Raw genomic sequence first — 72089 nt, forward strand, 5'->3', positions numbered from 1 at the left:
CAGAGTACAAAATGGGAATCCACCAGAATTCGCATTTACCCAAACGCGAGGAAAGTACATTTTCTAGCTGTTTCTGCTCGTTTTTAGCACGTTTCAATACGTCTAGCGGGTTACAGCTATATGTTGAATAATGGGTGTTATAAAGCATTCTGAACACTGTATCTTGTGGAGCTCATTGGAAGGCTGTAGGAAGAGGAGAGAAGGCAGGGAAAACGCATCTAAACCAGAGAGCTGGGAAGCGAGTACATGCAACGCGAAACGGTGCAGGGAGAAGGGACAGAAAGGATGAACGCCTATGAGGAGGAGCAGCTGGTAGTCAGCCTGCTCTGGAGAGGAGAATGTGATAACCAAGGGAGTGCAGCCTGTAAAGTAGAAGGGACAATGAACACAGGGCGACTGCATTAACAGATGGCAAATACACGTTCCAAAACAGTCAGGAAAGCTGATAATGCCTTGAAGATTTCAGCCGTATACATTCAGCCTGTGAACAGCAGTAGACGTTGACCCCCCCCCCCCCCCTTGTATGTGAGAACAGTGGTTAAAAACTTCAGGATTCGACAACAAACGCACGGACAGTACATACATGGGAACCCATCAGAAATAGCATTTACAAAAACGCGAGGAAAGTACATTTTCTAGCTGTTTTTGCTAGTTTACAGCACGTTTCAATACGTCTAGCGGGTTATGGCTATATGTTGAATAATGGGTGTTATAGAGCATTCTGAGCACTGTGAATCTTTTGGAGCTCATTTTCTGATTTGAAGGCAGCGGGAAGATGAGAGAAGGCAGGGAACACGCCTCTAAACCAGAGAGCTGGGAAGCGAGTACTTGCAACGCGAAAAGGGCAGAAAGGAAGAAGGCCTCTGAGAAGGAAAAGCGTCTAAACCAGAGAGCAGGGAAGCGAGTGTTTGCAACGCGAAACGGTGCAGGGAGCAGGGACAGAAAGGGAGAACTCCTCTGAGGAGGAACAGCTGGCAGTTAGCCTTCTTTGGAGATGAGAACTTGATCACCACGGGAGAGGATTGTTGAGAGGGTTACAGAGGGGGAGGTCTGAAGATCAGAAAATCCTGAGTATTCCCTGCAGTGTGTAGGGCCAGCGACATGAAGAGTTGCAGATCTCGTAAAAGTCCAGGTCAGGAAGCATACAGGTTCATGTTGAATTCTCCAAGTAGGCGGAGTGAGTGGTAGGAGGCTAGGATGGAGAAGTCCATCCACTGAGAGATGAAGGGGGTAGGCAAATAGCCACGGTAAGAGAATGGCCAGGATAGAATGCATGCAGACAAGGCATTCGTGACAGGAGTCGGCCTGCAAAGGAAATCAATTTACTACAGGAATCATGGATAAGCATTGAGATATCACATCTCATGCTATAGGAAGGGTCTCAGGATTGGAATGGGAAGGACTTAGATATCACATATCATGCTATAGGGAGGGTCTCAGTTTTGATATTAGAAGCATTTAGATATCACATCTCATGCTATCGGAAGTGTCTCAGGATTGGAATGGGAAGGAGCTGGATATCACATCTCGTTATAGGAAGGGTCTCAGGTTTTTTATTAAAATCATTGAGATATCATACTGCATGCTGTAGGAAGAGTCTCAGGTTTGGTATTAGAAGCATTGAGATATCACATCTCATGCTATAGGAAGTGTCTCAGGATTGGAATGGGAAGGACTTGGGTATCACATCTCATGCTATAGGGAGGGTCTCAAGTTTGATATTAGAAGCATTGAGATATCACATCTCATGCTATAGGAAGGGTCTCAGGATTGGAATGGGAAGGAGTTGGATATCACATCTCATGCTATAGGAAGGGTCTCAGGTTTGGTATAAGCAGTGAGATATCACATCTCATGCTATAGGAAGTGTCTCAGGATTGGAATGGGAAGGAGTTGGATATCACATCTCATGTTATAGGAAGGATCTCAGGTTTGGTATAAGCATTGAGATATCACATCTCTGCTATCGGAAGGGTCTCAGGATTTGAATGGGAAGGACTTGAATATCACATCTCATGCTATAGGGAGGGTCTCAAGTTTGATATTAGAAGCTTTGAGATATCACATATGATATCGGAAGGGTCTCAGGATTGGAATGGGAAGGAGTTGGATATCACATCTCATGATAAAGGAAGGGTCTAAGGTTTGGAAGGGGAAGGATTTGGATATCACATCTCATGTTATATTACGAGTCTCAGGTTTGGTATTAGAAGCATTGAGATATCAAGTCTCAAGAGTATAGGAAGGGTCTCAGAATTGGAATGGGAAGGAGTTGGATATCACATCTCAAGCTATAGGAAGGGTCTCAGGATTGGAATGGGAAGGACTTGGATATCACATCTCATGCTATAGATAGGCTCTCAGGTTTGGAAAGTGAAGGAGTTGGATATCACATTTCCTGTTAGAGGAAGGATCTCAGGTTTGGTATTAGAGGCATTGAGATATCATCTCAGGCTATAGGAAGGGTCTCAGGATTTGTTATAAGCACTGAGATATCACATCTCATGCTATAGGAAGGGTCTCAGGATTGGAATGGAAGGAGTTGGATATCACATCTCATGCTATAGGAAGGGTCTCAGGATTGGAATGGGAAGGAGTTGGATATCACATCTCATGCTATAGGAAGGGTCTCAGGATTGGAATGGGAAGGAGTTGTATATGACATCTCATGCCGTAGGGAGGGTCTCAGGTTTGGTATAAACATTGAGATATCACATCTCTGCTATCGAAAGGGTCTCAGGATTGGAATGGGAAGGAGTTGGATATCCCATCTCATGTTATAGGAAGAGTCTCAGGTTTGGTATTAGAAGCATTGAGATATCACATCTCATGCTATAGGAAGTGTCTCAGGATTGGAATGGGAAGGACTTGGGTATCACATCCCATGCTATAGGGAGGGTCTCAAGTTTGATATTAGAAGCATTGAGATATCACATCTCATGCTATAGGAAGGGTCTCAGGATTGGAATGGGAAGGAGTTGGATATCACATCTCATGCTATAGGAAGGGTCTCAGGTTTGGTATAAGCAGTGAGATATCACATCTCATGCTATAGGAAGTGTCTCAGGATTGGAATGGGAAGGAGTTGGATATCACATCTCATGTTATAGGAAGGATCTCAGGTTTGGTATAAGCATTGAGATATCACATCTCTGCTATCGGAAGGGTCTCAGGATTGGAATGGGAAGGACTTGAATATCACATCTCATGCTATAGGGAGGGTCTCAAGTTTGATATTAGAAGCTTTGAGATATCACATATGATATCGGAAGGGTCTCAGGATTGGAATGGGAAGGAGTTGGATATCACATCTCATGATAAAGGAAGGGTCTAAGGTTTGGAAGGGGAAGGATTTGGATATCACATCTCATGTTATATTACGAGTCTCAGGTTTGGTATTAGAAGCATTGAGATATCAAGTCTCAGAGTATAGGAAGGGTCTCAGAATTGGAATGGGAAGGAGTTGGATATCACATCTCAAGCTATAGGAAGGGTCTCAGGATTGGAATGGGAAGGACTTGGATATCACATCTCATGCTATAGGAAGGCTCTCATGTTTAGAAGGGGAAAGAGTTGGATATCACATTTCATGTTAGAGGTAGGATCTCAGGTTTGGTATTAGAGGCATTGAGATATCACATCTCATGCTATCAGAAGGGTCTCAGGAATGGAATGGGAAGGAGTTGGATATCACATCTCATGCTAAAGGGAGGGTCTCAGGTTTGGAAGGGGAAGGATTTGGATATCACATCTCATGTTATAGGAAGGATCTCAGGTTTGGTATTAGAAGCATTGAGATATCACATCTCATGCTATCGGAAGGATCTCAGGTTTGGTATTAGAAGCATTGAGATATCACATCTCATGCTATCAGAAGGGTCTCAGGATTGGAAGGGGAAGGATTTGGATATCACATCTCATGTTATCGGAAGGATCTCACGTTTGGTATTAGAAGTATTGAGATATCATATCTCATGCTATAGGAAGGGTCTCAGGATTGGAATGGGAAAGAGTTGGATATCACATCTCATGCTAAAGGGAGTGTCTCAGGATTGGAATGGGAAGGACTTAGATATCACATATCATGCTATAGGGAGGGTCTCAGTTTTGATATTAGAAGCATTGAGATATCACATCTCATGCTATCGGAAGTGTCTCAGGATTGGAAAGGGAAGGAGCTGGTTATCACATCTCATGCTAAAGGAAGGGTCTCGGGTTTGGAACGGGAAGGGTTTGGATATCACATCTCGTTATAGGAAGGGTCTCAGGTTTGGTAAAAGCATTGAGATATCACATCTCTGCTATCGGAAGTGTCTCAGGATTGGAATGGGAAGGAGTTGGATATCCCATCTCTTGTTATAGGACGGGTCTCAGGTTTGTTATTAGAATCATTTAGATATCATATTGCAAGCTGTGGGAAGGGTCTAAGGATTGGAATGGGAAGGACTTGGATATCACATCTCATGCTATAGATAGGCTCTTAGGTTTGGAAAGGGAAGGAGTTGGATATCACATTTCATGTTAGAGGAAGGATCTCAGGTTTGGTATTAGAAGCATTGAGATATCACATCTCATGCTATAGGAAGGGTCTCAGTATTGGAATGGGAAGTAGTTGGATATCACATCTCATGCTATAGGAAGGGTCTCAGGTTTGGTATAAGCATTGAGATATCACATCTCATGCTATAGGACGGGTCTCAGGATTGGAATGGAAGGAGTTGGATATCACATCTCATGTTATAGGAAGGATCTCAGGTTTGGTATTAGAAGCATTGAGACATCACATCTCATGCTATAGGAAGGGTCTCAGGGTTGGAATGGGAAGGAGTTGGATATCACCTCTCATCCAATAGGAAGGGTCTCAGGTTTGGAATGGGAAGGAATTGGATATCACATCTTATGTTATAGGAAGGATCTCAGGTTTGGTATTAGAAGCATTGAGATACATCTCATGCTATAGGAAGGGTCTCAGGATTGGAATGTGAAGGATTTGGATATCACATCTCATGCTAAAGGAAGGGTCTCGGGTTTGGTAGAAGCATTGAGATATCACGTCTCTGCTATCGGAAGGGTCTCAGGATTGGATTGGGAAGGAGTTGGATATCCCTTTTCATGCTATAGGAAGGGTCTCAGGTTTGGAAGGGGAAGGATTTGGATATCACATCTCATGTTATCGGAAGGATCTCACGTTTGGTATTAGAAGTATTGAGATATCATATCTCATGCTATAGGAAGGGTCTCAGGATTGGAATGGGAAAGAGTTGGATATCACATCTCATGCTAAAGGGAGTGTCTCAGGATTGGAATGGGAAGGAGTTGGATATCACATCTCATGTTATAGGAAGGGTCTCAGGATTGGAATGGGAAGGATTTGGATATCACATCTCTTGCTATAGGAAGGGTCTCAGGATTGGAATGGGTAGGAGGTGGATATTACTTTCTTGCTATAGGAAGGGTCTCATGTTTGGAATGGGAAGGAATTGGATATCACATATGCTATAGTTAGTGTCTCAGGTTTGGAACGGGAAGGAGTTGGATATCACATCTCATGTTATAGGAAGGGTCTCAGGTTTGGTATAAGCATTGAGATATCACATCTCATGCTATAGGAAGGGTCTCAGGATTGGAATGGGAAGGAGTTGTATATGACATCTCAGGCCAAAGGAAGGGTCTCAGGTTTGGTATAAGCATTGAGATATCACATCTCTGCTATCGGAAGGGTCTCAGGATTGGAATGGGAAGGAGTTGGATATCCCATCTCATGTTATAGGAAGGGTCTCAGGTTTGGTATTAGAAGCATAGAGATATCACATCTCATGCTATAGGAAAGGTCTCAGGATTGGAATGGGAAGGACCTGGATGTCACATGCTATAGGGAGGGTCTCAAGTTTGATATTAGAAGCATTGAGATAACAAATCTCATGATATCGGAAGGGTCTCAGGACTGGAATGGGAAGGAGTTGGATACCACATCTCATGATAAAGGAAGGGTCTAAGGTTTGGAAGGGGAAGGATTTGGATACCACCTCTCATGTTATAGGACGGGTCACAGGTTTGGTATTAGAAGCATTGAGATATCAAGTCTCATGGTATAAGAAGGGTCTCAGAATTGGAATGGGAAGGAGTTGGATATTGTTAGGAAAGATTTCGTAATTGTAGGGAATTTTCCTTCCATGTGGCAACCCCTAAACTTTTTGCTATTGTTTTTAACCTTGTTCTTGACTTTGCCAGAGAAGTATAGCCTTCTGCCGCACTTCTCTGGGCTTTAGCTCCTTTTCTTATGGGGAAACTGACATGCCCTTAAGACAGTCAGTACCGGGGAACGCTGTTTCCCGTAGTTTCTTTTATCATGTTGCGGCTTTAGTGCAACATGACACAAGAGGGCACTGTAAGCTAAGTTACAGCTCTCTTGGGTCTCTAGCATTCTACAGACCCTAGATACTCTTTTAGGATGGTATTTGATCGGTGCAAGTCATTCAGGGACTCGAATGGTGGCAGCGATCGTTTTGTTTATTTTGAGCTCCTTTTGGCGTTCTGAGCACGTTTTTCGCACTGAACCCAAAATGGTGGCCTGGCTCCCAAAATGGCCAGACCACGAGGCTCCTTTGTCTTGTCCACTGACCGTCTTGCTCCCTTCACCTTCCCCAGGTCGGGCGACCCGGGGCCTTCCTTATTTGGGCATGTACTTTCCCGCGAAACGTGGTTGCTTTCGCGGGCTTCTACATGTCGTTTGTGTGCCTCCAGGGTGTGGGCTGGGATGTCTGGTCCCAATACACATCCTGGGTGCCAGAGAGTCTAGGGTGGTGTGAATGCCTGGGACCACCGTGGTCCGTGATTGGTCCACGTATGGTATGTGTGTTGATGAGCGGATCTCCCATTGGCTCCCCTCCGTTTTGGCGCGAAGGGAACCGTGGATAAGAGGGAGCTGGAAACACCACTACCATGTCGATCTCCTGAGTTCTCACGAACGAAGGAATACAGGAGCCAAGTATCCTGCAACCAAGAGGCTGGACCAAGGAATTGCTGGTGACCCGCTGAAGGAATCCTACTTTGCACTGCTGTCGTCCTGTGAAGCCCTTTCCGCCTTGGATCGAACCAGAAGGCCTGTACTGGTGCTTCGACCTTTGGAATAGCAGGAACAGCTATTCCCGGCGACTTCATCAACTCCTGCCAAGTAAGCCTTCGGAAGTGTCTCTGGGCCATCCAGTTGACTGACCAGCTTACAAGGGAGTCCTGCTCTGTAACCGCCGCCAGGTTGTGTTGTATTTCGAGTCCTTGTCACTCTCCCACGCTTCGTACACTTGGCGTTCCCAAGTCTGAAGGGAGGAGTGTACATTTGGCTCGAATACACACGGCCGCTCCGTTGTCCTGCTGCGGCAACAAACTGGGCTGGTTTCGTCGATTGGGACGTCTTTTTGCTCTACACGACTACGAGGCGTTCCCTGCTCTTCTGAACCTGCCAGCTGCTGAAACTAACGTGGAGAAGCCTGGGTCTGCTTGCTTCGGGGACCGGTGAGTAGTTTAGCTAGGATCTGGTCGCCCTCCTGCAGTATCCCATTGCTTTCCCTGCTGTGTAAAAACAGCACCCTTTTGGCCGTACTCGTGCTCTGCTTCTGCCCGCTGTGGAGGCTGCGCTTGAGTTGCGGAACCTGTTCTCCTTCTGCTGTGCACTAACCCGAACTGCCTGACTTCCTCCGAAGAGCTTCCCCTTTTGCCCGTTGGCACCGGCGTGGCAGGTACTTTGAGCACAAGGCTCCACTCTTCGCAGGGCTCGGACTTCCATCTAGTTAGGTGCCTCTGAAGGCGAACTGAGTCTAAAGCGTTATCGCACTGCCTGTTTTCCTTTCCTTTCAGGTGGACTACATATTTCGTGCTTTAAACGCTTGCGACTGTGTATTTGTATATATATTGTGTTGATATGGTGTGTGTTGGTTTAATATTGTGATATTGTGATTTTCTCGCTACGGTCATTGTTTTAAAGGCCTTAAAATAAATGTGTATCTATTTTTGATATAACAACTGTTTGGAGTAGTTTGTAAGCGCTCTTGCTTTGTGTGCTCATTGCGGGCTTTCAGTCACCCTCACCCCTCCTGAGACCTAGTCTTGACCGCCGCGATCGCTACCTTGATTGGTCTGGCTTGTCCAGAGGTTACCCTGTTCCAAGTAATTAGGTTGGCCTTCTGAACTTCTGCGCCACCAGGACAGAGTTCAGAAATCCGTCTTAACAAATTGGTGTACAGCGGTGGGATACGACTGAAGGTATCCAGTGTTGCGCTCGAACTAAGGCATTTCAGGTTATTCCAAACAGTACACGTAGTGAATTGTTGTAATATAACTTTAAAAAGGCCATAGTCCTATCAAACAGTATGGAAGCAAATACGTTGTTAACTTTAAATGCTTCTAAATCAGAAACGCTGAAAAAGATGTGTGCGGAGAGAGGTGTTTCCTCTCAAGGCACAAAATTGGAAATGATCCAGAGAATCGTGGCAAGAAGCGCAGCTTGACGCTATTACTTCCGAGGACAGTGCAGAAGGTGGTGGGGCTGCTCTCACTGGTAGAACCGACGGTTCTGCCGCTGCACTGATCCATCGCGACCACGAGGACAGGGAGGATGTGATGTCTAATGTTTCCTCTGCCAGTGTTGATGGGGAGGCTATGCTTGAATTCAAGAAGCAAGAGCTGCGGTTTAGGCAGCAGGAGCTTGAATTCAGCATAGCCAAACTAAAAATCGAACAGGCAGAAAAACAGAAAGACAGGGATCACCAGTTGGAACTGGCCAAGCTTCAGGTTGCAAATGGATCCAAGGGTCCTGGACATGGGTCTGGGGCTTCCTCTCATCCACGGTTTCCAAAAGATCTGCTCAGTGTGTATGAAGAAAGGAATGACATTATGGACTGGCTGAATGCGTTTGAGTATGCATGCGAGGTTCAAGAAGTTGACAATGCTGATAAGATTGCGTGGTTGCTCAGTAGACTGCCCCATTCTGGCTGTAGTGCCATTATGGAAATGTCGAAGGCTGAGCGGGCTGATTTCGCAATGTTAAAGCAAACTCTCATTTTAAAGTTTGGGAAGACTCCGGCCCAATATTTAAAGCGTTTTCGAGAGTATAAGAAAAAGGAAGGTGGTACTTGGGTATCTTATGTCGCTGAATCTTTGAAAAACTTAACTGGCTGGGTCGAAGGTTATAAGGTTTCTACCTTCGAAGGCACGATAAATCTTGTCATGCTGGAATATATTTTTGCTTCTTCTTCCCCGGAGCTTAAGCAGCATTTGGCCGATTCGAAGGAGATAGATCCTAAGAAGCTGGCCATTGCAGCAGACTTATGGGTGTCACATCGAGTGTCCCATAAGGACAAAACTCATCCTGGTAAGCAGGAGGAAGGGAAAAAGTCCAAAGATATGGAGGGTGGGGAATCTGCTAAATCTTCTTCCCATAAGGGCCACAAAAAGAAAAACAAGGGTAAGACACAAGAGAACTCACAGGGTGGAGGTCAGCCTCCGAAACAGAACTCTGGTTACAATAAGCCTCCCTACGTAAACAGACCCACTGGGGCTTGTTTTTCTTGTGGAGCAACTGACCACGTGAAGGGGGATCCCCGTTGTAAGGTTAGACCTTTGGGGGTCCACTCCGCTAATCTGGCCTTCTCCTCCTACGAGGAAGAAGAGATTACAGGAGCATCCTTCTCCTCAGACTCATTTCCCAGCGGGATAGAGGCTGAGGTAGTTTTAGTGTCCCTGGGTTCCTGGGAGCCTAAAGTCGCAGAGGCTTATGCTAGGATTTCGGATAATACCAAGCACTACTTTAAAGACAGTGTGCTGATCAATGGAGTGGATACTCCAGCTCTTAGGGATAGTGGGTGCAGTCGCACTGTAGTGGATTCTACCTTGGTAGACTCAGAAGAAGTTGCCAGAGCTACTCTGATGCCCACTAAGTTGGCTGACGGCCCCCTCCGTATGTTTCCCGTGATCCCTGTAAATCTTACTTTAAATGGTACAGCAGTCAGGATTCCAGTGAGCATTCAGAGAAACGTCCCGGGAAAGGTCTTGTTGGGTAATGATCTCAGAGCTTTAGGGCTCGTAGGAGACACTGCCGAAAGACCCTACACACGGTCTCAAGCACGGGCAGCATTGGCCAAGTCCAATACGCCGCCCCAGCCGAAGGGGAAACCCAAGGCGAAAGGAGTCTACAAGTCAAGACGAGGGAAAGAGAATATTCCCCCGAGCTCGCCTACCACTGCGGTGGAGGAAGTTGGTCAATCGCCCGGGCCTGACGAGGAGGTGGCGATGCCTGAAGTATTCGACCCCAACGATCATCCTGAACTAAAAGACTTGTTAGTTGAAGGAGGTCCTGATAGGGACGAATTCAGTAAAGGCCAACGTGAGTGCCCATCTCTGGAAGGCCTAAGGAGACAGGCCTGCTCCCAGCTTGAAGGTGAACCTCCTGGGAAGCATAGGATTTATTGGGAAGGTGGACTCCTGTATAGTGAGCCCACAGAGTCTACAGAAGGAGACCATAGGAGGTTGGTGGTTCCCCTTGCTGTTAGGCCCTTCCTCCTGCAGTTGGCGCATGAAGTTCCCCTTGCTGGTCACCTTGGTATGAAGAGGACCAAGCAAAGGTTATCCATGCACTTCTACTGGCCCAAGATGGGGGTGCAAGTAGAAAGTCACTGCAGGAGTTGTGCCTCCTGCCAGTTGTCTGGTAAGGTTGGCGCGACAATCCAAGCTCCGTTGGTACCGCTCCCAGTTGTGGGGGTACCATTTGAAAGGGTAGGGATCGACATCGTTGGTCCCCTTGACCCGCAAACATCCTCGGGCAATAGGTTTATCCTGGTGCTGGTCGACCATGCAACCAGGTATCCTGAGGCCATCCCATTGAAAACTGTAACTGCCAAGTCAGTTGCAAAAGCTTTACTCGGCATATTTACTAGGGTTGGCTTCCCTAAAGAAGTTGTGTCAGATCGTGGCAGCAACTTTATGTCGAAGTATATGCAGGCTATGTGGAAAGAATGTGGGGTCACCTACAAGTTCTCTTCTGCATACCACCCCCAGACCAATGGTCTGGTGGAACGTTTCAACAGAACGTTAAAGAGCAGAGAAGAAAATGGGATCTTCTTTTACCATGCCTACTGTTTGCCTACCGAGAGGTACAACAGGAGGGTGTTGGCTTCAGCTACTTCGAACTTCTGTTCGGTCATCCCGTACGGGGACCCTTAGCCATCGTCAAAGAGGGATGGGAGATGCCCACTCCCCCTGTTACTACCAATGTAGTTGACTATGTGCTAGGGCTCAGAAAACGGATGGTACTTCTGATGGGCTTGGCTAGTGATAAATTGAAGGCAGGGCAGGCGCTGGTGAAACATTGGTACGACCAGAAAGCTTCCCTCATCAACTTTACACCTGGTCAGCAAGTCCTGATCATGAATCCAATAAGGCCTCGAGCTTTACAGGACAAATGGTCAGGCCCTTACACAGTGGTGGAGCCCCTGGGTGAGGTGAACTATTTAGTGGACCTTGGAAGGCCTGGACAGGCTCCAAAAGTGTTCCACGTGAATAGGCTGAAGGCTTTCGTCCCAAGAGTCGAAATCGCAGCACTGCTACTGGCTTCAGATGTTGAGGAAGAGGAGTCAGAACCTCTCCCCGACCTGTTCCAAAGCGGTCCTTCAGATAGCTCCGTTGAGGGTGTCCGAGTGGCCCCTCACCTGACTTCTGATCAGCAGGCTGAGGTGAAAAGTTTGCTTAGGCAGTTTTCCCCCCTGTTTTCACAGTCCCCTGGTTTGACACCTTGGTGCAAACATAACATTGACACAGGAGACAGTGTACCTACCAAAAGTAGGGGATACAGGATGTCAGATAAAAGTACGGTCTTATATTAAGACCGAGGTCAACAAGATGTTAGACCTTGGGGTGATTGAACCCTCTAGTAGTCCTTGGTCCAGTCCTGTGGTTTTGGTTCCAAAAGCAGGCACTTCTGAATTGAGGTTCTGCGTGGATTACAGGGCTCTGAATGCTGTCACCAAGACAGACGCACACCCCTTGCCTCGAACAGATGAGCTGGTGGATACTTTGGGTGCCTCCAAGTACCTCAGCACGTTTGACCTCACTGCTGGCTATTGGCAAATAGCTTTAGCAGAACATGCCAAGGAGAAGACAGCATTTTCTACTCCAGACGGCCTTTACCAATTCTGGGTAATGCCGTTCGGGTTGAAGAATGCACCTGCCACTTTCCAGAGGCTTGTGAATCATGTGTTGAATGGGTTGGACGAATTCTGTCTTGCATATCTGGACGATATAGCAGTTTTCAGTGCCACCTGGGAAGACCATGTGAAACACCTCAAGATTGTGCTCCAGGCTCTTCAGAAAGCCCACTTGACCATAAAGGCTAGTAAATGCCAGATTGGACAAGGCTCAGTGGTTTACCTTGGACATGAAGTAGGTGGAGGGAGGATACAGCCTCTACCCAGTAAAGTACAAGCAGTACAAGACTGGCCTACCCCCACTACGCAAACCCAAGTGAGAGCCTTCTTAGGACTCACGGGGTATTATCGCAATTTTGTGGCAGACTATGGCACCATAGCTGCTCCTCTGACTGCCCTCACAACTCCGAAGAAACCCAAGCAGGTAACTTGGACCGACGAGTGTGAGAAGGCCTTCAATGGCTTAAAAGACTCCTTGTGCCAGGCGCCTGTGCTCAGGGCCCCTGATTATCAAAGACCTTTTATCGTGCAGACGGATGCCTCTGACACTGGGATAGGAGCTGTACTATCACAAGTAGATGAGAAGGGTAAGGAACACCCTATCGGTTTTATTAGTCGCCAGCTTAAGGACAGAGAGCTCAGATGGTCCACGGTAGGATAAGAATGTTTCTCTGTTGTGTGGGCCCTAAGGAAGCTGAGGCCCTACCTCTATGGGACCCACTTCACTGTGCAGACTGACCATAAGCCGTTAAAGTGGCTAATGAACATGAAAGGGGAGAATCCAAAGTTGCTTAGGTGGTCCATAAGTCTACAAGGCTTCGACTTCACTATTGAGCATAGGCCAGGTGTCCAACATAGCAACATAGCAATGCTGATGGGTTGTCCAGAATGTTTTACCGACCTGAACAAAAGACTTATCCAGGGGTGGATTAGTTCCCCCTGTCCATAGTCTGGGAGGGGCGAGTGTTAGGAAAGATTTCGTAATTGTAGGGAATTTTCCTTCCATGTGGCAACCCCTAAACTTTTTGCTATTGTTTTTAACCTTGTTCTTGGTGATCGGTGCAAGTCATTCAGGGACTCGAATGGTGGCAGCGATCGTTTTGTTTATTTTGAGCTCCTTTTGGCGTTCTGAGGACGTTTTTCGCACTGAACCCAAAATGGTGGCCTGGCTCCCAAAATGGCCAGACCACGAGGCTCCTTTGTCTTGTCCACTGACCGTCTTGCTCCCTTCACCTTCCCCAGGTCGGGCGACCCGGGGCCTTCCTTATTTGGGCATGTACTTTCCCGCGAAACGTGGTTGCTTTCGCGGGCTTCTACATGTCGTTTGTGTGCCTCCAGGGTGTGGGCTGGGATGTCTGGTCCCAATACACATCCTGGGTGCCAGAGAGTCTAGGGTGGTGTGAATGCCTGGGACCACCGTGGTCCGTGATTGGTCCACGTACGGTATGTGTGTTGATGAGCGGATCTCCCATTGGCTCCCCTCCGTTTTGGCGCGAAGGGAACCGTGGATAAGAGGGAGCTGGAAACACCACTACCATGTCGATCTCCTGAGTTCTCACGAACGAAGGAATACAGGAGCCAAGTATCCTGCAACCAAGAGGCTGGACCGAGGAATCGCTGGTGACCCGCTGAAGGAATCCTACTTTGCACTGCTGTCGTCCTGTGAAGCCCTTTCCGCCTTGGATCGAACCAGAAGGCCTGTACTGGTGCTTCGACCTTTGGAATAGCAGGAACAGCTATTCCCGGCGACTTCATCAACTCCTGCCAAGTAAGCCTTCGGAAGTGTCTCTGGGCCATCCAGTTGACTGACCAGTTTACAAGGGAGTCCTGCTCTGTAACCGCCGCCAGGTTGTGTTGTATTTCGAGTCCTTGTCACTCTCCCACGCTTCGTACACTTGGCGTTCCCAAGTCTGAAGGGAGGAGTGTACATTTGGCTCGAATACACACGGCCGCTCCGTTGTCCTGCTGCGGCAACAAACTGTGCTGGTTTCGTCGATTGGGACGTCTTTTTGCTCCACACGACTACGAGGCGTTCCCTGCTCTTCTGAACCTGCCAGCTGCTGAAACTAACGTGGAGAAACCTGGGTCTGCTTGCTTCGGGGACCGGTGAGTAGTTTAGCTAGGATCTGGTCGCCCTCCTGCAGTATCCCATTGCTTTTCCCTGCTGTGTAAAAACAGCACCCTTTTGGCCGTACTCGTGCTCTGCTTCTGCCCGCTGTTTAGGCTGCGCTTGAGTTGCGGAACCTGTTCTCCTTCTGCTGTGCACTAACCCGAACTGCCTGACTTCCTCCGAAGAGCTTCCCCTTTTGCACTAACCCGAACTGCCTGACTTCCTCCGAAGAGCTTCCCCTTTTGCCCGTTGAAGGGTATTAGAAGTATTGAGATATCATATCTCATGCTATAAGAAGGGTCTCAGGATTGGAATGGGAAGGACTTAGATATCACATATGCTATAGGGAGGGTCTCAGGATTGGAATGGGAAGGACTTAGATATCACATATCATGCTATAGGGAGGGTCTCAGTTTTGATATTAGAAGCATTGAGATATCACATCTCATGCTATCGGAAGTGTCTCAGGATTGGAATGGGAAGGAGCTGGATATCACATCTCATGCTAAAGGAAGGGTCTCAGGTTTGGAACGGGAAGGATTTGGATATCACATCTCATGTTATAGGAAGGGTCTCAGGTTTGGTATAAGCATTGAGATATCACATCTCTGCTATCGGAAGTGTCTCAGGATTGGAATGGGAAGGAGTTGGATATCCCATCTCATGTTATAGGACGGGTCTCAGGTTTGTTATTAGAATCATTGAGATATCATATTGCATGCTGTAGGAAGGGTCTAAGGGTTGGAATGGGAAGGACTTGGATATCACATCTCATGCTATAGATAGGCTCTTAGGTTTGGAAAGGGAAGGAGTTGGATATCACATTTCATGTTAGAGGAAGGATCTCAGGTTTGGTATTAGAAGCATTGAGATATCACATCTCATGCTATAGGAAGGGTCTCAGGATTGGAATGGGAAGTAGTTGGATATCACATCTCATGCTATAGGAAGGGTCTCAGGTTTTGTATAAGCATTGAGATATCACATCTCATGCTATAGGACGGGTCTCAGGATTGGAATGGAAGGACTTGGATATCACATCTCATGTTATAGGAAGGATCTCAGGTTTGGTATTAGAAGCATTGAGACATCACATCTCATGCTATAGGAAGGGTCTCAGGGTTGGAATGGGAAGGAGTTGGATATCACATCTCACCCAATAGGAAGGGTCTCAGGTTTGGAATGGGAAGGAATTGGATATCACATCTCATGTTATAGGAAGGATCTCAGGTTTGGTATTAGAAGCATTGAGATATCACATCTCATGCTATAGGAAGGGTCTCAGGATTGGAATGTGAAGGATTTGGATATCACATCTCATGCTAAAGGAAGGGTCTCAGGTTTGGTAGAAGCATTGAGATATCACGTCTCTGCTATCGGAAGGGTCTCAGGATTGGATTGGGAAGGAGTTGGATATCCCTTCTCATGCTATAGGAAGGGTCTCAGGATTTGAATGGCAAGGAGTTGGATATCACATCTCATGCCATAGGAAGGGTCTCAGGTTTGGTATAAGCATTGAGATATCACATCTCTGCTATCGGAAGGGTCTCAGGATTGGAATGGGAAGGAGTTGGATATCCCTTCTCATGCTATAGGAAGTGTCTCAGGTTGGAATGGGAAGGAGTTGGATATCACATCTCATGTTATAGGAAGGGTCTCAGGATTGGAATGGGAAGGATTTGGATATCACATCTCTTGCTATAGGAAGGGTCTCAGGATTGGAATGGGTAGGAGTTGGATATTACTTTCTTGCTATAGGAAGGGTCTCATGTTTGGAATGGGAAGGAGTTGGATATCACATATGCTATAGTTAGTGTCTCAGGTTTGGAACGGGAAGGAGTTGGATATCACATCTCATGTTATAGGAAGGGTCTCAGGTTTGGTATAAGCATTGAGATATCACATCTCTGCTATCGGAAGCGGCTCAGGATTGGAATGGGAAGGAGTTGGATATCCCATCTCATGTTATAGTAAGAGTCTCTGGTTTGGTATTAGAATCATTGAGATATCACATCGCATGCTGTAGGAAGGGTCTAAGGATTGGAATGGGATGGACTTGGATATCACATCTCATGCTAAAGGAAGGGTCTCAGGATTGGAATGGGAAGGAGTTGGATATCCCATCTCATGTTATAGGAAGGGTCTCAGGTTTGGTATTAGAAGCATAGAGATATCACATCTCATGCTATAGGAAGGGTCTCAGGATTGGAATGGGAAGGAGTTGGATATCACACCTCAAGCTATAGGAAGGGTCTCAGGATTGGAATGGGAAGGAGTTTGATATCACATCTCATGCCATAGTATGGGTCTCAGGTTTGGTAGAAGCATTGGGATTTCACATCTCATGCTTTCGGAAGGGTATCAGTATTGGATTTGGAAGAAGTTGGATATCCCATCTCATGCTATAGGAAGGGTCTCAGGTTGGAATGGGAAGGAGTTGGATATCACATTTCATGTTATAGGAAGGGTCTCAGGATTGGAATGGGAAGGACTTGGATATCATATCTCATGCTATAGGATGGGTCTCAGGTTTGTTATTAGAATCATTGAGATATCATATTGAATGCTGTAGGAAGGGTCTAAGGATTGGAATGGGAAGGACTTGGATATCACATCTCATGCTATAGATAGGCTCTCAGGTTTGGAAAGGGAAGGAGTTGGATATCACATTTCATGTTAGAGGAAGGATCTCAGGTTTGGTATTAGAAGCATTGAGATATCACATCTCATGCTATAGGAAGGGTCTCAGGATTGGAATGGGAAGTAGTTGGATATCAAATCCATGCTATAGGAAGGGTCTCAGGTTTGGTATAAGCATTGAGATATCACATCTCATGCTATAGGACGGGTCTCAGGATTGGAATGGAAGGAGTTGGATATCACATCTCATGTTATAGGAAGGATCTCAGGTTTGGTATTAGAAGCATTGAGACATCACATCTCATGCTATAGGAAGGGTCTCAGGGTTGGAATGGGAAGGAGTTGGATATCGCATCTCATCCAATAGGAAGGGTCTCAGGTTTGGAATGGGAAGGAATTGGATATCACATCTCATGTTATAGGAAGGATCTCAGGTTTGGCATTAGAAGCATTGAGATATCACATCTCATGCTATAGGAAGGGTCTCAGGATTGGAATGTGAAGGATTTGGATATCACATCTCATGCTAAAGGAAGGGTCTCAGGTTTGGTAGAAGCATTGAGATATCAGATCTCTGCTATCGGAAGGGTCTCAGGATTGGATTGGGAAGGAGTTGGATATCCCTTCTCATGCTATAGGAAGGGTCTCAGGATTTGAATGGGAAGGAGTTGGATATCACATCTCATGTTATAGGAAGGGTCTCAGGATTGGAATGGGAAGGATTTGGATATCACATCTCTTGCTATAGGAAGGGTCTCAGGATTGGAATGGGTAGGAGTTGGATATTACATTCTTGCTATAGGAAGGGTCTCATGTTTGGAATGGGAAGCAGTTGGATATCACATATGCTATAGTTAGTGTCTCAGGTTTGGAACGGGAAGGAGTTGGATATCACATCTCATGTTATAGGAAGGGTCTCAGGTTTGGTATAAGCATTGAGATATCACATCTCTGCTATCGGAAGCGGCTCAGGATTGGAATGGGAAGGAGTTGGATATCCCATCTCATGTTATAGGAAGAGTCTCTGGTTTGGTATTAGAATCATTGAGATATCACATCACATGCTGTAGGAAGGGTCTAAGGATTGGAATGGGATGGACTTGGATATCACATCTCATGCTATAGGTAGGCTCTCAGGTTTGGTATAAGCATTGAGATATCACATCTCATGCTATAGGAAGGGTCTCAGGATTGGAATGGGAAGGAATTGGATATCACATCTCAGGCCATAGGAAGGGTCTCAGGTTTGGTATAAGCATTGAGATATCACATCTCTGCTATCGGAAGGGTCTCAGGATTGGAATGGGAAGGAGTTGGATATCCCATCTCATGTTATAGGAAGGGTCTCAGGTTTGGTATTAGAAGCATAGAGATATCACATCTCATGCTATAGGAAAGGTCTCAGGATTGGAATGGGAAGGACTTGGATGTCACATGCTATAGGGAGGGTCTCAAGTTTGATATTAGAAGCATTGAGATAACAAATCTCATGATATCGGAAGGGTCTCAGGACTGGAATGGGAAGGAGTTGGATACCACATCTCATGATAAAGGAAGGGTCTAAGGTTTGGAAGGGGAAGGATTTGGATACCACATCTCATGTTATAGGACGGGTCTCAGGTTTGGTATTAGAAGCATTGAGATATCAAGTCTCATGGTATAAGAAGGGTCTCAGAATTGGAATGGGAAGGAGTTGGATATCACACCTCAAGCTATAGGAAGGGTCTCAGGATTGGAATGGGAAGGAGTTTGATATCACATCTCATGCCATAGTATGGGTCTCAGGTTTGGTAGAAGCATTGGGATATCACATCTCATGCTATCGGAAGGGTATCAGTATTGGATTTGGAAGAAGTTGGATATCCCATCTCATGCTATAGGAAGGGTCTCAGGTTGGAATGGGAAGGAGTTGGATATCATATCTCATGCTATAGGACGGGTCTCAGGTTTGTTATTAGAATCATTGAGATATCATATTGCATGCTGTAGGAAGGGTCTAAGGATTGGAATGGGAAGGACTTGGATATCACATCTCATGCTATAGGAAGGCTCTCAGGTTTGGAAAGGGAAGGAGTTGGATATCACATTTCATGTTAGAGGTAGGATCTCAGGTTTGGTATTAGAGGCATTGAGATATCACATCTCATGCTATCAGAAGGGTCTCAGGCTTGGAATGGGAAGGAGTTGGATATCACGTCTCATGCTAAAGGGAGGGTCTCAGGTTTGGAAGGGGAAGGATTTGGATATCACATCTCATGTTATAGGAAGGGTCTCAGGATTGGAATGGGAAGGATTTTTATATCACATCTCTTGCTATAGGAAGGGTCTCAGGTTTTTTATTAGAAACATTGAGATATCACATCTCATGCTATAGGAAGGGTTTCAGGATTGGAATGGGAAGGAGTTGGATATCACATTTCATGTTAGAGGAAGGATCTCAGGTTTGGTATTAGAAGCATTGAGATATCACATCTCATGCTATAGGAAGGGTCTCAGGATTGGAATGGGAAGTAGTTGGATATCACATCTCATGCTATAGGATGGGTCTCAGGATTGGAATGGAAGGAGTTGGATATCACATCTCATGTTATAGGAAGGATCTCAGGTTTGGTATTAGAAGCATTGAGACATCACATCTCATGCTATAGGAAGGGTCTCAGGGTTGGAATGGGAAGGAGTTGGATATCACATCTCATCCAATAGGAAGAGTCTCAGGTTTGGAATGGGAAGGAATTGGATATCACATCTCATGTTATAGGAAGGATCTCAGGTTTGGTATTAGAAGCATTGAGATATCACATCTCATGCTATAGGAAGGGACTCAGGATTGGAATGTGAAGGATTTGGATATCACATCTCATGCTAAAGGAAGGGTCTCAGGTTTGGTAGAAGCATTGAGATATCACGTCTCTGCTATCGGAAGGGTCTCAGGATTGGATTGGGAAGGAGTTGGATATCCCTTCTCATGCTATAGGAAGGGTCTCAGGATTTGAATGGGAAGGAGTTGGATATCACATCTCATGTTATAGGAAGGGTCTCAGGATTGGAATGGGAAGGATTTGGATATCACATCTCTTGCTATAGGAATGGTCTCAGGATTGGAATGGGTAGGAGTTGGATATTACTTTCTTGCTATAGGAAGGGTCTCATGTTTGGAATGGGAAGTAGTTGGATATCACATATGCTATAGTTAGTGTCTCAGGTTTGGAACGGGAAGGAGTTGGATATCACATCTCATGTTATAGGAAGGGTCTCAGGTTTGGTATAAGCATTGAGATATCACATCTCTGCTATCGGAAGCGGCTCAGGATTGGAATGGGAAGGAGTTGGATATCCCATCTCATGTTATAGGAAGAGTCTCTGGTTTGGTATTAGAATCATTGAGACATCACATCTCATGCTATAGGAAGGGTCTCAGGATTGGAATGGGAAGGAGTTGGATATCACATCTCATGCTATAGGAAGGGTCTCACATTTGGTATAAGCATTGAGATATCACATCTCATGCTATAGGAAGGGTCTCAGGATTGGATTGGGAAGGAGTTGTATATGACATCTCAGGCCATAGGAAGGGTCTCAGGATTGGTATAAGCATTGAGATATCACATCTCTGCTATCGGAAGGGTCTCAGGATTGGAATGGGAAGGAGTTGGATATCCCATCTCATGTTATAGGAAGGGTCTCAGGTTTGGTATTAGAAGCATTGAGATATCACATCTCATGCTATAGGAAGGGTCTCAGGATTGGAATGGGGAGGACTTGGATGTCACATCTCATGCTATAGGGAGGGTCTCAAGTTTGATATTAGAAGCATTGAGATAACAAATCTCATGATATCGGAAGGGTCTCAGGATTGGAATGGGAAGGAGTTGGATATCACATCTCATGATAAAGGAAGGGTCTAAGGTTTGGAAGGGGAAAGATTTGGATATCACATCTCATGTTATAGGACGGGTCTCAGGTTTGGTATTAGAAGCATTGAGATATCAAGTCTCATGGCATAGGAAGGGTCTCAGAATTGGAATGTGAAGGAGTTGGATATCACATCTCAAGCTATAGGAAGAGTCTCAGGATTGGAATGGGAAGGAGTTTGATATCACATCTCATGCCATAGTATGGGTCTCAGGTTTGGTAGAAGCATTGGGATATCACATCTCATGCTATTGGAAGGGTATCAGTATTGGATTTGGAAGGAGTTGGATATCCCATCTCATGCTATAGGAAGGGTCTCAGGTTGGAATGGGAAGGAGTTGGATATCACATTTCATGTTATATGAAGGGTCTCAGGATTGGAATGGGAAGGACTTGGATATCATATCTCATGCTATAGGAAGGCTCTCAGGTTTGGAAGGGGAAGGAGTTGGATATCACATTTCATGTTAGAGGAAGGATCTCAGGTTTGGTATTAGAGGCCTTGAGATATCACATCTCATGCTATAGGAAGGGTCTCAGGATTGGAATGGGAAGGAGTTGGATATCACATCTCAAGCTTTAGGAAGGGTCTCAGGTTTGGTATAAGCATTGAGATAGCACATCTCATGCTATAGGAAGGGTCTCAGGATTGGAATGGGAAGGAGTTGGATATCACATCTCATGTTATAGGAAGGATCTCAGGTTTGGTATTAGAAGCATTGAGACATCACATCTCATGCTATAGGAAGGGTCTCAGGATTGGAATGGGAAGGAGTTGGATATCACATCTCATGCTATAGGAAGGGTCTCAGATTTGGTATAAGCATTGAGATATCACATCTCTGCTATCGGAAGGGTCTCAGGATTGGAATGGGAAGGAGTTGGATATCCGATCTCATGCTATAGTGAGGGTCTCAATTTTGATATTAGAAGCATTGAGATAACAAATCTCATGATATCGGAAGGGTCTCAGGATTGGAATGGGAAGGAGTTGGATATCACATCTCATGATAAAGGAAGGGTCTAAGGTTTGGAAGGGGAAAGAGTTTGATATCACATCTCATGCCATAGTATGGTTCTCAGGTTTGATAGAAGCATTGGGATATCACATCTCATGCTATTGGAAGGGTATCAGTATTGGATTTGGAAGGAGTTGGATATCCCATCTCATGCTATAGGAAGGGTCTCAGGTTGGAATGGGAAGGAGTTGGATATCACATTTCATGTTATAGGAAGGGTCTCAGGATTGGAATGGGAAGGACTTGGATATCATATCTCATGCTATAGGAAGGCTCTCAGGTTTGGAAGGAGAAGGAGTTGGATATCACATTTCATGTTAGAGGAAGGATCTCAGGTTTGGTATTAGAGGCCTTGAGATATCACATCTCATGCTATAGGAAGGGTCTCAGGTTGGAATGGGAAGGAGTTGGATATCACATCTCATGCTAAAGGGAGGGTCTCAGGTTTGGAAGGGGAAGGATTTGGATATCACATCTCATGTTATAGGAAGGATCTCAGGTTTGGTATTAGAAGCATTGAGATATCACATCTCATGCTATCGGAAGGATCTCAGGTTTGGTATTAGAAGCATTGAGATATCACATCTCATGCTATCAGAAGGGTCTCAGGATTGGAATGGGAAGGAGTTGGATATCACATCTCATGCTAAAGGGAGGGTCTCAGGTTTGGAAGGGGAAGGATTTGGATATCACATCTCATGTTATCGGAAGGATCTCACGTTTGGTATTAGAAGTATTGAGATATCATATCTCATGCTATAGGAAGGGTCTCAGGATTGGAATGGGAAGGACTTAGATATCACATATGCTATAGGGAGGGTCTCAGGATTGGAATGGGAAGGACTTAGATATCACATATCATGCTATAGGGAGGGTCTCAGTTTTGATATTAGAAGCATTGAGATATCACATCTCATGCTATCGGAAGTGTCTCAGGATTGGAATGGGAAGGAGCTGGATATCACATCTCATGCTAAAGGAAGGGTCTCAGGTTCGGAACGGGAAGGATTTGGATATCACATCTCATGTTATAGGAAGGGTCTCAGGTTTGGTATAAGCATTGAGATATCACATCTCTGCTATCGGAAGTGTCTCAGGATTGGAATGGGAAGGAGTTGGATATCCCATCTCATGTTATAGGACGGGTCTCAGGTTTGTTATTAGAATCATTGAGATATCATATTGCATGCTGTAGGAAGGGTCTAAGGGTTGGAATGGGAAGGACTTGGATATCACATCTCATGCTATAGATAGGCTCTTAGGTTTGGAAAGGGAAGGAGTTGGATATCACATTTCATGTTAGAGGAAGAATCTCAGGTTTGGTATTAGAAGCATTGAGATATCACATCTCATGCTATAGGAAGGGTCTCAGGATTGGAATGGGAAGTAGTTGGATATCACATCTCATGCTATAGGAAGGGTCCCAGGTTTGGTATAAGCATTGAGATATCACATCTCATGCTATAGGACGGGTCTCAGGATTGGAATGGAAGGAGTTGGATATCACATCTCATGTTATAGGAAGGATCTCAGGTTTGGTATTAGAAGCATTGAGACATCACATCTCATGCTATAGGAAGGGTCTCAGGGTTGGAATGGGAAGGAGTTGGATATCACATCTCACCCAATAGGAAGGGTCTCAGGTTTGGAATGGGAAGGAATTGGATATCACATCTCATGTTATAGGAAGGATCTCAGGTTTGGTATTAGAAGCATTGAGATATCACATCTCATGCTATAGGAAGGGTCTCAGGATTGGAATGTGAAGGATTTGGATATCACATCTCATGCTAAAGGAAGGGTCTCAGGTTTGGTAGAAGCATTGAGATATCACGTCTCTGCTATCGGAAGGGTCTCAGGATTGGATTGGGAAGGAGTTGGATATCCCTTCTCATGCTATAGGAAGGGTCTCAGGATTTGAATGGCAAGGAGTTGGATATCACATCTCATGCCATAGGAAGGGTCTCAGGTTTGGTATAAGCATTGAGATATCACATCTCTGCTATCGGAAGGGTCTCAGGATTGGTTTGGGAAGGAGTTGGATATCCCTTCTCATGCTATAGGAAGTGTCTCAGGTTGGAATGGGAAGGAGTTGGATATCACATCTCATGTTATAGGAAGGGTCTCAGGATTGGAATGGGAAGGATTTGGATATCACATCTCTTGCTATAGGAAGGGTCTCAGGATTGGAATGGGTAGGAGTTGGATATTACTTTCTTGCTATAGGAAGGGTCTCATGTTTGGAATGGGAAGGAGTTGGATATCACATATGCTATAGTTAGTGTCTCAGGTTTGGAACGGGAAGGAGTTGGATATCACATCTCATGTTATAGGAAGGGTCTCAGGTTTGGTATAAGCATTGAGATATCACATCTCTGCTATCGGAAGCGGCTCAGGATTGGAATGGGAAGGAGTTGGATATCCCATCTCATGTTATAGTAAGAGTCTCTGGTTTGGTATTAGAATCATTGAGATATCACATCGCATGCTGTAGGAAGGGTCTAAGGATTGGAATGGGATGGACTTGGATATCACATCTCATGCTATAGGTAGGCTCTCAGGTTTGGTATAAGCATTGATATATCACATCTCATGCTATAGGAAGGGTCTCAGGATTGGAATGTGAAGGATTTGGATATCACATCTCATGCTATAGGAAGGGTCTCAGATTTGGTATAAGCATTGAGATATCACATCTCATGCTAAATGAAGGGTCTCAGGATTGGAATGGGAAGGAGTTGTATATGACATCTCAGGCCATAGGAAGGGTCTCAGGTTTGGTATAAGCATTGAGATATCACATCTCTGCTATCGGAAGGGTCTCAGGATTGGAATGGGAAGGAGTTGGATATCCCATCTCATGTTATAGGAAGGGTCTCAGGTTTGGTATTAGAAGCATAGAGATATCACATCTCATGCTATAGGAAGGGTCTCAGGATTGGAATGGGAAGGAGTTGGATATCACACCTCAAGCTATAGGAAGGGTCTCAGGATTGGAATGGGAAGGAGTTTGATATCACATCTCATGCCATAGTATGGGTCTCAGGTTTGGTAGAAGCATTGGGATATCACATCTCATGCTATCGGAAGGGTATCAGTATTGGATTTGGAAGAAGTTGGATATCCCATCTCTTGCTATAGGAAGGGTCTCAGGTTGGAATGGGAAGGAGTTGGATATCACATTTCATGTTATAGGAAGGGTCTCAGGATTGGAATGGGAAGGACTTGGATATCACATTTCATGTTATAGGAAGGGTCTCAGGTTTGGAAAGGGAAGGAGTTGGATATCACATTTCATGTTAGAGGAAGGATCTCAGGTTTGGTATTAGAAGCATTGAGATATCACATCTCATGCTATAGGAAGGGTCTCAGGATTGGAATGGGAAGTAGTTGGATATCACATCTCATGCTATAGGAAGGGTCTCAGGTTTGGTATAAGCATTGAGATATCACATCTCATGCTATAGGACGGGTCTCAGGATTGGAATGGAAGGAGTTGGATATCACATCTCATGTTATAGGAAGGATCTCAGGTTTGGTATTAGAAGCATTGAGACATCACATCTCATGCTATAGGAAGGGTCTCAGGGTTGGAATGGGAAGGAGTTGGATTTCGCATCTCATCCAATAGGAAGGGTCTCAGGTTTGGAATGGGAAGGAATTGGATATCACATCTCATGTTATAGGAAGGATCTCAGGTTTGGTATTAGAAGCATTGAGATATCACATCTCATGCTATAGGAAGGGTCTCAGGATTGGAATGTGAAGGATTTGGATATCACATCTCATGCTAAAGGAAGGGTCTCAGGTTTGGTAGAAGCATTGAGATATCAGATCTCTGCTATCGGAAGGGTCTCAGGATTGGATTGGGAAGGAGTTGGATATCACATTTCATGTTAGAGGAAGGATCTCAGGTTTGGTATTAGAAGCATTGAGATATCACATCTCATGCTATAGGAAGGGTCTCAGGATTGGAATGGGAAGTAGTTGGATATCACATCTCATGCTATAGGAAGGGTCTCAGGTTTGGTATAAGCATTGAGATATCACATCTCATGCTATAGGACGGGTCTCAGGATTGGAATGGAAGGAGTTGGATATCACATCTCATGTTATAGGAAGGATCTCAGGTTTGGTATTAGAAGCATTGAGACATCACATCTCATGCTATAGGAAGGGTCTCAGGGTTGGAATGGGAAGGAGTTGGATATCGCATCTCATCCAATAGGAAGGGTCTCAGGTTTGGAATGGGAAGGAATTGGATATCACATCTCATGTTATAGGAAGGATCTCAGGTTTGGTATTAGAAGCATTGAGATATCACATCTCATGCTATAGGAAGGGTCTCAGGATTGGAATGTGAAGGATTTGGATATCACATCTCATGCTAAAGGAAGGGTCTCAGGTTTGGTAGAAGCATTGAGATATCAGATCTCTGCTATCGGAAGGGTCTCAGGATTGGATTGGGAAGGAGTTGGATATCCCTTCTCATGCTATAGGAAGGGTCTCAGGATTTGAATGGGAAGGAGTTGGATATCACATCTCATGTTATAGGAAGGGTCTCAGGATTGGAATGGGAAGGATTTGGATATCACATCTCTTGCTATAGGAAGGGTCTCAGGATTGGAATGGGTAGGAGTTGGATATTACATTCTTGCTATAGGAAGGGTCTCATGTTTGGAATGGGAAGCAGTTGGATATCACATATGCTATAGTTAGTGTCTCAAGTTTGGAACGGGAAGGAGTTGGATATCACATCTCATGTTATAGGAAGGGTCTCAGGTTTGGTATAAGCATTGAGATATCACATCTCTGCTATCGGAAGCGGCTCAGGATTGGAATGGGAAGGAGTTGGATATCCCATCTCATGTTATAGGAAGAGTCTCTGGTTTGGTATTAGAATAATTGAGATATCACATTGCATGCTGTAGGAAGGGTCTAAGGATTGGAATGGGATGGACTTGGATATCACATCTCATGCTATAGGTAGGCTCTCAGGTTTGGTATAAGCATTGAGATATCACATCTCATGCTATAGGAAGGGTCTCAGGATTGGAATGGGAAGGAATTGGATATCACATCTCATGCTATAGGAAGGGTCTCAGATTTGGTATAAGCATTGAGATATCACATCTCATGCTAAAGGAAGGGTCTCAGGTTTGGAATGGGAAGGTGTTGTATATGACATCTCAGGCCATAGGAAGGGTCTCAGGTTTGGTATAAGCATTGAGATATCACATCTCTGCTATCGGAAGGGTCTCAGGATTGGAATGGGAAGGACTTGGATGTCACATCTCATGCTATAGGGAGGGTCTCAAGTTTGATATAGAAGCATTGAGATAACAAATCTCATGATATCGGAAGGGTCTCAGGATTGGAATGGGAAGGAGTTGGATATCACATCTCATGATAAAGGAAGGGTCTAAGGTTTGGAAGGGGAAGGATTTGGATATCACATCTCATGTTATAGGACGGGTCTCAGGTTTGGTATTAGAAGCATTGAGATATCAAGTCTCATGGTATAAGAAGGGTCTCAGAATTGGAATGGGAAGGAGTTGGATATCACACCTCATGCTATAGGAAGGGTCTCAGGATTGGAATGGGAAGGAGTTTGATATCACATCTCATGCCATAGTATGGGTCTCAGGTTTGGTAGAAGCATTGGGATATCACATCTCATGCTATCGGAAGGGTATCAGTATTGGATTTGGAAGAAGTTGGATATCCCATCTCATGCTATAGGAAGGGTCTCAGGTTGGAATGGGAAGGAGTTGGATATCACATTTCATGTTATAGGAAGGGTCTCAGGATTGGAATGGGAAGGACTTGGATATCATATCTCATGCTATAGGAAGGCTCTCAGGTTTGGAAGGGGAAGGAGTTGGATATCACATTTCATGTTAGAGGAAGGATCTCAGGTTTGGTATTAGAGGCCTTGAGATATCACATCTCATGCTATAGGAAGGGTCTCAGGATTGGAATGGGAAGGAGTTGGATATCACATCTCAAGCTATAGGAAGGGTCTCAGGTTTGGTATAAGCATTGAGATATCACATCTCATGCTATAGGAAGGGTCTCAGGATTGGAATGGGAAGGAGTTGGATATCACATCTCATGTTATAGGAAATATCTCAGGTTTGGTATTAGAAGCATTGAGACATCACATCTCATGTTATAGGAAGGGTCTCAGGATTGGAATGGGAAGAAGTTGGATATCACATCTCATGCTATAGGAAGGGTCTCAGGTTTGGTATAAGCATTGAGATATCACATCTCATGCTATAGGAAGGATCTCAGGATTGGAATGGGAAGGAGTTGTATATGACATCTCATGCCATAGGAAGGGTCTCAGGATTGGTATAAGCATTGAGATATCACATCACATGCTATAGGAAGGGTCTCAGGATTGGAATGGGAAGGACTTGGATATCACATCTCATGCTATAGGCAGGGCCTCAGGTTTGGAAAGGGAAGGCGATGGATATCACATTTCATGTTAGAGATAGGATCTCAGGTTTGGTATTAGAGGCATTGAGATATCACATCTCATGCTATCAGAAGTATCTCAGGTTTGGTATTAGAGGCATTGAGATATCACATCTCATGCTATCATAAGGGTCTCAGGATTGGAATGGGAAGGAGTTGGATATCACATCTCATGTTATTGGAAGGATCTCAGGTTTGGTATTAGAAGCATTGAGACATCACATCTCATGCTATAGGAAGGGTCTCAGGATTGGAATGGGAAGGAGTTGGATATCACATCTCATGCTATAGGAAGGGTCTCAGATTTGGTATAAGCATTGAGATATCACATCTCATGCTATAGGAAGGGTCTCAGATTTGGTATAAGCATTGAGATATCACATCTCATGCTATAGGAAGGGTCTCAGGATTGGATTGGGAAGGAGTTGTATATGACATCTCATGTTATAGGAAGGGTCTCAGGTTTGGTTTTAGAAGCATTGAGATATCACATCTCATGCTATAGGAAGGGTCTCAGGATTGGAATGGGAAGGAATTGGATATCACATCTCATGCTATAGGAAGGGTCTCAGATTTGGTATAAGCATTGAGATATCACATCTCATGCTAAAGGAAGGGTCTCAGGTTTGGAATGGGAAGGTGTTGTATATGACATCTCAGGCCATAGGAAGGGTCTCAGGTTTGGTATAAGCATTGAGATATCACATCTCTGCTATCGGAAGGGTCTCAGGATTGGAATGGGAAGGACTTGGATGTCACATCTCATGCTATAGGGAGGGTCTCAAGTTTGATATTAGAAGCATTGAGATAACAAATCTCATGATATCGGAAGGGTCTCAGGATTGGAATGGGAAGGAGTTGGATATCACATCTCATGATAAAGGAAGGGTCTAAGGTTTGGAAGGGGAAGGATTTGGATATCACATCTCATGTTATAGGACGGGTCTCAGGTTTGGTATTAGAAGCATTGAGATATCAAGTCTCATGGTATAAGAAGGGTCTCAGAATTGGAATGGGAAGGAGTTGGATATCACACCTCATGCTATAGGAAGGGTCTCAGGATTGGAATGGGAAGGAGTTTGATATCACATCTCATGCCATAGTATGGGTCTCAGGTTTGGTAGAAGCATTGGGATATCACATCTCATGCTATCGGAAGGGTATCAGTATTGGATTTGGAAGAAGTTGGATATCCCATCTCATGCTATAGGAAGGGTCTCAGGATGGAATGGGAAGGAGTTGGATATCACATTTCATGTTATAGGAAGGGTCTCAGGATTGGAATGGGAAGGACTTGGATATCATATCTCATGCTATAGGAAGGCTCTCAGGTTTGGAAGGGGAAGGAGTTGGATATCACATTTCATGTTAGAGGAAGGATCTCAGGTTTGGTATTAGAGGCCTTGAGATATCACATCTCATGCTATAGGAAGGGTCTCAGGATTGGAATGGGAAGGAGTTGGATATCACATCTCAAGCTATAGGAAGGGTCTCAGGTTTGGTATAAGCATTGAGATATCACATCTCATGCTATAGGAAGGGTCTCAGGATTGGAATGGGAAGGAGTTGGATATCACATCTCATGTTATAGGAAATATCTCAGGTTTGGTATTAGAAGCATTGAGACATCACATCTCATGTTATAGGAAGGGTCTCAGGATTGGAATGGGAAGAAGTTGGATATCACATCTCATGCTATAGGAAGGGTCTCAGGTTTGGTATAAGCATTGAGATATCACATCTCATGCTATAGGAAGGATCTCAGGATTGGAATGGGAAGGAGTTGTATATGACATCTCATGCCATAGGAAGGGTCTCAGGATTGGTATAAGCATTGAGATATCACATCACATGCTATAGGAAGGGTCTCAGGATTGGAATGGGAAGGACTTGGATATCACATCTCATGCTATAGGCAGGGCCTCAGGTTTGGAAAGGGAAGGCGATGGATATCACATTTCATGTTAGAGATAGGATCTCAGGTTTGGTATTAGAGGCATTGAGATATCACATCTCATGCTATCAGAAGTATCTCAGGTTTGGTATTAGAGGCATTGAGATATCACATCTCATGCTATCATAAGGGTCTCAGGATTGGAATGGGAAGGAGTTGGATATCACATCTCATGTTATTGGAAGGATCTCAGGTTTGGTATTAGAAGCATTGAGACATCACATCTCATGCTATAGGAAGGGTCTCAGGATTGGAATGGGAAGGAGTTGGATATCACATCTCATGCTATAGGAAGGGTCTCAGATTTGGTATAAGCATTGAGATATCACATCTCATGCTATAGGAAGGGTCTCAGGATTGGATTGGGAAGGAGTTGTATATGACATCTCATGTTATAGGAAGGGTCTCAGGTTTGGTTTTAGAAGCATTGAGATATCACATCTCATGCTATAGGAAGGGTCTCAGGATTGGAATGGGGAGGACTTGGATGTCACATCTCATGCTATAGGGAGGGTCTCAAGTTTGATATTAGAAGCATTGAGATAACAAATCTCATGATATCGGAAGGGTCTCAGGATTGGAATGGGAAGGAGTTGGATATCACATCTCATGATAAAGGAAGGGTCTAAGGTTTGGAAGGGGAAAGATTTGGATATCACATCTCATGTTATAGGACGGGTCTCAGGTTTGGTATTAGAAGCATTGAGATATCAAGTCTCATGGCATAGGAAGGGTCTCAGAATTGGAATGGGAAGGAGTTGGATATCACATCTCAAGCTATAGGAAGAGTCTCAGGATTGGAATGGGAATGAGTTTGATATCACATCTCATGCCATAGTATGGGTCTCAGGTTTGGTAGAAGCATTGGGATATCACAATTCATGCTATTGGAAGTGTATCAGTATTGGATTTGGAAGGAGTTGGATATCCCATCTCATGCTATAGGAAGGGTCTCAGGTTGGAATGGGTAGGAGTTGGATATCACATTTCATGTTATAGGAAGGGTCTCAGGATTGGAATGGGAAGGACTTGGATATCATATCTCATGCTATAGGAAGGCTCTCAGGTTTGGAAGGGGAAGGAGTTGGATATCACATTTCATGTTAGAGGAAGGATCTCAGGTTTGGTATTAGAGGCCTTGAGATATCACATCTCATGCTATAGGAAGGGTCTCAGGATTGGAATGGGAAGGAGTTGGATATCACATCTCAAGCTTTAGGAAGGGTCTCAGGTTTGGTATAAGCATTGAGATAGCACATCTCATGCTATAGGAAGGGTCTCAGGATTGGAATGGGAAGGAGTTGGATATCACATCTCATGTTATAGGAAATATCTCAGGTTTGGTATTAGAAGCATTGAGACATCACATCTCATGTTATAGGAAGGGTCTCAGGATTGGAATGGGAAGAAGTTGGATATCACATCTCATGCTATAGGAAGGGTCTCAGGTTTGGTATAAGCATTGAGATATCACATCTCATGCTATAGGAAGGGTCTCAGGATTGGAATGGGAAGGAGTTGTATATGACATCTCATGCCATAGGAAGGGTCTCAGGATTGGTATAAGCATTGAGATATCACATCACATGCTATAGGAAGGGTCTCAGGATTGGAATGGGAAGGACTTGGATATCACATCTCATGCTATAGGCAGGGCCTCAGGTTTGGAAAGGGAAGGAGATGGATATCACATTTCATGTTAGAGATAGGATCTCAGGTTTGGTATTAGAGGCATTGAGATATCACATCTCATGCTATCAGAAGGGTCTCAGGATTGGAATGGGAAGGAGTTGTATATCACATCTCATGCTAAATGGAGGGTCTCAGGTTTGGAAGGGGAAGGATTTGGAAATCACATCTCATGTTATAGGAAGGATCTCAGGTTTGGTATTAGAAGCATTGAGATATCACATCTCATGCTATCGGAAGTATCTCAGGTTTGGTATTAGAGGCATTGAGATATCACATCTCATGCTATCATAAGGGTCTCAGGATTGGAATGGGAAGGAGTTGGATATCACATCTCATGTTATTGGAAGGATCTCAGGTTTGGTATTAGAAGCATTGAGACATCACATCTCATGCTAAAGGAAGGGTCTCAGGATTGGAATGGGAAGGAGTTGGATATCACATCTCATGCTATAGGAAGGGTCTCAGATTTGGTATAAGCATTGAGATATCACATCTCATGCTATAGGAAGGGTCTCAGGATTGGAATGGGGAGGACTTGGATGTCACATCTCATGCTATAGGGAGGGTCTCAAGTTTGATATTAGAAGCATTGAGATAACAAATCTCATGATATCGGAAGGGTCTCAGGATTGGAATGGGAAGGAGTTGGATATCACATCTCATGATAAAGGAAGGGTCTAAGGTTTGGAAGGGGAAAGATTTGGATATCACATCTCATGTTATAGGACGGGTCTCAGGTTTGGTAATAGAAGCATTGAGATATCAAGTCTCATGGCATAGGAAGGGTCTCAGAATTGGAATGGGAAGGAGTTGGATATCACATCTCAAGCTATAGGAAGAGTCTCAGGATTGGAATGGGAATGAGTTTGATATCACATCTCATGCCATAGTATGGGTCTCAGGTTTGGTAGAAGCATTGGGATATCACAATTCATGCTATTGGAAGTGTATCAGTATTGGATTTGGAAGGAGTTGGATATCCCATCTCATGCTATAGGAAGGGTCTCAGGTTGGAATGGGTAGGAGTTGGATATCACATTTCATGTTATAGGAAGGGTCTCAGGATTGGAATGGGAAGGACTTGGATATCATATCTCATGCTATAGGAAGGCTCTCAGGTTTGGAAGGGGAAGGAGTTGGATATCACATTTCATGTTAGAGGAAGGATCTCAGGTTTGGTATTAGAGGCCTTGAGATATCACATCTCATGCTATAGGAAGGGTCTCAGGATTGGAATGGGAAGGAGTTGGATATCACATCTCAAGCTTTAGGAAGGGTCTCAGGTTTGGTATAAGCATTGAGATAGCACATCTCATGCTATAGGAAGGGTCTCAGGATTGGAATGGGAAGGAGTTGGATATCACATCTCATGTTATAGGAAAGATCTCAGGTTTGGTATTAGAAGCATTGAGACATCACATCTCATGTTATAGGAAGGGTCTCAGGATTGGAATGGGAAGAAGTTGGATATCACATCTCATGCTATAGGAAGGGTCTCAGGTTTGGAAGGGGAAGGAGTTGGATATCCAATCTCATGTTATAGGACTGGTCTCAGGTTTGGTATTAGAAGCATTGAGATATCACATCGCATGCTGTAGGAAGGTTCTCAGGTTTGGTATTAGAAGCATTGAGACATCACATCTCATGCTATAGGAAGGGTCTCAGGATTGGAATGGGAAGGAGTTGGATTTGACATCTCATGTTATAGGAAGGATCTCAGCTTTGGTATTAGAAGCATTGAGACATCACATCTCATGCTATAGGAAGGGTCTCAGGATTGGAATGGGAAGGAGTTGGATATCACATCTCATGCTGTAGGAAGGGTCTCACATTTGGTATAAGCATTGAGATATCACATCTCATGCTATAGGAAGGGTCTCAGGATTGGATTGGGAAGGAGTTGTATATGACATCTCAGGCCATAGGAAGGGTCTCAGGATTGGTATAAGCATTGAGATATCACATCTCTGCTATCGGAAGGGTCTCAGGATTGGAATGGGAAGGAGTTGGATATCCCATCTCATGTTATAGGAAGGGTCTCAGGTTTGGTATTAGAAGCATTGAGATATCACATCTCATGCTATAGGAAGGGTCTCAGGATTGGAATGGGGAGGACTTGGATGTCACATCTCATGCTATAGGGAGGGTCTCAAGTTTGATATTAGAAGCATTGAGATAACAAATCTCATGATATCGGAAGGGTCTCAGGATTGGAATGGGAAGGAGTTGGATATCACTTCTCATGATAAAGGAAGGGTCTAAGGTTTGGAAGGGGAAAGATTTGGATATCACATCTCATGTTATAGGACGGGTCTCAGGTTTGATATTAGAAGCATTGAGATATCAAGTCTCATGGCATAGGAAGGGTCTCAGAATTGGAATGTGAAGGAGTTGGATATCACATCTCAAGCTATAGGAAGAGTCTCAGGATTGGAATGGGAAGGAGTTTGATATCACATCTCATGCCATAGTATGGGTCTCAGGTTTGGTAGAAGCATTGGGATATCACATCTCATGCTATTGGAAGGGTATCAGTATTGGATTTGGAAGGTGTTGGATATCCCATCTCATGCTATAGGAAGGGTCTCAGGTTGGAATGGGAAGGAGTTGGATATCACATTTCATGTTATAGGAAGGGTCTCAGGATTGGAATGAGAAGGACTTGGATATCATATCTCATGCTATAGGAAGGCTCTCAGGTTTGGAAGGGGAAGGAGTTGGATATCACATTTCATGTTAGAGGAAGGATCTCAGGTTTGGTATTAGAGGCCTTGAGATATCACATCTCATGCTATAGGAAGGGTCTCAGGATTGGAATGGGAAGGAGTTGGATATCACATCTCAAGCTTTAGGAAGGGTCTCAGGTTTGGTATAAGCATTGAGATAGCACATCTCATGCTATAGGAAGGGTCTCAGGATTGGAATGGGAAGGAGTTGGATATCACATCTCATGTTATAGGAAGGATCTCAGGATTGGTATTAGAAGCATTGAGACATCACATCTCATGCTATAGGAAGGGTCTCAGGATTGGAATGGGAAGGAGTTGGATATCACATCTCATGCTATAGGAAGGGTCTCAGATTTGGTATAAGCATTGAGATATCACATCTCTGCTATCGGAAGGGTCTCAGGATTGGAATGGGAAGGAGTTGGATATCCCATCTCATGCTATAGGGAGGGTCTCAATTTTGATATTAGAAGCATTGAGATAACAAATCTCATGATATCGGAAGGGTCTCAGGATTGGAATGGGAAGGAGTTGGATATCACATCTCATGATAAAGGAAGGGTCTAAGGTTTGGAAGGGGAAAGATTTGGATATCACATCTCATGTTATAGGACGGGTCTCAGGTTTGGTATTAGAAGCATTGAGATATCAAGTCTCATGGTATAGGAAGGGTCTCAGAATTGGAATGGGAAGGAGTTGGATATCACATCTCAAGCTATAGGAAGAGTCTCAGGATTGGAATGGGAAGGAGTTTGATATCACATCTCATGCCATAGTATGGTTCTCAGGTTTGATAGAAGCATTGGGATATCACATCTCATGCTATTGAAAGGGTATCAGTATTGGATTTGGAAGGAGTTGGATATCCCATCTCATGCTATAGGAAGGGTCTCAGGTTGGAATGGGAAGGAGTTGGATATCACATTTCATGTTATAGGAAGGGTCTCAGGATTGGAATGGGAAGGACTTGGATAAAATATCTCATGCTATAGGAAGGCTCACAGGTTTGGAAGGAGAAGGAGTTGGATATCACATTTCATGTTAGAGGAAGGATCTCAGGTTTGGTATTAGAGGCCTTGAGATATCACATCTCATGCTATAGGAAGGGTCTCAGGTTGGAATGGGAAGGAATTGGATATCACATTTCATGTTATAGGAAGGGTCTCAGGATTGGAATGGGAAGGAGTTGGATATCACATCTCAAGCTTTAGGAAGGGTCTCCGGTTTGGTATAAGCATTGAGATAGCACATCTCATGCTATAGGAAGGGTCTCAGGATGGGAATGGGAAGGAGTTGGATAGCACATCTCATGTTATAGGAAAGATCTCAGGTTTGGTATTAGAAGCATTGAGACATCACATCTCATGTTATAGGAAGGGTCTCAGGATTGGAATGGGAAGAAGTTGGATATCACATCTCATGCTATAGGAAGGGTCTCAGGTTTGGAAGGGGAAGGCGTTGGATATCCAATCTCATGTTATAGGACTGGTCTCAGGTTTGGTATTAGAAGCATTGAGATATCACATCGCATGCTGTAGGAAGGTTCTCAGGTTTGGAATGGGGAGGAATTGGATATCACATCTCATGTCATAGGAAGGATCTCAGGTTTGGTATTAGAAGCATTGAGATATCACATCTCATGCTATAGGAATGGTCTCAGGATTGGAATGGGAAGGAGTTGGATATTACATTCCTGCTATAGGAAGGGTCTCATGTTTGGAATGGGAATGTGTTGGATATCACATATGCTATAGGAAGGGTCTCAGGTTTGGAACGGGAAGGAGTTGGATATCACATCTCATGTTATAGGAAGGGTCTCAGGTTTGGTATAAGCATTGAGATATCACATCTCTGCTATCGGATGTGTCTCAGGATTGGAATGGGAAGGTGTTGGATATCCCATCTCATGTTATAGGACGGGTCTCAGGTTTGTTATTAGAATCATTGAGATATCATATTGCATGCTGTAGGAAGGGTCTAAGGATTGGAATGGGAAGGAGTTGGATATCCCATCTCATGTTATAGGAAGAGTCTCAAGTTTCGTATTAGAAGCATTTAGCTATCACATCTCATGCTATAGGAAGTGTCTCAGGATTGGAATGGGAAGGAGTTGGATATCACATTTCATGTTAGACGAAGGATCTCAGGTTTGGTATTAGAGGCATTGAGATATCACATCTCATGCTATAGGAAGGGTCTCAGGATTGGAATGGGAAGGAGTTGGATATCACATCTCATGCTATAGAAAGGGTCTCAGGTTTGGTATAAGCATTGAGATATCACATCTCATGCTATAGGAAGGGTCTCAGGATTGGAATGGGAAGGAGTTGGATATCACATCTCATGTTATAGGAAGGATCTCAGGTTTGGTATTAGAAGCATTGAGACATCACATCTCATGCTATCGGAAGGGTCTCAGGATTGGAATGGGAAGGAGTTGGATATCACATCTCATGCTATAGAAAGGGTCTCAGGTTTGGTATAAGCATTGAGATATCACATCTCATGCTATAGGAAGGGTCTCAGGATTGGAATGGGAAGGAGTTGGATATCACATCTCATGTTATAGGAAGGATCTCAGGTTTGGTATTAGAAGCATTTAGCTATCACATCTCATGCTATAGGAAGTGTCTCAGGATTGGAATGGGAAGGAGTTGGATATCACATTTCATGTTAGACGAAGGATCTCAGGTTTGGTATTAGAGGCATTGAGATATCACATCTCATGCTATAGGAAGTGTCTCAGGATTGGAATGGGAAGGAGTTGGATATCACATCTCATGCTATAGAAAGGGTCTCAGGTTTGGTATAAGCATTGAGATATCACATCTCATGCTATAGGAAGGGTCTCAGGATTGGAATGGGAAGGAGTTGGATATCACATCTCATGTTATAGGAAGGATCTCAGGTTTGGTATTAGAAGCATTGAGACATCACATCTCATGCTATCGGAAGGGTCTCAGGATTGGAATGGGAAGGACTTGGATATCACATCTGTTAAGACGGATTTCTGAACTCTGTCCTGGTGGCGCAGAAGTTCAGAAGGCCAACCTAATTACTTGGAACAGGGTAACCACTGGACAAGCCAGACCAATCAAGGTAGCGATCGCGGCGGTCAAGACTAGGTCTCAAGTGGGGTGAGGGTGACTGAAAGCCCGCAATGAGCACACAAAGCAAGAGCGCTTACAAACTACTCCAAACAGTTGTTATATCAAAAATAGATACACATTTATTTTAAGGCCTTTAAAACAATGACCGTAGCGAGAAAATCACAATATCACACTATTAAACCAACACATACCATATCAACACAATATATATACAAATACACAGTCGCAAGCGTTTAAAGCACGAAATATGTAGTCCACCTGAAAGGAAAGGAAAACAGGCAGTGCGATAACGCTTTAGACTCAGTTCGCCTTCAGAGGCACCTAACTAGATGGAAGTCCAAGCCCTGCGAAGAGTGGAGCCTTGTGCTCAAAGTACCTGCCACGCCAGTGCCAACGGGCAAAAGGGGAAGCTCTTCGGAGGAAGTCAGGCAGTTCAGGTTAGTGCACAGCAGAAGGAGAACAGGTTCCGCAACTCAAGCGCAGCCTCCACAGCGGGCAGAAGCAGAGCGCGAGTACGGCCAAAAGGGTGCTGTTTTTACACAGCAGGGAAAAGCAATGGGATACTGCAGGAGGGCGACCAGATCCTAGCTAAACTACTCACCGGTCCCCGAAGCAAGCAGACCCAGGCTTCTCCACGTTAGTTTCAGCAGCTGGCAGGTTCAGAAGAGCAGGGAACGCCTCGTAGTCGTGTAGAGCAAAAAGACGTCCCAATCGACGAAACCAGCACAGTTTGTTGCCACAGCAGGACAACGGAGCGGCCGTGTGTATTCGAGCCAAATGTACACTCCTCCCTTCAGACTTGGGAACGCCAAGTGTACGAAGCGTGGGAGAGTGACCAGGACTCGAAATACAACACAACCTGGCGGCGGTTACAGAGCAGGACTCCCTTGTAAGCTGGTCAGTCAACTGGATGGCCCAGAGACACTTCCGAAAGCTTACTTGGCAGGAGTTGATGAAGTCGCCGGGAATAGCTGTTCCTGCTATTCCAAAGGTCGAAGCACCAGTACAGGCCTTCTGGTTCGATCCAAGGAGGAAAGGGTTTCACAGGACGACAGCAGTGCAAAGGAGGATTCCTTCAGCGGGTCACCAGCGATTCCTCGGTCCAGCCTCTTGGTTGCAGGATACTTGGCTCCTGTATTCCTTCGTTCGTGAGAACTCAGGAGATCGACATGGCAGTGGTGTTTCCAGCCCCCTCTTATCCACGGTTCCCTTCGCGGCAAAACGGAGGGGAGCCAATGGGAGATCCGCTCATCAACACACATACCATACGTGGACCATTCACGGACCACGGTGGTCCCAGGCATTCACACCACCCTAGACTCTCTGGCACCCAAGATGTGTATTGGGACCAGACATCCCAGCCCACACCCTGGAGGCACACAAAAGACATGTAGAAGCCTGCGAAAGCAACCACGTTTCGCGGGAAAGTACATGCCCAAATAAGGAAGGCCCCGGGTCGCTCGACCTGGGGAAGGTGAAGGGAGCAAGACGGTCAGTGGACAGGACAAAGGAGCCTCGTGGTCTGGCCATTTTGGGAGCCAGGCCACCATTTTGGGTTCAGTGCGATAAACGTGCTCAGAACGCCAAAAGGAGCTCAAAATAAACAAAACGATCGCTGCCACCATTCCAGTCCCTGAATGACTTGCACCGATCAAAATACCATCCTAAAAGAGTATCTAGGGCCTGTAGAAGGCTAGAGACCCAAGAGAGCTGTAATTTAGCTTACAGTGCCCTCTTGTGTCATGTTGCACTAAAGCCGCAACACGATAAAAGAAACTACGGGAAACAGCGTTCCCCGGTACTGACTGTCTTAAGGGCATGTCAGTTTCCCCGTAAGAAAAGGAGCGAAAGCCCAGAGGAGTGCGGCAGAAGGCTGCACTTCTCTGGCAAAGTCAAGAACAAGGTGTAAAACAACAGCAAAAAGTTTAGGGGTTGCCACATGGAAGGAAAATTACCTACAATTACGAAATCTTTCCTAACACTCGCCCCTCCCAGACTATGGACAGGGGGAACTAATCCACCCCTGGATGAGTCTCTTGTTCAGGTCGGTAAAACATTCTGGACAACCCATCAGCATTGCTATGTTGGACACCTGGCCTATGCTCAATAGTGAAGTCGAAGCCTTGTAGACTTATGGACCACCTAAGCAACTTTGGATTCTCCCCCTTCATGTTCATTAGCCACTTTAACGGCTTATGGTCAGTCTGCACAGTGAAGTGGGTCCCATAGAGGTAGGGCCTCAGCTTCCTTAGGGCCCACACAACAGAGAAACATTCTTTCTCTACCGTGGACCATCTGTGCTCTCTGTCCTTAAGCTGGCGACTAATAAAACCGATAGGGTGTTCCTTACCCTTCTCATTTACTTGTGATAGTACAGCTCCTATCCCAGTGTCAGAGGCGTCCGTCTGCACGATAAAAGGTCTTTGATAATCCGGGGCCCTAAGGACAGGGGCCTGGCACAAGGAGTCTTTTAAGCCATTGAAGGCCTTCTCACACTCGTCGGTCCAAGTTAACTTCTTGGGTTTCTTCGGAGTTGTGAGGGCAGTCAGAGGAGCAGCTATGGTGCCATAGTCTGCCACAAAATTGCGGTAATACCCCGTGAGTCCTAAGAAGGCTCTCACTTGGGTTTGCGTAGTGGGGGTAGGCCAGTCTTGTACTGCTTGTACTTTACTGGGTAGAGGCTGTATCCTCCCTCCACCTACTTCATGTCCAAGGTAAGCCACTGAGCCTTGTCCAATCTGGCATTTACTAGCCTTTATGGTCAAGTGGGCTTTCTGAAGAGCCTGGAGCACAATCCTGAGGTGTTTCACATGGTCTTCCCAGGTGGCACTGAAAACTGCTATATCGTCCAGATATGCAAGACAGAATTCGTCCAACCCATTCAACACATGATTCACAAACCTCTGGAAAGTGGCAGGTGCATTCTTCAACCCGAACGGCATTACCCAGAATTGGTAAAGGCCGTCTGGAGTAGAAAATGCTGTCTTCTCCTTGGCATGTTCTGCTAAAGCTATTTGCCAATAGCCAGCAGTGAGGTCAAACGTGCTGAGGTACTTGGAGGCACCCAAAGTATCCACCAGCTCATCTGTTCGAGGCAAGGGGTGTGCATCTGTCTTGGTGACAGCATTCAGAGCCCTGTAATCCACGCAGAACCTCAATTCAGAAGTGCCTGCCTTTGGAACCAACACCACAGGACTGGACCAAGGACTACTAGAGGGTTCAATCACCCCAAGGTCTAACATCTTATTGACCTCAGTCTTAATATAAGACCGTACTTTGTCTGTCATCCTGTATCCCCTACTTTTGGTAGGTACACTGTCTCCTGTGTCAATGTTATGTTTGCACCAAGGTGTCAAACCAGGCGACTGTGAGAACAGGGGGGAAAACTGCCTAAGCAAACTTTTTACCTCAGCCTGCTGATCAGAAGTCAGGTGAGGGGCCACTCGGACACCCTCAATGGATCTATCTGAAGGACCGCTCTGGAACAGGTCGGGGAGAGGTTCAGACTCCTCTTCCTCAACATCTGAAGCCAGTAGCAGTGCTGCGATTTCGACTCTTGGGACGAAAGCCTTCAGCCTATTCACGTGAAACACTTTTGGAGCCTGTCCAGGCCTTCCAAGGTCCACTAAATAGTTCACCTCACCCAGGGGCTCCACCACTGTGTAAGGGCCTGACCATTTGTCCTGTAAAGCTCGAGGCCTTATTGGATTCATGATCAGGACTTGCTGACCAGGTGTAAAGTTGATGAGGGAAGCTTTCTGGTCATACCAATGTTTCACCAGTGCTTGCCCTGCCTTCAATTTATCACTAGCCAAGCCCATCAGAAGTACCATCCGTTTTCTGAGCCCTAGCACATAATCAACTACATTGGTAGTAACAGGGGGAGTGGGCATCTCCCATCCCTCTTTGACGATGGCTAAGGGTCCCCGTACGGGATGACCGAACAGAAGTTCGAAGGGGCTGAAGCCAACACCCTCCTGTGGTACCTCTCGGTAGGCAAACAGTAGGCATGGTAAAAGAAGATCCCATTTTCTTCTCTGGGGCTCCTCCAGAGCCCCAATCATGCTCTTTAACGTTCTGTTGAAACGTTCCACCAGACCATTGGTCTGGGGGTGGTATGCAGAAGAGAACTTGTAGGTGACCCCACATTCTTTCCACATAGCCTGCATATACTTCGACATAAAGTTGCTGCCACGATCTGACACAACTTCTTTAGGGAAGCCAACCCTAGTAAATATGCCGAGTAAAGCTTTTGCAACTGACTTGGCAGTTACAGTTTTCAATGGGATGGCCTCAGGATACCTGGTTGCATGGTTGACCAGCACCAGGATAAACCTATTGCCCGAGGATGTTTGCGGGTCAAGGGGACCAACGATGTCGATCCCTACCCTTTCAAATGGTACCCCCACAACTGGGAGCGGTACCAACGGAGCTTGGATTGTTGCGCCAACCTTACCAGACAACTGGCAGGAAGAACAACTCCTGCAGTGACTTTCTACTTGCACCCCCATCTTGGGCCAGTAGAAGTGCATGGATAACCTTTGCTTGGTCCTCTTCATACCAAGGTGACCAGCAAGGGGAACTTCATGCGCCAACTGCAGGAGGAAGGGCCTAACAGCAAGGGGAACCACCAACCTCCTATGGTCTCCTTCTGTAGACTCTGTGGGCTCACTATACAGGAGTCCACCTTCCCAATAAATCCTATGCTTCCCAGGAGGTTCACCCTCAAGCTGGGAGCAGGCCTGTCTCCTTAGGCCTTCCAGAGATGGGCACTCACGTTGGCCTTTACTGAATTCGTCCCTATCAGGACCTCCTTCAACTAACAAGTCTTTTAGTTCAGGATGATCGTTGGGGTCGAATACTTCAGGCATCGCCACCTCCTCGTCAGGCCCGGGCGATTGACCAACTTCCTCCACCGCAGTGGTAGGCGAGCTCGGGGGAATATTCTCTTTCCCTCGTTTTGACTTGTAGACTCCTTTCGCCTTGGGTTTCCCCTTCGGCTGGGGCGGTGTATTGGACTTGGCCAATGCTGCCCGTGCTTGAGACCGTGTGTAGGGTCTTTCGGCAGTGTCTCCTACGAGCCCTAAAGCTCTGAGATCATTACCTAACAAGACCTTTCCCGGGACGTTTCTCTGAATGCTCACTGGAATCCTGACTGCTGTACCATTTAAAGTAAGATTTACAGGTATTACTGGAAACATACGGAGGGGGCCGTCAGCCAACTTAGTGGGCATCAGAGTAGCTCTGGCAACTTCCTCTGAGTCTACCAAGGTAGAATCCACTACAGTGCGACTGCACCCACTATCCCTAAGAGCTGGAGTATCCACTCCATTGATCAGCACACTGTCTTTAAAGTAGTGCTTGGTATTATCCGGAATCCTAGCATAAGCCTCTGCGACTTTAGGCTCCCAGGAACCCAGGGACACTAAAACTACCTCAGCCTCTATTCCACTGGGAAATGAGTCTGAGGAGAAGGATGCTCCTGTAATCTCTTCTTCCTCGTAGGAGGAGAAGGCCAGATTAGCTGAGTGGACCCCCAAAGGTCTAACCTTACAACGGGGATCCCCCTTCACGTGGTCAGTTGCTCCACAAGAAAAACAAGCCCCAGTGGGTCTGTTTACGTAGGGAGGCTTATTGTAACCAGAGTTCTGTTTCGGAGGCTGACCTCCACTACCCTGTGAGTTCTCTTGTGTCTTACCCTTGTTTTTCTTTTTGTGGCCCTTATGGGAAGAAGATTTAGCAGATTCCCCACCCTCCATATCTTTGGACTTTTTCCCTTCCTCCTGCTTACCAGGATGTGTTTTGTCCTTATGGGACACTCGATGTGACACCCATAAGTCTGCTGCAATGGCCAGCTTCTTAGGATCTATCTCCTTCGAATCGGCCAAATGCTGCTTAAGCTCTGGGGAAGAAGAAGCAAAAATGTGTTCCAGCATGACAAGATTTATCATGCCTTCGAAGGTAGAAACCTTATAACCTTCGACCCAGCCAGTTAAGTTTTTCAAGGATTCAGCGACATAAGATACCCAAGTACTACCTTCCTTTTTCTTATACTCTCGAAAACGCTTTAAATATTGGGCCGGAGTCTTCCCAAACTTTAAAATGAGAGTTTGCTTTAACATTGCGAAATCAGCTCGCTCAGCCTTCGACATTTCCATAATGGCACTACAGCCAGAATGGGGCAGTCTACTGAGCAACCACGCAATCTTATCAGCATTGTCAACTTCTTGAACTTCGCATGCATACTCAAACGCATTCAGCCAGTCCATAATGTCATTCCTTTCTTCATACACACTGAGCAGATCTTTCGGAAACCGTGGATGAGAGGAAGCCCCAGACCCATGTCCAGGACCCTTGGACCCATTTGCAACCTGAAGCTTGGCCAGTTCCAACTGGTGATCCCTGTCTTTTTGTTTTTCTGCCTGTTCGATTTTTAGTTTTGCTATGCTGAATTCAAGCTCCTGCTGCCTAAACCGCAGCTCTTGCTTCTTGAATTCAAGCATAGCATCCCCATCAACACTGGCAGAGGAAACATTAGACATCTCGTCCTCCCTGTCCTCGTGGTCGCGATGGATCAGTGCAGCGGCAGAACCGTCGGTTCTACCAGTGAGAGCAGCCCCACCACCTTCTGCACTGTCCTCAGAAGTTATAGCGTCAAGCTGCGCTTCTTGCCACGCCACGATTCCCTGGATCATTTCCAATTTTGTGCCTTGAGAGGAAACACCTCTCTCCGCACACATCTTTTTCAGCGTTTCTGATTTGGAAGCATTTAAAGTTAACAAGGTATTTGTTTCCATACTGTTTGATAGGACTATGGCCTTTTTAAAGTTATACTACAACAATTCACTACGTGTACTGGTTGGAATAACCTGAAATGCCTTAGTTCGAGCGCAACACTGGATACCTTCAGTCGTATCCCACCGCTGCCACCAATTTGTTAAGACGGATTTCTGAACTCTGTCCTGGTGGCGCAGAAGTTCAGAAGGCCAACCTAATTACTTGGAACAGGGTAACCTCTGGACAAGCCAGACCAATCAAGGTAGCGATCGCGGCGGTCAAGACTAGGTCTCAAGAGGGGTGAGGGTGACTGAAAGCCCGCAATGAGCACACAAAGCAAGAGCGCTTACAAACTACTCCAAACAGTTGTTATATCAAAAATAGATACACATTTATTTTAAGGCCTTTAAAACAATGACCGTAGCGAGAAAATCACAATATCACACTATTAAACCAACACATACCATATCAACACAATATATATACAAATACACAGTCGCAAGCGTTTAAAGCACGAAATATGTAGTCCACCTGAAAGGAAAGGAAAACAGGCAGTGCGATAACACTTTAGACTCAGTTCGCCTTCAGAGGCACCTAACTAGATGGAAGTCCAAGCCCTGCGAAGAGTGGAGCCTTGTGCTCAAAGTACCTGCCACGCCGGTGCCAACGGGCAAAAGGGGAAGCTCTTCGGAGGAAGTCAGGCAGTTCAGGTTAGTGCACAGCAGAAGGAGAACAGGTTCCGCAACTCAAGCGCAGCCTCCACAGCGGGCAGAAGCAGAGCGCGAGTACGGCCAAAAGGGTGCTGTTTTTACACAGCAGGGAAAAGCAATGGGATACTGCAGGAGGGCGACCAGATCCTAGCTAAACTACTCACCGGTCCCCGAAGCAAGCAGACCCAGGCTTCTCCACGTTAGTTTCAGCAGCTGGCAGGTTCAGAAGAGCAGGGAACGCCTCGTAGTCGTGTAGAGCAAAAAGACGTCCCAATCGACGAAACCAGCACAGTTTGTTGCCGCAGCAGGACAACGGAGCGGCCGTGTGTATTCGAGCCAAATGTACACTCCTCCCTTCAGACTTGGGAACGCCAAGTGTACGAAGCGTGGGAGAGTGACCAGGACTCGAAATACAACACAACCTGGCGGCGGTTACAGAGCAGGACTCCCTTGTAAGCTGGTCAGTCAACTGGATGGCCCAGAGACACTTCCGAAGTCTTACTTGGCAGGAGTTGATGGAGTCGCCGGGAATAGCTGTTCCTGCTATTCCAAAGGTCGAAGCACCAGTACAGGCCTTCTGGTTCGATCCAAGGAGGAAAGGGTTTCACAGGACGACAGCAGTGCAAAGGAGGATTCCTTCAGCGGGTCACCAGCGATTCCTCGGTCCAGCCTCTTGGTTGCAGGATACTTGGCTCCTGTATTCCTTCGTTCGTGAGAACTCAGGAGATCGGCATGGCAGTGGTGTTTCCAGCCCCCTCTTATCCACGGTTCCCTTCGCGCCAAAACGGAGGGGAGCCAATGGGAGATCCGCTCATCAACACACATACCATACGTGGACCAATCACGGACCACGGTGGTCCCAGGCATTCACACCACCCTAGACTCTCTGGCACCCAGGATGTGTATTGGGACCAGACATCCCAGCCCACACCCTGGAGGCACACAAAAGACATGTAGAAGCCCGCGAAAGCAACCACGTTTCGCGGGAAAGTACATGCCCAAATAAGGAAGGCCCCGGGTCGCTCGACCTGGGGAAGGTGAAGGGAGCAAGACGGTCAGTGGACAGGACAAAGGAGCCTCGTGGTCTGGCCATTTTGGGAGCCAGGCCACCATTTTGGGTTCAGTGCGAAAAACGTGCTCAGAACGCCAAAAGGAGCTCAAAATAAACAAAACGATCGCTGCCACCATTCCAGTCCCTGAATGACTTGCACCGATCAAAATACCATCCTAAAAGAGTATCTAGGGCCTGTAGAAGGCTAGAGACCCAAGAGAGCTGTAACTTAGCTTACAGTGCCCTCTTGTGTCATGTTGCACTAAAGCCGCAACACGATAAAAGAAACTACGGGAAACAGCGTTCCCCGGTACTGACTGTTTTAAGGGCATGTCAGTTTCCCCGTAAGAAAAGGAGCGAAAGCCCAGAGGAGTGCGGCAGAAGGCTGCACTTCTCTGGCAAAGTCAAGAACAAGGTGTAAAACAACAGCAAAAAGTTTAGGGGTTGCCACATGGAAGGAAAATTACCTACAATTACGAAATCTTTCCTAACAACATCTCATGCTATAGGGAGGGTCTCACGTTTGATATTAGAAGCATTGAGATATCATATCTCATGCTATAGGAAGGGTCTCAGGATTGGAATGGGAAGGAGTTGGATATCACATCTCATGCTATAGGAAGGGTCTCAGGTTTGGTATAAGCAGTGAGATATCACATCTCATGCTATAGGAAGTGTCTCAGGATTGGAATGGGAAGGAGTTGGATATCACATCTCATGTTATAGGAAGGATCTCAGGTTTGGTATAAGCATTGAGATATAACATCTCTACTATCGGAAGGGTCTCAGGATTGGAATGGGAAGGAGTTGGATATTCCCATCTCATGTTATAGGAAGGGTCTCAGGTTTGGTATTAGAAGCATTGATATATCACATCTCATGCTATAGGAAGGGTCTCAGGATTGGAATGGGAAGGACTTGGATATCACATCTCATGCTATAAGGAGGGTCTCAAGTTTGATATTAGAAGCATTGAGATATCACATCTCATGATATCGGAAGGGTCTCAGGGATGGAATGGGAAGGAGTTGGATATCACATCTCATGATAAAGGAAGTGTCTAAGGTTTGGAAGGGGAAGGAGTTTGATATCACATCTCATGCCATAGTATGGGTCTCAGGTTTGGTAGAAGCATTGGGATATCACATCTCATGCTATCGGAAGGGTATCAGGATTGGATTTGGAAGGAGTTGGATATCCCATCTCATGCTATAGGAAGGGTCTCAGGTTGGAATGGGAAGGAGTTGGATATCACATCTCATGTTATAGGAAGGGTCTCAGGATTGGAATTAGAAGGACTTGGATATCACATCTCATGCTATAGGAAGGCTCTCAGGTTTGGAAGGGGAAAGAGTTGGATATCACATTTCATGTTAGAGGTAGGATCTCAGGTTTGGTATTAGAGGCATTGAGATATCACATCTCATGCTATCAGAAGAGTCTCAGGATTGGAATGGGAAGGAGTTGGATATCACATCTCATGCTAAAGGGAGGGTCTCAGGTTTGGAAGGGGAAGGATTTGGATATCACATCTCATGTTATAGGAAGGATCTCAGGTTTGGTATTAGAAGCATTGAGATATCACATCTCATGCTATCGGAAGGATCTCAGGTTTGGTATAGAAGCATTGAGATATCACATCTCATGCTATCAGAAGGTTCTCAGGATTGGAATGGGAAGGAGTTGGATATCACATCTCATGCTAAAGGGAGGGTCTCAGGTTTGGAAGGGGAAGGATTTGGATATCACATATGTTATCGGAAGGATCTCAGGTTTGGTATTAGAAGTATTGAGATATCACATCTCATGCTTTAGGAAGGGTCTCAGGATTGGAATGGGAAGGAGTTGGTTATCACATCTCATGCTAAAGGAAGGGTCTCAGGTTTGGTAGAAGCATTGAGATATCACATCTCATGCTATAGAAAGGGTCTCAGGATTGGAATGGGAAGGACTTAGATATCACATATCATGCTATAGGGAGGGTCTCAGTTTTGATATTAGAAGCATTGAGATATCACATCTCATGCTATCAGAAGGGTCTCAGGATTGGAATGGGAAGGAGCTGGATATCACATCTCATGCTAAAGGAAGGGTCTCAGGTTTGGAACGGGAAGGAGTTGGATATCACATCTCATGTTATAGGAAGGGTCTCAGGTTTGGTGTAAGCATTGAGATATCACATCTCTGCTATCGGAAGTGTCTCAGGATTGGAATGGGAAGGACTTGGATATCACATCTCATGTTATAGGAAGGGTCTCAGGATTGGAATGGGAAGAAGTTGGATATCACATCTCATGCTATAGGAAGGGTCTCAGGTTTGGAAGGGGAAGGAGTTGGATATCCAATCTCATGTTATAGGACTGGTCTCAGGTTTGGTATTAGAAGCATTGAGATATCACATCGCATGCTGTAGGAAGGATCTCAGGTTTGGAATGGGGAGGAATTGGATATCACATCTCATGTCATAGGAAGGATCTCAGGTTTGGTATTAGAAGCATTGAGATATCACATCTCATGCTATAGGAATGGTCTCAGGATTGGAATGGGAAGGAGTTGGATATTACATTCCTGCTATAGGAAGGGTCTCATGTTTGGAATGGGAATGTGTTGGATATCACATATGCTATAGGAAGGGTCTCAGGTTTGGAACGGGAAGGATTTGGATATCACATCTCATGTTATAGGAAGGGTCTCAGATTTGGTATAAGCATTGAGATATCACATCTCTGCTATCGGAAGTGTCTCAGGATTGGAATGGGAAGGAGTTGGATATCCCATCTCATGTTATAGGACGGGTCTCAGGTTTGTTATTAGAATCATTGAGATATCATATTGCATGCTGTAGGAAGGTTCTCAGGTTTGGAATGGGGAGGAATTGGATATCACATCTCATGTCATAGGAAGATCTCAGGTTTGGTATTAGAAGCATTGAGATATCACATCTCATGCTATAGGAATGGTCTCAGGATTGGAATGGGAAGGAGTTGGATATTACATTCCTGCTATAGGAAGGGTCTCATGTTTGGAATGGGAATGTGTTGGATATCACATATGCTATAGGAAGGGTCTCAGGTTTGGAACGGGAAGGAGTTGGATATCACATCTCATGTTATAGGAAGGGTCTCAGGTTTGGTATAAGCATTGAGATATCACATCTCTGCTATCGGAAGTGTCTCAGGATTGGAATGAGAAGGTGTTGGATATCCCATCTCATGTTATAGGACGGGTCTCAGGTTTGTTATTAGAATCATTGAGATATCATATTGCATGCTGTAGGAAGGGTCTAAGGATTGGAATGGGAAGGAGTTGGATATCCCATCTCATGTTATAGGAAGAGTCTCAAGTTTGGTATTAGAAGCATTTAGCTATCACATCTCATGCTATAGGAAGTGTCTCAGGATTGGAATGGGAAGGAGTTGGATATCACATTTCATGTTAGAGGAAGGATCTCAGGTTTGGTATTAGAGGCATTGAGATATCACATCTCATGCTATAGGAAGGGTCTCAGGATTGGAATGGGAAGGAGTTGGATATCACATCTCATGCTATAGGAAGGGTCTCAGGTTTGGTATAAGCATTGAGATATCACATCTCATGCTATAGGAAGGGTCTCAGGATGGGAATGGGAAGGAGTTGGATATCACATCTCATGTTATAGGAAGGATCTCAGGTTTGGTATTAGAAGCATTGAGACATCACATCTCATGCTATCGGAAGGGTCTCAGGATTGGAATGGGAAGGACTTGGATGTCACATCTCATGCTATAGGGAGGGTCTCAAGTTTGATATTAGAAGCATTGAGATATCATATCTCATTCTATAGGAAGGGTCTCAGGATTGGAATGGGAAGGAGTTGGATATCACATCTCATGCTATAGGAAGGGTCTCAGGTTTGGTATAAGCAGTGAGATATCACATCTCATGCTATAGGAAGGGTCTCAGGTTTGGAACGGGAAGGAGTTGGATATCACATCTCATGTTATAGGAAGGGTCTCAGGTTTGGTATAAGCATTGAGATATCACATCTCTGCTATCGGAAGTGTCTCAGGATTGGAATGGGAAGGTGTTGGATATCCCATCTCATGTTATAGGACGGGTCTCAGGTTTGTTATTAGAATCATTGAGATATCATATTGCATGCTGTAGGAAGGGTCTAAGGATTGGAATGGGAAGGAGTTGGATATCCCATCTCATGTTATAGGAAGAGTCTCAAGTTTGGTATTAGAAGCATTTAGCTATCACATTTCATGCTATAGGAAGTGTCTCAGGATTGGAATGGGAAGGAGTTGGATATCACATTTCATGTTAGAGGAAGGATCTCAGGTTTGGTATTAGAGGCATTGAGATATCACATCTCATGCTATAGGAAGGGTCTCAGGATTGGAATGGGAAGGAGTTGGATATCACATCTCATGCTATAGGAAGGGTCTCAGGTTTGGTATAAGCATTGAGATATCACATCTCATGCTATAGGAAGGGTCTCAGGATGGGAATGGGAAGGAGTTGGATATCACATCTCATGTTATAGGAAGGATCTCAGGTTTGGTATTAGAAGCATTGAGACATCACATCTCATGCTATCGGAAGGGTCTCAGGATTGGAATGGGAAGGACTTGGATATCACATCTCATGCTATAGGGAGGGTCTCAAGTTTGATATTAGAAGCATTGAGATATCATATCTCATGCTATAGGAAGGGTCTCAGGATTGGAATGGGAAGGAGTTGGATATCACATCTCATGCTATAGGAAGGGTCTCAGGTTTGGTATAAGCAGTGAGATATCACATCTCATGCTATAGGAAGTGTCTCAGGATTGGAATGGGAAGGAGTTGGATATCACATCTCATGTTATAGGAAGGATCTCAGGTTTGGTATAAGCATTGAGATATCACATCTCTACTATCGGAAGGGTCTCAGGATTGGAATGGGAAGGAGTTGGATATTCCCATCTCATGTTATAGGAAGGGTCTCAGGTTTGGTATTAGAAGCATTGAGATATCACATCTCATGCTATAGGAAGGGTCTCAGGATTGGAATGGGAAGGACTTGGATATCACATCTCATGCTATAAGGAGGGTCTCAAGTTTGATATTAGAAGCATTGAGATATCACATCTCATGATATCGGAAGGGTCTCAGGGATGGAATGGGAAGGAGTTGGATATCACATCTCATGATAAAGGAAGTGTCTAAGGTTTGGAAGGGGAAGGAGTTTGATATCACATCTCATGCCATAGTATGGGTCTCAGGTTTGGTAGAAGCATTGGGATATCACATCTCATGCTATCGGAAGGGTATCAGGATTGGATTTGGAAGGAGTTGGATATCCCATCTCATGCTATAGGAAGGGTCTCAGGTTGGAATGGGAAGGAGTTGGATATCACATCTCATGTTATAGGAAGGGTCTCAGGATTGGAATTAGAAGGACTTGGATATCACATCTCATGCTATAGGAAGGCTCTCAGGTTTGGAAGGGGAAAGAGTTGGATATCACATTTCATTTTAGAGGTAGGATCTCAGGTTTGGTATTAGAGGCATTGAGATATCACATCTCATGCTATCAGAAGAGTCTCAGGATTGGAATGGGAAGGAGTTGGATATTACATCTCATGCTAAAGGGAGGGTCTCAGGTTTGGAAGGGGAAGGATTTGGATATCACATCTCATGTTATAGGAAGGATCTCAGGTTTGGTATTAGAAGCATTGAGATATCACATCTCATGCTATCGGAAGGATCTCAGGTTTGGTATAGAAGCATTGAGATATCACATCTCATGCTATCAGAAGGTTCTCAGGATTGGAATGGGAAGGAGTTGGATATCACATCTCATGCTAAAGGGAGGGTCTCAGGTTTGGAAGGGGAAGGATTTGGATATCACATCTCATGTTATCGGAAGGATCTCAGGTTTGGTATTAGAAGTATTGAGATATCACATCTCATGCTATAGGAAGGGTCTCAGGATTGGAATGGGAAGGAGTTGTTTATCACATCTCATGCTAAAGGAAGGGTCTCAGGTTTGGTAGAAGCATTGAGATATCACATCTCATGCTATAGGAAGGGTCTCAGGATTGGAATGGGAAGGACTTAGATATCACATATCATGCTATAGGGAGGGTCTCAGTTTTGATATTAGAAGCATTGAGATATCACATCTCATGCTATCAGAAGGGTCTCAGGATTGGAATGGGAAGGAGCTGGATATCACATCTCATGCTAAAGGAAGGGTCTCAGGTTTGGAACGGGAAGGAGTTGGATATCACATCTCATGTTATAGGAAGGGTCTCAGGTTTGGTATAAGCATTGAGATATCACATCTCTGCTATCGGAAGTGTCTCAGGATTGGAATGGGAAGGACTTGGATATCACATCTCATGTTATAGGAAGGGTCTCAGGATTGGAATGGGAAGAAGTTGGATATCACATCTCATGCTATAGGAAGGGTCTCAGGTTTGGGGGGAAGGAGTTGGATATCCAATCTCATGTTATACGACTGGTCTCAGGTTTGGTATTAGAAGCATTGAGATATCACATCGCATGCTGTAGGAAGGTTCTCAGGTTTGGAATGGGGAGGAATTGGATATCACATCTCATGTCATAGGAAGGATCTCAGGTTTGGTATTAGAAGCATTGAGATATCACATCTCATGCTATAGGAATGATCTCAGGATTGGAATGGGAAGGAGTTGGATATTACATTCCTGCTATAGGAAGGGTCTCATGTTTGGAATGGGAATGTGTTGGATATCACATATGCTATAGGAAGTGTCTCAGGTTTGGAACGGGAAGGAGTTGGATATCACATCTCATGTTATAGGAAGGGTCTCAGGTTTGGTATAAGCATTGAGATATCACATCTCTGCTATCGGAAGTGTCTCAGGATTGGAATGGGAAGGTGTTGGATATCCCATCTCATGTTATAGGACGGGTCTCAGGTTTGTTATTAGAATCATTGAGATATCATATTGCATGCTGTAGGAAGGGTCTAAGGATTGGAATGGGAAGGAGTTGGATATCCCATCTCATGTTATAGGAAGAGTCTCAAGTTTGGTATTAGAAGCATTTAGCTATCACATCTCATGCTATAGGAAGTGTCTCAGGATTGGAATGGGAAGGAGTTGGATATCACATTTCATGTTAGAGGAAGGATCTCAGGTTTGGTATTAGAGGCATTGAGATATCACATCTCATGCTATAGGAAGGGTCTCAGGATTGGAATGGGAAGGAGTTGGATATCACATCTCATGCTATAGGAAGGGTCTCAGGTTTGGTATAAGCATTGAGATATCACATCTCATGCTATAGGAAGGGTCTCAGGATTGGAATGGGAAGGAGTTGGATATCACATCTCATGTTATAGGAAGGATCTCAGGTTTGGTATTAGAAGCATTGAGACATCACATCTCATGCTATCGGAAGGGTCTCAGGATTGGAATGGGAAGGACTTGGATATCACATCTCATGCTATAGGGAGGGTATCACGTTTGATATTAGAAGCATTGAGATATCATATCTCATGCTATAGGAAGGGTCTCAGGATTGGAATGGGAAGGAGTTGGATATCACATCTCATGCTATAGGAAGGGTCTCAGGTTTGGTATAAGCAGTGAGATATCACATCTCATGCTATAGGAAGTGTCTCAGGATTGGAATGGGAAGGAGTTGGATATCACATCTCATGTTATAGGAAGGATCTCAGGTTTGGTATAAGCATTGAGATATCACATCTCTACTATCGGAAGGGTCTCAGGATTGGAATGGGAAGGAGTTGGATATTCCCATCTCATGTTATAGGAAGGGTCTCAGGTTTGGTATTAGAAGCATTGAGATATCACATCTCATGATATCGGAAGGGTCTCAGGGATGGAATGGGAAGGAGTTGGATATCACATCTCATGATAAAGGAAGTGTCTAAGGTTTGGAAGGGGAAGGAGTTTGATATCACATCTCATGCCATAGTATGGGTCTCAGGTTTGGTAGAAGCATTGGGATATCACATCTCATGCTATCGGAAGGGTATCAGGATTGGATTTGGAAGGAGTTGGATATCCCATCTCATGCTATAGGAAGGGTCTCAGGTTGGAATGGGAAGGAGTTGGATATCACATCTCATGTTATAGGAAGGGTCTCAGGATTGGAATTAGAAGGACTTGGATATCACATCTCATGCTATAGGAAGGCTCTCAGGTTTGGAAGGGGAAAGAGTTGGATATCACATTTCATGTTAGAGGTAGGATCTCAGGTTTGGTATTAGAGGCATTGAGATATCACATCTCATGCTATCAGAAGAGTCTCAGGATTGGAATGGGAAGGAGTTGGATATCACATCTCATGCTAAAGGGAGGGTCTCAGGTTTGGAAGGGGAAGGATTTGGATATCACATCTCATGTTATAGGAAGGATCTCAGGTTTGGTATTAGAAGCATTGAGATATCACATCTCATGCTATCGGAAGGATCTCAGGTTTGGTATAGAAGCATTGAGATATCACATCTCATGCTATCAGAAGGTTCTCAGGATTGGAATGGGAAGGAGGTGGATATCGCATCTCATGCTAAAGGGAGGGTCTCAGGTTTGGAAGGGGAAGGATTTGGATATCACATCTCATGTTATCGGAAGGATCTCAGGTTTGGTATTAGAAGTATTGAGATATCACATCTCATGCTATAGGAAGGGTCTCAGGATTGGAATGGGAAGGAGTTGGTTATCACATCTCATGCTAAAGGAAGGGTCTCAGGTTTGGTAGAAGCATTGAGATATCACATCTCATGCTATAGGAAGGGTCTCAGGATTGGAATGGGAAGGACTTAGATATCACATATCATGCTATAGGGAGGGTCTCAGTTTTGATATTAGAAGCATTGAGATATCACATCTCATGCTATCAGAAGGGTCTCAGGATTGGAATGGGAAGGAGCTGGATATCACATCTCATGCTAAAGGAAGGGTCTCAGGTTTGGAACGGGAAGGAGTTGGATATCACATCTCATGTTATAGGAAGGGTCTCAGGTTTGGTATAAGCATTGAGATATCACATCTCTGCTATCGGAAGTGTCTCAGGATTGGAATGGGAAGGACTTGGATATCACATCTCATGCTATAGATAGGCTCTCAGGTTTGGAAAGGGAAGGAGTTGGATATCACATTTCATGTTAGAGGAAGGATCTCAGGTTTGGTATTAGAGGCATTGAGATATCAGATCTCAGGCTATAGGAAGGGTCTCAGGATTGGAATGGGAAGGAGTTGGATATCACATCTCATGCTATAGGAAGGGTCTCAGGATTGGAATGGGAAGGAGTTGGATATCACATCTCATTCTAGAGGAAGGGTCTCAGGTTTGGTACAAGCATTGAGATATCACATCTCGTGCTATAGGAAGGGTCTCAGGATTGGAATGGGAAGGAGTTGTATATGACATCTCATGCCGTAGGAAGGGTCTCAGGTTTGGTATAAGCATTGAGATATCACATCTCTGCTATCAAAAGGGTCTTAGGATTGGAATGGGAAGGAGTTGGATATCCCATCTCATGTTATAGGAAGAGTCTCAGGTTTGGTATTAGAAGCATTGAGATATCCCATCTCATGATATAGGAAGGTTCTCAGGTTGGAATGGGAAGGAGTTGGATATCACATTTCATGTTATAGGAAGGGTCTCAGGATTGGAATGGGAAGGACTTGGATATCATATCCCATGCTATAGGAAGGCTCTCAGGTTTGGAAGGGGAAGGAGTTGGATATCACATTTCATGTTAGAGGAAGGATCTCAGGTTTGGTATTAGAGGCCTTGAGATATCACATCTCATGCTATAGGAAGGGTCTCAGGATTGGAATGGGAAGTAGTTGGATGTCACATCTCAAGCTATAGGAATGGTCTCAGGTTTGGTATAAGCATTGTGATATCACATCTCATGCTATAGGAAGGGTCTCAGGATTGGAATGGGAAGGAGTTGGATATCACATCTCATGTTATAGGAAAGATCTCAGGTTTGGTATAAGCATTGAGATATCACATCTCATGCTATATGAAGGGTCTCAGGATTGGAATGGGAAGGAGTTGTATATGACATCTCATGCCATAGGAAGGGTCTCAGGTTTGGTATAAGCATTGAGATATCACATCTCATGCTATAGGCAGGGTCTCAGGTTTGGAAAGGGAATGAGATGGATATCACATTTCATGTTAGAGGTAGGATCTCAGGTTTGGTATTAGAGGCATTGAGATATCACATCTCATGCTATCAGAAGGGTCTCAGGATTGGAATGGGAAGGAGTTGGATATCACATCTCATGCTAAAGGGATGGTCTCAGGTTTGGAAGGGGAAGGATTTGGAAATCACATCTCATGTTATAGGAAGGATCTCAGGTTTGGTATTAGAAGCATTGAGATATCACATCTCATGCTTTCATAAGGGTCTCAGGATTGGAATGGGAAGGAGTTGGATATCACATCTCATGTTATAGGAAGGATCTCAGGTTTGGTATTAGAAGCATTGAGACATCACATCTCATGCTATAGGAAGGGTCTCAGGATTGGAATGGGAAGTAGTTGGATATCACATCTCATGCTATAGGAAGGGTCTCAGGTTTGGTATAAGCATTGAGATATCACATCTCATGCTGTAGGACGGGTCTCAGGATTGGAATGGAAGGAGTTGGATATCACATCTCATGTTATAGGAAGGATCTCAGGTTTGGTATTAGAAGCATTGAGACATCACATCTCATGCTATAGGAAGGGTCTCAGGGTTGGAATGGGAAGGAGTTGGATATCGCATCTCATCCAATAGGAAGGGTCTCAGGTTTGGAATGGGAAGGAATTGGATATCACATCTCATGTTATAGGAAGGATCTCAGGTTTGGTATTAGAAGCATTGAGATATCACATCTCATGCTATAGGAAGGGTCTCAGGATTGGAATGTGAAGGATTTGGATATCACATCACATGCTAAAGGAAGGGTCTCAGGTTTGGTAGAAGCATTGAGATATCAGATCTCTGCTATCGGAAGGGTCTCAGGATTGGATTGGGAAGGAGTTGGATATCCCTTCTCATGCTATAGGAAGGGTCTCAGGATTTGAATGGGAAGGAGTTGGATGTCACATCTCATGTTATAGGAAGGGTCTCAGGATTGGAATGGGAAGGATTTGGATATCACATCTCTTGCTATAGGAAGGGTCTCAGGATTGGAATGGGTAGGAGTTGGATATTACATTCTTGCTATAGGAAGGGTCTCATGTTTGGAATGGGAAGCAGTTGGATATTCCATATGCTATAGTTAGTGTCTCAGGTTTGGAACGGGAAGGAGTTGGATATCACATCTCATGTTATAGGAAGGGTCTCAGGTTTGGTATAAGCATTGAGATATCACATCTCTGCTATCGGAAGCGGCTCAGGATTGGAATGGGAAGGAGTTGGATATCCCATCTCATGTTATAGGAAGAGTCTCTGGTTTGGTATTAGAATCATTGAGATATCACATCGCATGCAGTAGGAAGGGTCTAAGGATTGGAATGGGATGGACTTGGATATCACATCTCATGCTATAGGTAGGCTCTCAGGTTTGGTATAAGCATTGAGATATCACATCTCATGCTATAGGAAGGGTCTCAGGATTGGAATGGGAAGGAATTGGATATCACATCTCATGCTATAGGAAGGGTCTCAGATTTGGTATAAGCATTGAGATATCACATCTCATGCTAAAGGAAGGGTCTCAGGATTGGAATGGGAAGGTGTTGTATATGACATCTCAGGCCATAGGAAGGGTCTCAGGTTTGGTATAAGCATTGAGATTTCACATCTCTACTATCGGAAGGGTCTCAGGATTGGAATGGGAAGGAGTTGGATATCCCATCTCATGTTATAGGAATGGTCTCAGGTTTGGTATTAGAAGCATAGAGATATCACATCTCATGCTATATGAAGGGTCTCAGGGTTGGAATGGGAAGGACTTGGATGTCACATCTCATGCTGTAGGGAGGGTCTCAAGTTTGATATTAGAAGCATTGAGATAACAAATCTCATGATATCGGAAGGGTCTCAGGATTGGAATGGGAAGGAGTTGGATATCACATCTCATGATAAAGGAAGGGTCTAAGGTTTGGAAGGGGAAGGATTTGGATATCACATCTCATGTTATAGGACGGGTCTCGGGTTTGGTATTAGAAGCATTGAGATATCAAGTCTCATGGTATAAGAAGGGTCTCAGAATTGGAATGGGAAGGAGTTGGATATCACACCTCAAGCTATAGGAAGGGTCTCAGGATTGGAATGGGAAGGAGTTTGATATCACATCTCATGCCATAGTATGGGTCTCAGGTTTGGTAGAAGCATTGGGATATCACATCTCATGCTATCGGAAGGGTATCAGTATTGGATTTGGAAGAAGTTGGATATCCCATCTCATGCATGGTATAAGCATTGAGATATCACATCTCATGCTATAGGAAGGGTCTCAGGATTGGAATGGGAAGGAGTTGTATATGACATCTCATGCCATAGGAAGGGTCTCAGGTTTGGTATAAGCATTGAGATATCACATCACATGCTATAGGAAGGGTCTCAGGATTGGAATGGGAAGGACTTGGATATCACATCTCATGCTATAGGCAGGGCCTCAGGTTTGGAAAGGGAAGGAGATGGATATCACATTTCATGTTAGAGATAGGATCTCAGGTTTGGTATTAGAGGCATTGAGATATCACATCTCATGCTATCAGAAGGGTCTCAGGATTGGAATGGGAAGGAGTTGTATATCACATCTCATGCTAAATGGAGGGTCTCAGGTTTGGAAGGGGAAGGATTTGGAAATCACATCTCATGTTATAGGAAGGATCTCAGGTTTGGTATTAGAAGCATTGAGATATCACATCTCATGCTATAGGAAGGGTCTCAGGATTGGAATGGGAAGGAGTTGTATATGACATCTCATGCCATAGGAAGGGTCTCAGGTTTGGTATAAGCATTGAGATATCACATCACATGCTATAGGAAGGGTCTCAGGATTGGAATGGGAAGGACTTGGATATCACATCTCATGCTATAGGCAGGGCCTCAGGTTTGGAAAGGGAAGGAGATGGATATCACATTTCATGTTAGAGATAGGATCTCAGGTTTGGTATTAGAGGCATTGAGATATCACATCTCATGCTATCAGAAGGGTCTCAGGATTGGAATGGGAAGGAGTTGTATATCACATCTCATGCTAAATGGAGGGTCTCAGGTTTGGAAGGGGAAGGATTTGGAAATCACATCTCATGTTATAGGAAGGATCTCAGGTTTGGTATTAGAAGCATTGAGATATCACATCTCATGCTATCGGAAGTATCTCAGGTTTGGTATTAGAGGCATTGAGATATCACATCTCATGCTATCATAAGGGTCTCAGGATTGGAATGGGAAGGAGTTGGATATCACATCTCATGTTATTGGAAGGATCTCAGGTTTGGTATTAGAAGCATTGAGACATCACATCTCATGCTATAGGAAGGGTCTCAGGATTGGATTGGGAAGGAGTTGTATATGACATCTCATGTTATAGGAAGGGTCTCAGGTTTGGTTTTAGAAGCATTGAGATATCACATCTCATGCTATAGGAAGGGTCTCAGGATTGGAATGGGGAGGACTTGGATGTCACATCTCATGCTATAGGGAGGGTCTCAATTTGATATTAGAAGCATTGAGATAACAAATCTCATGATATCGGAAGGGTCTCAGGATTGGAATGGGAAGGAGTTGGATATCACATCTCATGATAAAGGAAGGGTCTAAGGTTTGGAAGGGGAAAGATTTGGATATCACATCTCATGTTATAGGACGGGTCTCAGGTTTGGTATTAGAAGCATTGAGATATCAAGTCTCATGGCATAGAAAGGGTCTCAGAATTGGAATGGGAAGGAGTTGGATATCACATCTCAAGCTATAGGAAGAGTCTCAGGATTGGAATGGGAATGAGTTTGATATCACATCTCATGCCATAGTATGGGTCTCAGGTTTGGTAGAAGCATTGGGATATCACATTTCATGCTATTGGAAGTGTATCAGTATTGGATTTGGAAGGAGTTGGATATCCCATCTCATGCTATAGGAAGGGTCTCAGGTTGGAATGGGAAGGAGTTGGATATCACATTTCATGTTATAGGAAGGGTCTCAGGATTGGAATGGGAAGGACTTGGATATCATATCTCATGCTATAGGAAGGCTCTCAGGTTTGGAAGGGGAAGGAGTTGGATATCACATTTCATGTTAGAGGAAGGATCTCAGGTTTGGTATTAGAGGCCTTGAGATATCAGATCTCATGCTATAGGAAGGGTCTCAGGATTGGAATGGGAAGGAGTTGGATATCACATCTCAAGCTTTAGGAAGGGTCTCAGGTTTGGTATAAGCATTGAGATAGCACATCTCATGCTATAGGAAGGGTCTCAGGATTGGAATGGGAAGGAGTTGGATATCACATCTCATGTTATAGGAAAGATCTCAGGTTTGGTATTAGAAGAATTGAGACATCACATCTCATGTTATAGGAAGGGTCTCAGGATTGGAATGGGAAGAAGTTGGATATCACATCTCATGCTATAGGAAGGGTCTCAGGTTTGGAAGGGGAAGGAGTTGGATATCCAATCTCATGTTATAGGACTGGTCTCAGGTTTGGTATTAGAAGCATTGAGATATCACATTGCATGCTGTAGGAAGGTTCTCAGGTTTGGTATTAGAAGCATTGAGACATCACATCTCATGCTATAGGAAGGGTCTCAGGATTGGAATGGGAAGGAGTTGGATATGACATCTCATGTTATAGGAAGGATCTCAGGTTTGGTATTAGAAGCATTGAGACATCACATCTCATGCTATAGGAAGGGTCTCAGGATTGGAATGGGAAGGAGTTGGATATCACATCTCATGCTATAGGAAGGGTCTCACATTTGGTATAAGCATTGAGATATCACATCTCATGCTATAGGAAGGGTCTCAGGATTGGATTGGGAAGGAGTTGTATATGACATCTCAGGCCATAGGAAGGGTCTCAGGATTGGTATAAGCATTGAGATATCACATCTCTGCTATCGGAAGGGTCTCAGGATTGGAATGGGAAGGAGTTGGATATCCCATCTCATGTTATAGGAAGGGTCTCAGGTTTGGTATTAGAAGCATTGAGATATCACATCTCATGCTATAGGAAGGGTCACAGGATTGGAATGGGGAGGACTTGGATGTCACATCTCATGCTATAGGGAGGGTCTCAAGTTTGATATTAGAAGCATTGAGATAACAAATCTCATGATATCGGAAGGGTCTCAGGATTGGAATGGGAAGGAGTTGGATATCACATCTCATGATAAAGGAAGGGTCTAAGGTTTGGAAGGGGAAAGATTTGGATATCACATCTCATGTTATAGGACGGGTCTCAGGTTTGGTATTAGAAGCATTGAGATATCAAGTCTCATGGTATAGGACGGGTCTCAGAATTGGAATGGGAAGGAGTTGGATATCACATTTCATGTTAGAGGAAGGATCTCAGGTTTGGTATTAGAGGCCTTGAGATATCACATCTCATGCTATAGGAAGGGTCTCAGGATTGGAATGGGAAGGAGTTGGATATCACATCTCAAGCTTTAGGAAGGGTCTCAGGTTTGGTATAAGCATTGAGATAGCACATCTCATGCTATAGGAAGGGTCTCAGGATTGGAATGGGAAGGAGTTGGATATCACATCTCATGTTATAGGAAGGATCTCAGGTTTGGTATTAGAAGCATTGAGACATCACATCTCATGCTATAGGAAGGGTCTCAGGATTGGAATGGGAAGGAGTTGGATATCACATCTCATGCTATAGGAAGGGTCTCAGATTTGGTATAAGCATTGAGATATCACATCTCTGCTATCGGAAGGGTCTCAGGATTGGAATGGGAAGGAGTTGGATATCCGATTTCATGCTATAGGGAGGGTCTCAATTTTGATATTAGAAGCATTGAGATAACAAATCTCATGATATCGGAAGTGTCTCAGGATTGGAATGGGAAGGAGTTGGATATCACATCTCATGATAAAGGAAGGGTCTAAGGTTTGGAAGGGGAAAGATTTGGATATCACATCTCATGTTATAGGACGGGTCTCAGGTTTGGTATTAGAAGCATTGAGATATCAAGTCTCATGGTATAGGACGGGTCTCAGAATTGGAATGGGAAGGAGTTGGATATCACATCTCAAGCTTTAGGAAGAGTCTCAGGATTGGAATGGGAAGGAGTTTGATATCACATCTCATGCCATAGTATGGTTCTCAGGTTTGATAGAAGCATTGGGATATCACATCTCATGCTATTGGAAGGGTATCAGTTTTGGATTTGGAAGGAGTTGGATATCCCATCTCATGCTATAGGAAGGGTCTCAGGTTGGAATGGGAAGGAGTTGGATATCACATCTCATGCTAAAGGGAGGGTCTCAGGTTTGGAAGGGGAAGGATTTGGATATCACATCTCATGTTATAGGAAGGATCTCAGGTTTGGTATTAGAAGCATTGAGATATCACATCTCATGCTATCGGAAGGATCTCAGGTTTGGTATTAGAAGCATTGAGATATCACATCTCATGCTATCAGAAGGGTCTCAGGATTGGAATGGGAAGGAGTTGGATATCACATCTCATGCTAAAGGGAGGGTCTCAGGTTTGGAAGGGGAAGGATTTGGATATCACATCTCATGTTATCGGAAGGATCTCACGTTTGGTATTAGAAGTATTGAGATATCATATCTCATGCTATAGGAAGGGTCTCAGGATTGGAATGGGAAGGACTTAGATATCACATATCATGCTATAGGGAGGGTCTCAGGATTGGAATGGGAAGGACTTAGATATCACATATCATGCTATAGGGAGGGTCTCAGTTTTGATATTAGAAGCATTGAGATATCACATCTCATGCTATCGGAAGTGTCTCAGGATTGGAATGGGAAGGAGCTGGTTATCACATATCATGCTATAGGGAGGGTCTCAGGATTGGAATGGGAAGGACTTAGATATCACATATCATGCTATAGGGAGGGTCTCAGTTTTGATTTTAGAAGCATTGAGATATCACATCTCTGCTATCGGAAGCGGCTCAGGATTGGAATGGGAAGGAGTTGGATATCCCATCTCATGTTATAGTAAGAGTCTCTGGTTTGGTATTAGAATCATTGAGATATCACATCGCATGCTGTAGCAAGGGTCTAAGGATTGGAATGGGATGGACTTGGATATCACATCTCATGCTATAGGTAGGCTCTCAGGTTTGGTATAAGCATTGAGATATCACATCTCATGCTATAGGAAGGGTCTCAGGATTGGAATGGGAAGGATTTGGATATCACATCTCATGCTATAGGAAGGGTCTCAGATTTGGTATAAGCATTGAGATATCACATCTCATGCTAAAGGAAGGGTCTCAGGATTGGAATGGGAAGGAGTTGTATATGACATCTCAGGCCATAGGAAGGGTCTCAGGTTTGGTATAAGCATTGAGATATCACATCTCTGCTATCGGAAGGGTCTCAGGATTGGAATGGGAAGGAGTTGGATATCCCATCTCATGTTATAGGAAGGGTCTCAGGTTTGGTATTAGAAGCATAGAGATATCACATCTCATGCTATAGGAAGGGTCTCAGGATTGGAATGGGAAGGAGTTGGATATCACACCTCAAGCTATAGGAAGGGTCTCAGGATTGGAATGGGAAGGAGTTTGATATCACATCTCATGCCATAGTATGGGTCTCAGGTTTAGTAGAAGCATTGGGATATCACATCTCATGCTATCGGAAGGGTATCAGTATTGGATTTGGAAGAAGTTGGATATCCCATCTCTTGCTATAGGAAGGGTCTCAGGTTGGAATGGGAAGGAGTTGGATATCACATTTCATGTTATAGGAAGGGTCTCAGGATTGGAATGGGAAGGACTTGGATATCATATCTCATGCTATAGGATGGGTCTCAGGTTTGTTATTAGAATCATTGAGATATCATATTGCATGCTGTAGGAAGGGTCTAAGGATTGGAATGGGAAGGACTTGGATATCACATCTCATGCTATAGATAGGCTCTCAGGTTTGGAAAGGGAAGGAGTTGGATATCACATTTCATGTTAGAGGAAGGATCTCAGGTTTGGTATTAGAAGCATTGAGATATCACATCTCATGCTATAGGAAGGGTCTCAGGATTGGAATGGGAAGTAGTTGGATATCACATCTCATGCTATAGGAAGGGTCTCAGGTTTGGTGTAAGCATTGAGATATCACATCTCATGCTATAGGACTGGTCTCAGGATTGGAATGGAAGGAGTTGGATATCACATCTCATGTTATAGGAAGGATCTCAGGTTTGGTATTAGAAGCATTGAGACATCACATCTCATGCTATAGGAAGGGTCTCAGGGTTGGAATGGGAAGGAGTTGGATATCGCATCTCATCCAATAGGAAGGGTCTCAGGTTTGGAATGGGAAGGAATTGGATATCAGATCTCATGTTATAGGAAGGATCTCAGGTTTGGTATTAGAAGCATTGAGATATCACATCTCATGCTATAGGAAGGGTCTCGGGATTGGAATGTGAAGGATTTGGATATCACATCTCATGCTAAAGGAAGGGTCTCAGGTTTTGTAGAAGCATTGAGATATCAGATCTCTGCTATCGGAAGGGTCTCAGGATTGGATTGGGAAGGGGTTGGATATCCCTTCTCATGCTATAGGAAGGGTCTCAGGATTTGAATGGGAAGGAGTTGGATATCACATCTCATGTTATAGGAAGGGTCTCAGGATTGGAATGGGAAGGATTTGGATATCACATCTCTTGCTATAGGAAGGGTCTCAGGATTGGAATGGGTAGGAGTTGGATATTACATTCTTGCTATAGGAAGGGTCTCATGTTTGGAATGGGAAGCAGTTGGATATCACATATGCTATAGTTAGTGTCTCAGGTTTGGAACGGGAAGGAGTTGGATATCACATCTCATGTTATAGGAAGGGTCTCAGGTTTGGTATAAGCATTGAGATATCACATCTCTGCTATCGGAAGCGGCTCAGGATTGGAATGGGAAGGAGTTGGATATCCCATCTCATGTTATAGGAAGAGTCTCTGGTTTGGTATTAGAATCATTGAGATATCACATTGCATGCTGTAGGAAGGGTCTAAGGATTGGAATGGGATGGACTTGGATATCACATCTCATGCTATAGGTAGGCTCTCAGGTTTGGTATAAGCATTGAGATATCACATCTCATGCTATAGGAAGGGTCTCAGGATTGGAATGGGAAGGAATTGGATATCACATCTCATGCTATAGGAAGGGTCTCAGATTTGGTATAAGCATTGCGATATCACATCTCATGCTAAAGGAAGGGTCTCAGGATTGGAATGGGAAGGTGTTGTATATGACATCTCAGGCCATAGGAAGGGTCTCAGGTTTGGTATAAGCATTGAGATATCACATCTCTGCTATCGGAAGGGTCTCAGGATTGGAATGGGAAGGAGTTGGATATCCCATCTCATGTTATAGGAATGGTCTCAGGTTTGGTATTAGAAGCATAGAGATATCACATCTCATGCTATAGGAAGGGTCTCAGGATTGGAATGGGAAGGAGTTGGATAGCACATCTCATGATAAAGGAAGGGTCTAAGGTTTGGAAGGGGAAGGATTTGGATATCACATCTCATGTTATAGGACGGGTCTCAGGTTTGGTATTAGAAGCATTGAGATATCAAGTCTCATGGTATAAGAAGGGTCTCAGAATTGGAATGGGAAGGAGTTGGATATCACACCTCAAGCTATAGGAAGGGTCTCAGGATTGGAATGGGAAGGAGTTTGATATCACATCTCATGCCATAGTATGGGTCTCAGGTTTGGTAGAAGCATTGGGATATCATATCTCATGCTATCGGAAGGGTATCAGTATTGGATTTGGAAGAAGTTGGATATCCCATCTCATGCTATAGGAAGGGTCTCAGGTTGGAATGGGAAGGAGTTGGATATCACATTTCATGCTATAGGAAGGGTCTCAGGATTGGAATGGGAAGGACTTGGATATCATATCTCATGCTATAGGAAGGCTCTCAGGTTTGGAAGGGGAAGGAGTTGGATATCACATTTCATGTTAGAGGAAGGATCTCAGGTTTGGTATTAGAGGCCTTGAGATATCACATCTCATGCTATAGGAAGGGTCTCAGGATTGGAATGGGAAGGAATTGGATATCACATCTCAAGCTATAGGAAGGGTCTCAGGTTTGGTATAATCATTGAGATATCACATCTCATGCTATAGGAAGGGTCTCAGGATTGGAATGGGAAGGAGTTGGATATCACATCTCATGTTATAGGAAATATCTCAGGTTTGGTATTAGAAGCATTGAGACATCACATCTCATGTTATAGGAAGGGTCTCAGGATTGGAATGGGAAGAAGTTGGATATCACATCTCATGCTATAGGAAGGGTCTCAGGTTTGGTATAAGCATTGAGATATCACATCTCATGCTATAGGAAGGGTCTCATGATTGGAATGGGAAGGAGTTGTATATGACATCGCATGCCATAGGAAGGGTCTCAGGATTGGTATAAGCATTGAGATATCACATCACATGCTATAGGAAGGGTCTCAGGATTGGAATGGGAAGGACTTGGATATCACATCTCATGCTATAGGCAGGGCCTCAGGTTTGGAAAGGGAAGGAGATGGATATCACATTTCATGTTAGAGATAGGATCTCAGGTTTGGTATTAGAGGCATTGAGATATCACATCTCATGCTATCAGAAGGGTCTCAGGATTGGAATGGGAAGGAGTTGTATATCACATCTCATGCTAAATGGAGGGTCTCAGGTTTGGAAGGGGAAGGATTTGGAAATCACATCTCATGTTATAGGAAGGATCTCAGGTTTGGTATTAGAAGCATTGAGATATCACATCTCATGCTATCGGAAGTATCTCAGGTTTGGTATTAGAGGCATTGAGATATCACATCTCATGCTATCATAAGGGTCTCAGGATTGGAATGGGAAGGAGTTGGATATCACATCTCATGTTATTGGAAGGATCTCAGGTTTGGTATTAGAAGCATTGAGACATCACATCTCATGCTATAGGAAGGGTCTCAGGATTGGAATGGGAAGGAGTTGGATATCACATCTCATGCTATAGGAAGGGTCTCAGATTTGGTATAAGCATTGAGATATCACATCTCATGTTATAGGAAGGGTCTCAGGTTTGGTTTTAGAAGCATTGAGATATCACATCTCATGCTATAGGAAGGGTCTCAGGATTGGAATGGGGAGGACTTGGATGTCACATCTCATGCTATAGGGAGGGTCTCAAGTTTGATATTAGAAGCATTGAGATAACAAATCTCATGATATCGGAAGGGTCTCAGGATTGGAATGGGAAGGAGTTGGATATCACATCTCATGATAAAGGAAGGGTCTAAGTTTTGGAAGGGGAAAGATTTGGATATCACATCTCATGTTATAGGACGGGTCTCAGGTTTGGTATTAGAAGCATTGAGATATCAAGTCTCATGGCATAGGAAGGGTCTCAGAATTGGAATGGGAAGGAGTTGGATATCACATCTCAAGCTATAGGAAGAGTCTCAGGATTGGAATGGGAATGAGTTTGATATCACATCTCATGCCATAGTATGGGTCTCAGGTTTGGTAGAAGCATTGGGATATCATAATTCATGCTATTGGAAGTGTATCAGTATTGGATTTGGAAGGAGTTGGATATCCCATCTCATGCTATAGGAAGGGTCTCAGGTTGGAATGGGTAGGAGTTGGATATCACATTTCATGTTATAGGAAGGGTCTCGGGATTGGAATGGGAAGGACTTGGATATCATATCTCATGCTATAGGAAGGCTCTCAGGTTTGGAAGGGGAAGGAGTTGGATATCACATTTCATGTTAGAGGAAGGATCTCAGGTTTGGTATTAGAAGCCTTGAGATATCACATCTCATGCTATAGGAAGGGTCTCAGGATTGGAATGGGAAGGAGTTGGATATCATATCTCAAGCTTTAGGAAGGGTCTCAGGTTTGGTATAAGCATTGAGATAGCACATCTCATGCTATAGGAAGGGTCTCAGGATTGGAATGGGAAGGAGTTGGATATCACATCTCATGTTATAGGAAAGATCTCAGGTTTGGTATTAGAAGCATTGAGACATCACATCTCATGTTATAGGAAGGGTCTCAGGATTGGAATGGGAAGAAGTTGGATATCACATCTCATGCTATAGGAAGGGTCTCAGGTTTGGAAGTGGAAGGAGTTGGATATCCAATCTCATGTTATAGGACTGGTCTCAGGTTTGGTATTAGAAGCATTGAGATATCACATCGCATGCTGTAGGAAGGTTCTCAGGTTTGGTATTAGAAGCATTGAGACATCACATCTCATGCTATAGGAAGGGTCTCAGGATTGGAATGGGAAGGAGTTGGATATGACATCTCATGTTATAGGAAGGATCTCAGCTTTGGTATTAGAAGCATTGAGACATCACATCTCATGCTATAGGAAGGGTCTCAGAATTGGAATGGGAAGGAGTTGGATATCACATCTCATGCTATAGGAAGGGTCTCACATTTGGTATAAGCATTGAGATATCACATCTCATGCTATAGGAAGGGTCTCAGGATTGGATTGGGAAGGAGTTGTATATGACATCTCAGGCCATAGGTAGGGTCTCAGGATTGGTATAAGCATTGAGATATCACATCTCTGCTATCGGAAGGGTCTCAGGATTGGAATGGGAAGGAGTTGGATATCCCATCTCATGTTATAGGAAGGGTCTCAGGTTTGGTATTAGAAGCATTGAGATATCACATCTCATGCTATAGGAAGGGTCTCAGGATTGGAATGGGGAGGACTTGGATGTCACATCTCATGCTATAGGGAGGGTCTCAAGTTTGATATTAGAAGCATTGAGATAACAAATCTCATGATATCGGAAGGGTCTCAGGATTGGAATGGGAAGGAGTTGGATATCACATCTCATGATAAAGGAAGGGTCTAAGGTTTGGAAGGGGAAAGATTTGGATATCAAATCTCATGTTATAGGATGGGTCTCAGGTTTGGTATTAGAAGCATTGAGATATCAAGTCTCATGGCATAGGAAGGGTCTCAGAATTGGAATGTGAAGGAGTTGGATATCACATCTCAAGCTATAGGAAGAGTCTCAGGATTGGAATGGGAAGGAGTTTGATATCACATCTCATGCCATAGTATGGGTCTCAGGTTTGGTAGAAGCATTGGGATATCACATCTCATGCTATTGGAAGGGTATCAGTATTGGATTTGGAAGGTGTTGGATATCCCATCTCATGCTATAGGAAGGGTCTCAGGTTGGAATGGGAAGGAGTTGGATATCACATTTCATGTTATAGGAAGGGTCTCAGGATTGGAATGGGAAGGACTTGGATATCATATCTCATGCTATAGGAAGGCTCTCAGGTTTGGAAGGGGAAGGAGTTGGATATCACATTTCATGTTAGAGGAAGGATCTCAGGTTTTGTATTAGAGGCCTTGAGATATCACATCTCATGCTATAGGAAGGGTCTCAGGATTGGAATGGGAAGGAGTTGGATATCACATCTCAAGCTTTAGGAAGGGTCTCAGGTTTGGTATAAGCATTGAGATAGCACATCTCATGCTATAGGAAGGGTCTCAGGATTGGAATGGGAAGGAGTTGGATATCACATCTCATGTTATAGGAAGGATCTCAGGTTTGGTATTAGAAGCATTGAGACATCACATCTCATGCTATAGGAAGGGTCTCAGGATTGGAATGGGAAGGAGTTGGATATCACATCTCATGCTATAGGAAGGGTCTCAGATTTGGTATAAGCATTGAGATATCACATCTCTGCTATCGGAAGGGTCTCAGGATTGGAATGGGAAGGAGTTGGATATCCCATCTCATGCTATAGGGAGGGTCTCAATTTTGATATTAGAAGCATTGAGATAACAAATCTCATGATATCGGAAGGGTCTCAGGATTGGAATGGGAAGGAGTTGGATATCACATCTCATGATAAAGGAAGGGTCTAAGGTTTGGAAGGGGAAAGATTTGGATATCACATCTCATGTTATAGGACGGGTCTCAGGTTTGGTATTAGAAGCATTGAGATATCAAGTCTCATGGTATAGGAAGGGTCTCAGAATTGGAATGGGAAGGAGTTGGATATCACATCTCAAGCTATAGGAAGAGTCTCAGGATTGGAATGGGAAGGAGTTTGATATCACATCTCATGCCATAGTATGGTTCTCAGGTTTGATAGAAGCATTGGGATATCACATCTCATGCTATTGAAAGGGTATCAGTATTGGATTTGGAAGGAGTTGGATATCCCATCTCATGCTATAGGAAGGGTCTCAGGTTGGAATGGGAAGGAGTTGGATATCACATTTCATGTTATAGGAAGGGTCTCAGGATTGGAATGGGAAGGACTTGGATATCATATCTCATGCTATAGGAAGGCTCACAGGTTTGGAAGGAGAAGGAGTTGGATATCACATTTCATGTTAGAGGAAGGATCTCAGGTTTGGTATTAGAGGCCTTGAGATATCACATCTCATGCTATAGGAAGGGTCTCAGGTTGGAATGGGAAGGAGTTGGATATCACATTTCATGTTATAGGAAGGGTCTCAGGATTGGAATGGGAAGGAGTTGGATATCACATCTCAAGCTTTAGGAAGGGTCTCCGGTTTGGTATAAGCATTGAGATAGCACATCTCATGCTATAGGAAGGGTCTCAGGATTGGAATGGGAAGGAGTTGGATATCACATCTCATGTTATAGGAAAGATCTCAGGTTTGGTATTAGAAGCATTGAGACATCACATCTCATGTTATAGGAAGGGTCTCAGGATTGGAATGGGAAGAAGTTGGATATCACATCTCATGCTATAGGAAGGGTTTCAGGTTTGGAAGGGGAAGGAGTTGGATATCCAATCTCATGTTATAGGACTGGTCTCAGGTTTGGTATTAGAAGCATTGAGATATCACATCGCATGCTGTAGGAAGGTTCTCAGGTTTGGAATGGGGAGGAATTGGATATCACATCTCATGTCATAGGAAGGATCTCAGGTTTGGTATTAGAAGCATTGAGATATCACATCTCCTGCTATAGGAATGGTCTCAGGATTGGAATGGGAAGGAGTTGGATATTACATTCCTGCTATAGGAAGGGTCTCATGTTTGGAATGGGAATGTGTTGGATATCACATATGCTATAGGAAGGGTCTCAGGTTTGGAACGGGAAGGAGTTGGATATCACATCTCATGTTATAGGAAGGGTCTCAGGTTTGGTATAAGCATTGAGATATCACATCTCTGCTATCGGAAGTGTCTCAGGATTGGAATGGGAAGGTGTTGGATATCCCATCTCATGTTATAGGACGGGTCTCAGGTTTGTTATTAGAATCATTGAGATAACATATTGCATGCTGTAGGAAGTGTCTCAGGATTGGAATGGGAAGGAGTTGGATATCCCATCTCATGTTATAGGAAGAGTCTCAAGTTTGGTATTAGAAGCATTTAGCTATCACATCTCATGCTATAGGAAGGGTCTCAGGATTGGAATGGGAAGGAGTTGGATATCACATCTCATGCTATAGGAAGGGTCTCAGGTTTGGTATAAGCATTGAGATATCACATCTCATGCTATAGGAAGGGTCTCAGGATTGGAATGGGAAGGAGTT

This window comes from Ambystoma mexicanum, chromosome 12 (assembly GCF_040938575.1).
Source record: "Ambystoma mexicanum isolate Mex_15411 chromosome 12, UKY_AmexF1_1, whole genome shotgun sequence".
Classification (NCBI taxonomy): domain Eukaryota; kingdom Metazoa; phylum Chordata; class Amphibia; order Caudata; family Ambystomatidae; genus Ambystoma; species Ambystoma mexicanum.